The following is a 72,089-nucleotide window of genomic DNA, read 5'->3' as shown; positions in this document are numbered from 1 at the left end:
GTTGGAAGAATTTAGTAAGTGACCAAACAGCACCTGTGCGCCACAGTTACTCAAATACAATGATGTGGCTGGAGAAAAGCTTGCATAATGTGGCAATAGTAGCAACTGAATATGGTCAAATTATAGATAAATATAGCCTTGGCATGAACTGGTTTAGCACATAACCCACAAGAATGATTGACAGATGTATTTTGTCTTTATGGATAAACGGCCTTTAAAAAGGGCTGAAAAATATGTTGCTGGAAACGTGCAGCAGGTCAGGCAGCATCCAAGGAGCAAGAGAATCGACGTTTCGGGCATAAGCCCTTCTTCAGGAAAAATCTTAATTTAAAAAGGCACTGCTTTGGTGATTTGAAGGGAATTATAAAACACTTTTGTCATAGTGACAAGTGTGTGCATCATATTTCACAGTTGAGTGCAAAGTGCAGTGTATGGTGAGCACAGGAAGAGGCTTGTTTTGTTCAACCTGTCATTTAACTGCAAGCTGCTTTAATGTACAAGCTGTGTGAAAGGCTCGTTTGTTACTGAGATCTCCTCAGAGCACCATGCGTGCCTCATTCTTCACAAGTTTTTAAGATTTTTCATCATATACAACACAACAGTGAAATTTCCAGTCCCACCACCACCACTGTCACTTAAATAATTTCAAAAAATGGTGCTTAGATTCCTTTTGAGCTTTATTTTAATGGAGTTACTAGAAATATGGGATATCAAGGAAATGCAAGACCTGGAATAGGGCATGAAGCCCATGGAGTTTGTTGCAACATTTAATTGGTTTATAGTTGATTTTACTTGCCATGGGCTTTGATATCCTTCCCTATTTTAACATCGGACTTGGAAATTTTGTCGAGGTAAGCATCTACATTCTTCAATGGAGACAGTACTACACTTGTACAAGGTTTTGGGTGAAAACGTGGTGCACAATTTCACTTCCAAATGGCCGATTTCTTACTTGGGTTTTATGTCTTCTTGTTCTTGAACCCCAATGCCATGTCAATAGCTTCACCTTATCTACTCTATCAAATTATTTTGTTATTTTAAACACATCAGTTAGATCATCGCTCAACCTTTTAAACCCATGGGAATTAAGTCCATGTTTGTACTATCTGGTTTAACCATGAGCTCTGGTATCATAATAATGAGGCTGAGCAAGAGATGATTAATTACTGATAATGTGTTATTCCTGTTCCCTTAAAGAAAAATAGCTGCATCTGGAATCTATATAAGCTTGCTGAAGTATGGTGCCCCAAACTGAATGAAATGCATCAGATGTATTTTCATCAAGTCCCTTACGCCTGAAGTGTAGTTCTTTCCTTTTTATATTCCAATTCTTTTGTGATTAAAGCTAACCTTCCACTAATATTTCCAATACCTTATTGTATCAGTGCATTAGTTGACAGCAGTAGGGTGACATTAAGTTTTGAAGTACTGGAGTGATTTATAATCATCATACATTCAGGCAGAGGCAACATGGTTTTGTGAAAGTGAAATCATGTTTGATTAAATTCTTAGAGATATTTGAGGAAGAAACAAGTAAGGTAAGATAAAAGTGAACCTTTAGATCTTGAGTATTACTGAAAAAAGACAAATGTTCAGCTTAGATTCACTACAGTATGGAAGCAGGCCCTTCAGCCCAACAAGCCCACACCCACCCTCTGAACAGTAGCCTACCCAGACCCATTCCCTCTGACTAAGGCACCTAACACTATGGGCAATTTAGCATGGCCAATTCACCTAACCTGCACATCTTTGGACTGCAGGAGGAAACTGGAGAACCCAGAGGAAACCCACACATAGTCACCCAAGGCTGGAATCAAACCTGGGTCCCTGGCACTGTGAGGTAGTAATATTAACCATTGAGCCACTGTGCTGTCCTGATGATTTGGTGAAAGTTTTGCATCTTGTACTCATTTGGATAATTCGCAAGAATAACATTTAAGGGGGAAAACCAACACTTATACTGTATCAGAGGTGCATAATCATTGGTTGGTAAGTGAACTCTGATTGACAGAGAATTGCCAATACAGAATACACCAGTTAGTGCTGATTGGCAAACCTTGTTTAAATTTTAACCAGTCAGGTTTACTCTGATTTGTCAAGACATTGTCCTGAGGAATGAAAAGGCAAATGGCTGTCACCTATTTTGTTGTACTGTAATAGACATAGTGCATTTGTGTCTGGAAAGTACAAGGCCCTATGTGTATATCTATATGTTTATATATGTATAGGATATTACAGGATATATAAGTGTGCTCCACTGTAGGCCCAACTGACAATCCTATATGGGATTGTATTGCATGCTCAGAATTGATGGCAAATGTTATCCAAATGCAGAATTGCATCTAAAGTTGGACACCGCGTTGCAAATTTTGCATCATGAACTGTTGCATTCTTTATATCAATGTCTCTACTAATCAGAGTCAACCTACCAACCAATAAACACTCTCCTCTCCTATAATATAAATGTTAAGTTTTCCCCTTGAATGCCCGTATGAATTGCCCTGCTGGTGGTAGATATGAAGCTTCAACAAAATATGTATTTTACCAGCAATGCTCAAAGTCGGTACTATCAGATGACTCTTTGAACCTGTATTTCCAAATGGCATTTGATAATGTGCAGCACCAAAGCAGCACTACACAAAATAAGCTGCATAGTTCTGAGGGAGGATCACTGGACCTGAAATATTAACTTTGATTTCTCTCATAGATGCTGCCAGACCTGCTGAGCTTTTCCAGCAATTTCTGTTTTTGACACAAATAAGAGTTCACAGCATTAGGGATAAGATATTGCTCGGGGGCTGATTAACTGACAGGAAGTAAAACGTAGGTTGAATTAATAATTTTTGGGCTTGAAAGCCGTAACCAGTGGAATGCCACAGGGTTCAGTATAAAGGCCTCATCTATTTACAATTGGCATCAATGATTTGGGCAAAAGCAATGAATACATGGTTCCTAAATTTGCGATAACAAAAAAAACAGGTAGGAAAGTAAGTTGTCAAGAGTCTAGAAAGAGATTTAGATAGGCTATATGAGTAGGGCAAAAAATTGGCAAATGGTGTAAGATGTGAGAAAATGTAAACTTGCCCACTATGACAGGAAGAATCAAAGAACAGTATGTTATTTATATGGAGAGAAATCACAGAACTCTGTGGTACAAGGAAGCATCGAAAAACAGAATATTATTTACACAGAACAAAGTTGCTAAATAGAGGTACAGAAAGATCTGGGTATTCTGGTACATGAATCACAGAAAGATTGGAATATTGGTTCAACAAGGGATTAGAAAGATGAAAGGAATGTTGGTATTTATTGCAAAGGGAATGAATTATAAAGGTAGGGAATCATTGCCGCATCTGCACAAATCTTGGTGAGAATGCATCTGGAAGACAGTGTCGAGTTTTGGTCTCCTAACTCAGAATGGATGTACCCTAAGAAAGGTATAACTCCTCCCCTAAGAAAGGGTATAATTGCATTAGAAACAGTTCATTCAACTGAATCCAGGGATAAAGGAATTAGCTATGGGGACAAGTTGAGAAGGCTGGGTCTGTACCCATTGGAATTTGGAACAATCGTATTGAGGCATAAAAGATGCTGAGGGGACTTGACAAAATAGATAATGGGAGTATATTTGCCTTAAAGGAGAGTCTAGAACTAGGGGACAAAATATAAAAATTAGGGGTCTCCAATTTAAGACTGAGATAAGGAAAAAAGTTCTCAAGTTTGGAATTCTCTTCCCTAAAGTCCAGTAGAAGCTGGGTTATTGAATATATTAGGGTTGAGCTAGATATATTTTCCAAACAACAGAGGAGTCAAAGGTGGAAGGGGAATGGTGAGGGGGCAAGAAGTAGATATAGTTGAGGCCACAATTATATCTGCCATAGTCTTATCACATGTTGGAGCAGGGTCAAGGGGACAAATTGCATAATCATGCTCCAAAGGCTTGTGTTCATTTAGATAGCAATATAATGCATATGCAGCAGATAAGTCAATCAAAACTCAAAAAATGTTTTAAAGCCCTAAGCAGAATTCTCGTGTTGCAACTCTCCAATCGGAGATCGGCTCCCCCCAATTCTCCTATTGAAGCCCAGCCTTCAAAATTGCTCAGAATTGTCAGCAAATGTTGTTCAAATGCAGAATTGCGTCTAAAGTTGGACACTGCGTTGTAAGTTTGGCATCATGAACTGTTGTATACTTTATATCAACACCTCTACTAATCAGAATCTAGCTTGTTTATAGAATCCCCACAGTGTGGAAACAGGCTATTTGACCCAACAAGTCCAAACTAACTCTCCAAATAACATTTCACCCACACCCACCCCTCAACCCTCCCCCCCCCACCATAGCTAGAATACTCCTGGACACTATGTGCAGTTTAGCATGGCCATATCACCTAGCTTGCACATCTTTGGACTGTGGGAGGAAACTAAATCACGCAGCCAAAGCAAGCAGAATGTGCGAACTCCACGCAGACTGTCACCCGAGGGTAGGATTGAACCAGGACCCTGGCACTCTGAGGCAGCAGTGCTAACCACTGAGCCACCATGCCACCTTTCTTCTAGAGCTTTGTGGAAATGTCAGATATTCTCACTGCTCAAGACACGCTTATAGTCATTCTATACATACATATAAATTAGGAGCAGACATAGACGTCTCAGCCCCTTGAGTTTGCTCTGTCTTTCAGTGGAATCATAGCTGATTAGATTACTCCAATCTATCTATCTCTGTCGAAAAAATATTGAAAGACTCTGCTTCCACTATCTTTTGAGGAGGTGAGTTTCAAAGACTTATAACTGTGCGAAAAAATATTCTTCCTGACCCCTGTCTTAAATAGGCAACCCCATAGTTTTAGACATTGATCCCTTCATCTAGGATAGTCAAGGTCTACTCCAATGAGTCATCTATGTTGTGCTGATATGTATTATTTTCATTTTGTGGTTTTGGTGTAATAGAGGACTTGGAGATTAATTCATCGCCAATTCTTTCTGATGGTGGGAAATAATACATTACATGCAGGGACTCAATTACGAGCTTTGTTTTAGCATCTTTAACATTAAACCTCCCATGATGCTTCAGGTAACATTATAAAATGAAATATGGCATTGAGCCACATCAGCAGAGATTATGTAAGTGATCAAATGCTGATCAAAGAGCTGGGTGCTAAGGAGTATTCTACAAGAGTAAGATGAGGTAGAGAGATGGCGATGCTCAGGGAGGATATCCCAGAACCTGAGACCCAGTCAAGTGAACCAACAGCCATGAATGAATGAATAATTAACGTCAAGAAGTCGCAATTAGAGAAGTACAGATATTTTGGAGTGGATGGAATTTCAGAGATAGGGATAGTCAGTCCCTGGAGGGATTTGAATTTGAGAATGAGAAGCTTAGACCATGATCTCCCTTTTTTCAGAAGAAGCATGGGGTCAGGAACACTATGTGTTAACTAAGGCACGCTCCCACTGATGTTAAGAGATGATTGGTGAGTTTCTAGGTCTATCACCGCCGCCAGAACTGATGTCCCAGCTCTCCAAAAGTTACTGGCTAATCAAAGTCCATGTCCTAAAAACAATTGGTGAAGGTTTACTTTTCAAGGAATCCAATGGTGAGGAGGTACATCTTTTTTATTTTGTTTCCCTCAGTTTGGAGGTTAAAGAAAGAGGGGTGTTAGGGGTTTGGAAGCAAGGGCTGGGAATTAGCTTTCAAAGGCCACCCCCTTGCCTCACATCTGTGGCTCCAACTGCCTGCAACTGTGGTTAATGGAGGCCCCATGACTCCAGCAAGTTGATTGCCCGGGTTACTCAGTTAGGAAACGAACCATTTTGTCTGCCTGCCAGGAAGCTGGTAATCACGGAAGTGGCAAATTATGACTCTTGAGTGGCCTTTAATTGGTCACACAAAACTCTTAATTGTTGGTGAGTTAACAAAATCCCCAGGCCAACTCACCCAATTATTTCCCCTCCATCCGCCTTTCTCATCACCACCAGAGAGGGTAATGTTGCACCCTTAAATCAGGAGATTGCTTTATTGATGGCCAGTGTAGATTAGCACTTTCAGACTGAGAGATGAATGAGGCTTGATGTGAGTTAAGGCATGAAAATATGATATCCCATCCCATGTTTCTAACCATGCCCTGAGTTCATCTGCCTTCCCCAGAAGGCCTCTTGCATTAAAGTAAATGCAGTTCAATTTATCAGTCCTACCTTGTTCTCAGCTTTGTTCCTGCCTCCCTGACTCTTTGACTCACTCCTTTACCCAACTGTACCAGTCTCAGATTGATCACTTTCCTCACTAATTCCTTGGATCCCACCGCACACCCCCACCCCAACCACACTTCCCCCTGCCCTTGGCAACCTTAATAGTTTAAATCCTCCCAAGCAGCTCTAGCAAATCTCCCTGCCAGTATATTAGTCACCTTCCAATTTAGGTGCAACCATCCTTCTTGTATTGGTCACTTCTACCCAGAAGATATTCAAATGATCTAAAATGTGAACCCTTCTCCCCTGTACCAGTTCCTCAGCCATGCATTCCTCTGCTCTATCCTCCTATTCTAACCCTCACTAGCTTGTAACACCAGAAGTAATCCAGATACTACTCTCAAGGACCTCCTTTTTAAATTCCTGCCCAACTTTCTAGATTCGCCCTTCAGAATCTCATCCTTTACCCTTCCTACATTATTAGTTCCAATGTGTACAATGACCTCCTGCTGGTCACTCTCCCCTTTGAGAACATTCTGCACCCTCTCTGAGACATCCTTGATAGTGGCACCAGGGAGGCAATATACAATTTTTATTTTTTGCTGCTGGCCACAGAAATGTCTGTCTGTGCCTCTGACTAGAGAGTCCCCTATCACAATCAATCACTTGGAACCCAACATGCCCCTCATTACATTTCAGCCTGTCTCAATACCAGAAACTTAGCTGTTCTTGCCACATTCCCCTGAAAGATCATCACTCCCTACGTTTTCCAAAACAGCATACCTGTTTGAAATTTATATAAATGATTTGGATGTGAACTCAGGAGGAATAGTTAGGAAGTTTGCAGATGACACCAAAATTGGAGGTGGAGTGGACAGCGAAGGAGGTTACCTCAGATTACAACAGGATCTTGATCAAATGGACCAATGGGCTGAGGAGTGGCAAATGGAGTTTAATTTAGATAAATGCGAGGTGCTGCATTTGCAAAAGCAAATCAGAGCAGGACTTATGCACTTAATGGTAAGGTCCTGGGAAGTGCTGCCAAACAAAGAGACCTTGGAGTGCAGGTTCATAGCTCCTTGAAAGTAGAGTCACAGGTAGATAGGACAGTGAAGAAGGCATTTGGTATGCTTTCCTTTATTGGTCAGAGTGTTGAGCATAAGCGTTGGGAGGTCATGTTGCAGCTGTACAGGGCATTGGTTCGGCCACTTCTGGAATATTGCATGCAATTCAGGTCTCCTTCCTATTGGAGGAAGGGTTCAGGAAGATTTGCAAGGATGTTGCCAGGGTCGAAGGATTTGAGCTATAGGGAGAGGCTGCTTAGGCTGGGACTGTTTTCCCTGGGGTGGGGGAGTCCAGAACTAGAGGGCTTAGGTTTAGGGTGAGAGGAGAAAGATATAAAAGGGACCTAAGAGGCAACTTGCTCACGCAGAGGGTGATAAGTGTATGGAATGAGCTGCCAGAGGAAGTGGTGGAGGCTGGTACAATTACAGCATTTAAAAGGTATCTGGATGGGTACATGAATAGGAAGGGTTTGGAGAGATATGGGCCACGTACTGCCAAGTGCAACTAGATTTGGTTGAGACATCTGGTCAGTATGGACAAGTTGGATCGAAGGGTTTTGTTTCCGTACTGTACATCTCTGTGACTCTAAAAGGTTTTGGATGACTTCAAGTCCACACAGAGGGTGGAATTTGGAAGATGAGCCTGGAGTGTGTTGGAATAGCTAAGTCTGGAGGTAGCCAAGGCACGAATCCAGTGGCAGAAAAGTTGTGACGAGGCAAAGTCAAGTGACTTAATGAAAGTGGAAATGGGTAATCTTAGCAAGAGTATCACTGTGTGATCAGAAAACCACCTCAGAGTCAAATATAGCGACAAGATTGCAAAGAGGCCTCTCGAATCTCAGAGATAACTCTGGAGTTGGAAACTGGGGAATGGAGTTTGAAACAAGTTTTTAAAACAATGCCTTCAATTTCCCAAAATTTAGTTGGAGAAAATGTCTGCTTTTCAATGCTGGATGTTGGAGAAACAATTTGGTAACTTAAACAGTGGATGATATGAGAGAGGTGATAATGCAGTAGGGCTTCCCTGTACCATTTCCTTCCTCTTTAAATTGCATAGTCTGCAACACAAACTTGCTTGGCTGCTTCCACACCTAGTTTTAATGAATATTAAATGCATACAGTTGGGTAGATGACAATTGTATTTTTTTTAAACACGTATTCAACAAGAGTGAATGTGACATATGATGTACCTCAAATACAGTAAGGCCAAACATTAATTTTTGTGATACATAAGTTTCAGTTTTCTAAAGCATGCAATATTAATCAGCAAGGTGAAAGTGAGGACTGCAGATGCTGGAGATTAGAGTCAAGATTAAAGTGGTGCTGGAAAAGCACAGCAGGTCAGGCAGCTTCCGAGGAGCAGGAGAATTGAAAACGTCGATATTCCTGCTCCACGGATGCTTTTCCAGCACCATTCTAATCTGAAACATAATCAGCATTCAATTTGTGTGAGCCGAATTTCTTAATGTAATGACTTATTTCCAGCTATGTCAACCTGAAGATGTGGTTTAGCTTTAAAATTACAGTTAGTTGAAACTCCCTTTCATTGTATTTGTTTGTTTGATTCATTTTTATTTCTGCTCCTCTTTTTCATTGCTTCTCCATTGCACACTGTTCCCAGCTATGATTAGAATAAATAAAGACAGACAATCTAGATTCCAGACTGACTTAAATTGAAACCATCACTGATAAACCTGTGGAATGCATCACCTCCCTCAGTTTTCCTTTTCACTTACAACCTACAAAACCTGTAAAGCTCCAAACTGTCGTCAGCCACGGTTCAATTGGCAGCACACTCCCCTTCTGTGCAAAGATTGTGTGATCACCTCCTGTACAAGTTGACCTCTCATAGGTTGATGCTTCAGTTCAGTACGGCTGGAGTGCTGCAGTGCTGGAGGTACTGTTATTTTGGATAAAACTTTAAATTCAGCCCTGTCTATCTTCTCATGTGAATGTAAAAAATCCCATTGGACTATTTTAAATAAGGGCAATATCCTGGCCAATATTTGTCTCTCAAAAATACAATCACGAGAGCAAATTATGTTGGCATTATTTCATTGATCAAGGCAAAAGTCCTGATGAAGGGCTTTTGCCCGAAACATCGTTTTCCTGCTCCTCAGATGCTGCCTGACCTGCTGTGCTTTTCCAGCACCACTCTAATCTAGACCCCCATTATTTCATTGGTGTTTGTAGGAACTAGTATTATACTACTGGCTTGTTATGCCTCCTGTACATATTCAATTTATAATAGCGATAGACTTCAAAATGAAAATTATTCTGCTATGGAATCCATAGGGGCCATTAAAATTGCTATGTAAATGCAAGTTTTTCTTTCTTTCTTTCCTCTCTCCGTCTCTCTTTTGTCTCTTTCTCATTCTCTCTTTCCAACCTTCTGTTTTCAATGTTGACAATTGTCCAAATTGGACTTCACTTAGGCATTACATTGCATGTCTGGCTTCCCATTTGAATTCCATTTCAAAGATTCTTTATATATTCTCAAACAGAAGGTTATATGGTTTGCACTTTTCTTGAACAGAACTACGTTTTCCAAAAAAAAAGTGTTTCAAAATAGTCTGTGGCTCAGAGCAACAAGCAAACTCTTACTAAGTATTATTTCTGTACTGCAGATGTCAGCTTCAGTTGGTGCATATTTCTCAACAAGCCATGTGGAAGGTGGAAGGGTTCCTATGAAACCACTTATGCCCTTCACCATCAATACTTCTGCACGCCTATTTGTTCTCTGTTCTCAGACCCCAAATGAAATTATAAAGGAATGCAAATACATTTGAAAGGTCACGTATTTCTGGTGGGCCCGTGTTTCTCTCACTGACCTGCAAACCTGATTTCTAAAGTACAAATTGGAACTTATTGCATGAAAGCTTACAATGTAGCTTATTTCGTAGCATTCTGCACCAACATATCTGACATCAATTATTGAGTCAATTGCAGTAAATTATAAATGGGCTTCCCTGAGTGTCTCACCAGAGCTAAATGTGGAAAAATGTGACTTGTAAGCCTGGAATAAAGTGGTCGGTATTGGGAACCCAAAGTACGTTAAGTGCCTCAGAAGAACGATGAAAACTCTCGTATGAAAAAAAGACTGAGAACCTCAAAGCAGGCTTCCACTGTAATATTCAGTAAATGGGCATCTTTATAATGAGATACAATTGTTGTGAAAAGCTGAAAACAAAACTTTTGAAACATCATATTTGTAAGTTTTAAAAGGCTTCAACCTTATGGAAAAACTGCAGAATGGATGCAAATTGTCCATATTGTTAAAAAGAGCATGAAACAAACTTAAAAGAAAGAAGAAATGATGCAAAATTATCATTTTTTCATCTTGAAAAATGATTTAATGCTTCTTCATTTAACTATTTTCAATAATCTCGGAGCATTTAAAAATAATTTCTTAAGACCATAAGAGAGAGGAGCAGAAATTAGGCCCTTCAGCCCATCGAGTCTGCTCTGTCATTCAATCATGACTGATGGGTTTCTTAACTCCATTCTCCCCCTTCCTCCTGAACTCTTGATCCCCTTGATACTCAAAACTCTATCTATCTCAGTCTTAAATATACTCAATTATCTAGCCTCCACAGCCTTTTGTGGCAAAGAATTTCATAGATTCACCACTCTCTGGCTAACAAGGTTTCTCCTTATCTCCATTCTTAAAGTTCTTCCCTTTACTCTAAGGTTATGTCCTTGGGTCCTAATCTCCCTTACCAATGGAAACATCTTCCCAACATCCATTCTGTCCAGGCCATTCAGTATTCCGTATGTTTCAATTAGATTCCCCCCATATCCTTCAAAACTCCATTGAGTATAAACCCAGAATCCTCAAACGTTCCTCATATGTTCAGCTTTTCATTCCTGGGACCATTCTCATGAATCTCCTGAGTACATGCTCCTGAGATGTGAGGTCCAAAACTGTGCACAATACTCCAAATGTGATCTGACCAGAGCCTTATGGAGCCCCAGAAGTGCATTCCTGCTTTTATATACAAGTCGTCTCAAAATAAATGCCATCAAAGCATTTGCCTCTGAACTACTGACTCAACCTGCAAGTTTTCCTTGACAGAATCCTGGACTGGAACTCTCAAGTCTCTTTGTACTTCAGACTTCTGAATTTTCTACCCATTTAGGAAATAGTCCATGCCTCTATTCTTCCTACCAAAGTGCATGACTTCACACTTTCCCATATTGTACTCCATCTGCTACTTCTTTGCCTACTCTCCTAACCTGTCCAAATCCTTCTGCAGTGTCCTCGCCTCCTCAATGCTACCTGTGCCTCTACCCATCTTTGTATCATCTGCAAACTTAGCCAGAATGCCCTCAGTTCCTTCATCTAGATTTCTAATGTATAAAGTGATAAGTTGTGGTCCAGCACTGAACCTTGCAGAGCACCACTTGTGCCATTCTGAGAAGGACCCTTTTATCCCCACTCTCTGCTTTCTGCCAGCCAGCCAAGCTTCTATCCATGCCAAGCTTGTATCTGATGCTATGGGTCCTTGTCTTGCTCAGTAGCCTCCTGTGTGGCATCTTATCAAAGGCCTTCTTTAAGTCCAGGGAGATAACATCAATTTGCTCACATGGTCTAACCTGCTTGTTATTTCCTCAAAGAATTCTAGCACATATGTCTTCTGTAGAAATAGGAGGAAAATTCTGATTGAGACAGTTTTCAACAGTAATTAACTGAAATTTAAGAACATTTCTAGGAAGATAGACGTTAGAAATCTTCATTGAAATAATAAAGCTTCGTAATGATAACTCTGCAGGTCTGACAGCATTTATGGAGAGGAAATAGAGTTAATGTTTTGAATCTGGTGACACATCTTCAAACTGATGACAGTTTGTAAAAGGTGACATTTATACTGGACATGGGGAGAGGGGAGTGGAAGAGATGTGAACAGTGAATGAATAGATGCAGATGGAGCTCACAGAGGAAGAAAAATCAATTTGCAGACAGAGGGATTGTTCATAATAAGCCAGGGGAGGAGATGCTGGGTAGGGCTATGAGTATGTGAAAATGCACAACACCAGGTTATAGGCCAACAGGTTTATTTGGAAGTACAAACTTTTATAAAATATATTGAACAAACCTAGAGGCTACTTTTTTAAATAAAACCTTAATTTATCTCGGGAATGTGACTTGAAATAAATTCTGAGATTTACATATTAAAGAATCAAAATCTACAGCCCATTCTAAAATATTGAAAGACTTAATAGCAATCTAGGTTTGTTAAATATATCGCATCAGTGACAATATATGACACTATGACATTTTGCTATAAATTCTCTGTCCTTTGATCCTACTCCACTACCTACCTGATCAAAGAGCAGTGCTCCAAAAGCTTGTACTTCCAAATAAACCTGTTGACTGTAGCCTGGTATTGTGTGATTTTTAACTTTGTCCACCCCAGTCCAACACTGGAACCTCCACACCACATTTGAAAGTGGCTTGACTACACTTTACTAGCAGCTAGCAGTTCTGAAGAAGGATCACTGGACTTGAAACTGTTTTTGTTTATTTCAGATCTCAAGTGTCCACAGCTTTTTGTTTGACATCTTGTTGATAAAACTTTATTAGTAATTCATCTTAATTATCCATCACCTTAAAAAATAATTTCAGTCTTCAAGAAGAATTGCTGAAGTCACAATTTTCAGTTTACTTGAAATGATTATACAATATGAAACACTGAGCGGCAAATCCAGTGATACCTGCAAACAATTAAAAAGCTCCTTCAACTGTTTTCAAATAAATTATTGAATAAGAGAAGGCGTGGCTAAGCACAGTGACAATCAACTGTTCTAATATAGTAACATCCCAAAAACACACACTTGAGACCACAGTTTGGTGAGTGAGTCAGTTAATAGGGGTCGCGTCCAACTCCAGTCCAGGGGATAAACCATGGTCAGTCGTTAAGTCATAGAGTCAGACAGAATGGAAGCAGACTCTTCTGTCCAACCAGTACATGCTGACCATGTTCCCACACCAAAATGGTCCCATCTGCCTGAATTTCGCCCATTCCCTCCAAAATCCTATTCATGTACTTATTCAAATGTCTTTTACATGTTATAACTGTGCATGCATCTACCACTTCCTCTGGCAGTTCGTTTCACATTCCACAACTCTCCGTATAAAAAAATTTCCCCCTCATGTCCTTTTTATATCTTTCTCCTCACAGATTAAAAATATGCCCACCCCCCAGTTTTGAACTCCCCACCCTAGGGAATAGACCCTTGTCATTCAACTTATCTATGCCCCTCATGATTTTTTTAACCTCTATAAGGTCACCCCTCAATGTCCTACACTCCAGGTAAATAGGTCCCAGATTATCCAGCCTGAATTTTTAACATTCCCGGAAACATCCTGGTAAAGCTTTTCAAAACTCTCTCTAATGTAATATCCTTTCTAAACCACGGCTACCAGAGGTATGCACAGTGCTCCAGAAGAGGCCTCCTCAATGTCATGTATAACCCCAACATGATGTCCAACTCCTATACTCAAAGTTTTGGGCAATGGAGGCAAGCCAAAGTTCAAGGCCTTATAGTCCAGGGATTGAGCCACAATTAGTCCGACAGGTCAGTTCAGGCACTGTGATGTCTCAATATCACACCTATAACACAGGGAGCTCCAGAGACATCAGTCCATGGTATCTGGGATGGTATTTTCTACAATGAAATGGAGGGAATGTACATGTTGGAAATGGATAAAAGGACAGTTAGTGGTGATGCATGAGCTGTGAGTGAGTAGGAAGCACAGAGGATAGGAGGGGGCTGGAATTTTGTGAGGATGTATTGCATGGGCACTGTCCAGTGAATATGCTGCATGCAACTGTGACAGTTATACTTTGTAAACCTTGGTTAGAGAAGTGTGCAGTAGCAGGGTTAAAATGAATGTGAAGTAACAAAGAAAAATTGGTGGCATTTAGCAATGAGGAGATGATTGACCTTCCTGAGCAACTAGGTTTCACCGTACACAGCACTGACCTGGGCTGCTCTTCAGGTTCAGACTGGCTTGGACTGATGGCATGGCTTTCCTTGGTAGTTAGCTGGAAAAAGGACAGCCCTTCTCTCCACCAGTCCAATCACCAAGACCTCCAGGTCCCTGCCCATGAATCGGGGAAGACCATGTCCTCCATGATAATGATCAAGCATCACAGTGTGAGGGCCTGTTCTGCTTTGCAGTGTAGATTTTGAAAATGGTGTGAGCAGTGTGAAGGCTGGAACCTCGAAAAGGTGGTGAGCATTTCACCTCATGGTTGACAATTCCCCAAGAAGGACAGCCGTCGCTGCATACGTTCTTGGTAAAGAGGGGGAGAGTTTATGAGGAAAGTTGCTGTGAACTGTAGTGGACTGGGTGTCAGGAATCTCACTTAAATGGAAAGTGGACAAATTCCACCTAAGCTATCAGATAGCAAAGAAGATCTATGAACCTTTGATCCCAAAAAAATCATTGTCTTCACAGAATGGGAATTTGAGGATTAAGAACATTAATGTTTCTTATCTTAATTATTCAATGTTTTGTTTGCTTTCATGGTTTCTCTTTCATCTTAATGCTACCTTTCTCTCTCCCTCTTATGTATACATCTATGGGTTGCCAATTTTGATTCCAACTCAAACCACAACATGAGAAACTTTTGCTTCAATGTTCTGGAGAAAAAATCACAGTTGTGATTGCAGCATTGACCGTCCACTTGCTGCAGAAATTGCTGGAACACCTCCAAGCGATGAGGTTTGGGAGATTCCTGCATACCAGCTGAGCAGACTATGCCCTTGTGTGAGCAAAACATAACTGAAAGTAAGGGATGAGTAACAACAAAATATCATGAGCTTAATGTAACGGGATTGGAATGAGAATGGCACACAGACACTCTGATCTAAACTCTGGTTTCCAGCATCTGCAGTCCTCACTTTTGCCTAAAGGCACACAGATGATGAGTGAGTTGAACCATCATCAAGCAAGTAAATTTAAAGAGCAAAAACAATACTTGCAGACAGTAGAATTCTTCAAATGTATACTTAATCATGAAAAAAATCACTTGCATTATTTCAGTAAAAGGTATTTCACCTGCCAGGTTAATTTTGTTTCTGGACAGATTTGATAAATACTGCCATATGTTATGGTTCTGGATATGTTCACTGGAACCTTTGGGTTCTTGAGTACATTCCCTGCTACCAATCAAAGTGATTCTTACAGATTGAGGATGATTTCATGTCCAGAGCATAAACCTGATGGTTGATGCAATCACTAGAAGACCCAAACATGTGGAAGGTGTGGACACCTGCAGGCATCAAGGAGATGTCCATCTTTCAATCAATTTTGAAAGTCATGTGGCAGGAAATGTAATTGGCAGGACCATTCAAAGGCTGATGTAGCTACAAAGAGCTGTGCACCACACCAAACTGGTTGTGCACAAGGGTATCTGGAGATGGGGCTGTAAGAAGGATTTTGTTCTGCCATGTTTCTTTTGAAAGCAGGTATTGTAAAGTTGGAACCAAGCTGTCTGCTCTGAGCCCAGCTAGCTTTGTTTTTTTTCACAGATGGAACAATTGAAGCAGCATGAAGGGTGAGGTCAAGCTCCCGCAGAACCAGGATGATTTCAAAAATCCAAATTATCTTTCCTCAATTGTTTGTTATTGACTGAGATTGGCATAGGGACAAGTGCCAACATACTGTCCCTGCAAATTCTAGGATGAATGCTCCCACAGACACAGGAAGCCATTCAGATGATATTATTTTCAATGACATCCTTTCAAGCTATATGTCTTTCAAACTCACTTAGACTTTTTTCTATCCACTATACACGTCCATATCATTGATGACATTGTTATGATAGGAGGAACAGCGTATGAATCTGAACTATAATCTGCCTGTTAGTAATGCAAGTGTGTTATGGATCAGGCCAAATCCCTCAAAACCTTTCAAGAAGGGAACCCAGACCGTAAATTTGCTAGTTATTTTAAGCAGATGTAAAGCGGGTACTCCAGGAGAGAAGTGGCTGGTCAAACCACGTAGTTTAAAAAAAACAGAATTTATTTACTAGATTTCCGAATGAAAGACAAAGAACAGAAAACAGAATACTGAATAACTTATCCTGTCTGAAAATCCAACAGAGCACTCCACTTAATGATGCTGTTCCAAATACTTGCATGTCTCCAACAACAAAAGTAATGCTTCCTGCTCAATGCTGAGCAGTTGAGTTAAGTTATAAACAGTGCTTTTGTAGCAAATGTGACCTGTTTGCCTTTTTGTCGTACACATGCTCTCAAACCTTTCTATGGGTCAGCTATCTCCATGGTAGTTGTCTTCCTAGGGTCACCAGTTGTATGCTGATGTTGACTGTTTCAGTGCTTTGAAGAGTCACCAGTGGTCCTCATACCACAAGGAAGACACATTCTTTCTCAACAACTCCTTTAGTGATGAAGACTTTTGTGTGAAATTGGGAATGCTTCGAAACAAGAAATTAAAGAGACCTTTGCTGATTGTCTTTCTTGAGGAGTAGATATGGTCTCTTGTACTTTATTTTTATTTGGATCAGGATGCACGTCGCTGCTAGAATAAATAGAACCAAAATATGTGGGATTAACAAAGAAACTAACATGTTATGATTGAGTTAGTTCAATTATAATTACATAATCTAAATATTAATCCATCGATTAATCTAATATTATAGTATTCTGATTAAGTAAAACCATTGCAAATGTTGATACTTTAAAATCACGCAACTCTGCTTAACTTCATTTCACAACAAAGTGCATCATGGGATAGTGAACAGAGTGAAGATAATAACCTAATGTTTAAACTTATGTTTGCAGGGATGAGAGAGTTCTGTTCGGTTCCAGATTTTGGCTTCAAAGCTTGAATAAGACAGAGATGGTATATTCCTGAGCTCAATGGCCTTTATCAAGGAATCATAACCACAGTTTTATCCTTATATTACAGTGTTGCAAGTATAAAAATTTACTAAATGTAACCTTTGTATTAGAGTTAACAATGTAACAATGTGTTTAAGTTCGTAATAAGTCCTTAAGACCATGAGATCTATGAGCCTTGTTTTATACAAAGGGAAACACAAACTATTGCCAAGAATTCAGACACAGAAAAAAGCAAATGGTCAGTGATAAGTGTCTGATTTAATGGAAATTTCACCAAAGCAAGCAGCATTAAGACATGAGCTCAAGGACATTAATCATTGGGTATATGTACAAATGCCTGCCTTTTTCTTTCCCAAAAATGTAAAAAACATTTCAAACTATCCTCTTATTTTAGTAAAATAACATTAACAAAACTTGTTATTAATCTGTTTATTTGATTCTTTAACCAGAAAGGCAGCAGAAAAATAGATAGTGCAGTAACTCAGGAAACATGGGCATCTCCAAAAATAGCCACTGCACTGTATTTGGATGTATCAGCAAATTAACTCTGTTATACTGAATAATGGGCTTACTTATCATTGTCAACCATTAAACTTTCTTTTGAAAAGGAAGGGAATGTTGTACCTTGCCTCTAAGAGAGTTTATCTTTAAGACCCCCATAAATAATGTGTAAATAATGTGCTGTTAATTTGACTGGCAGAAAGCTGTGTGTTTACTGGAAGCATATAGTCCACATAGTCCACAACAGACCATTATCAGTAACATGCTCAAGAGCACAAGTATACGTGCACATGTGCAGAGGCACGCACACACAGACATAAACACAGATTCACTCACACTGACATGCGTGCACACACAGACTCATGCATACATGCGCGTGCAATGCATACACACACACACACACACACACACACACACACACGCGCGCACACACACACACACAGAGAGGAGCTGGTTGGCTGTAATGTCTGTTTTATAACTTGTCATGTGATTTACTGTCTTAAATAATCTAACCCACAAGGATAATCAATTCCTGATGAGTGTTTAATTATTAAACCTGTCACAAAGCCTATCCTTTTTTTTTCTAAAAGCTGTTCCTTGGTTCAAGGTGACCCTGTCTTTGATTTTTTTCAGAGTGGCAATAAACGGGCCAGGCTCTGATCAATCTGATTTGGTACAGAGCTGAAAAGGATTTGGAGAGGTCTTTTGTTTGTATGTAAACAGATGAGATTTCAGACCAAAGTGGCCATGTTTTAGAGGTGACCTGTATAAAGAAAGGGGAGTGGTCAGCTCTCTAGCTGAGCTGAGCTGAGCAGTTGTAGTTCAGTCTTGAACTGGTTGGAAGTTCAACAGGGAGCTGTGTGAAAACTCTCTCTCTTTTCTGCCCTTCAACTTCAACCTGTAAGCATGTGTTCCATTTAGACTGGTTTTTAAAGGGAGTTTGCTTATTGGGACTGTTGTGTATATTCAAAGCAGTATAATTAATCTAGTTGGATAGTTTGAGTTCTGTAGGGGGTTCTTTATTCTGTTCTTTTGTGTTTCGTTGTGTAATTTTATGAATAAATTTTGTCTGTTTTAAAATCTAGTAGTTAATCTAGCTAACTTAATCTGGGTAATTTTCACTGTACACTTATTGAAACAAATTGCAAAGTTATGGTCTGAGCTGCCTGCTTAAGAATATTTTGAATGGTCTGGCTTAGTCCACAACAGACCATTATCAGTAACTTGACATCTATCTGTTAACCAGTACCCTTCTCCCTCTTCAATTCTCTGCCTGAATGCAGGTCCTCAGCAATTATTCATCAAATAAAAAACAGGATTTTTATGACAGGCAAGACAAATCTACCTCAACTGGATTGGGATTGAAACCTGTACTGCTGACACTAATCCGATCCATTTCCTAACAAGGCAAAAGTGAGGACTGCAGATGCTTGAGATTAGAGTTGGGAGTGTGGTGCTGGAAAAGCACAGCAGGTCAGGCAGCTTATGCCCAAAACTTTGATGCTCATCTTTAATTGCCCAGAGAGCAGTGGCATTCCTGATGAAGGGCTTATGCCCGCAACATTGATTCTCCTGCTCTTCGGATGCTGCCTGACTTGTTGTGCTTTTCCAGCACCACACTCTTGACTCCGTGTACTAACCACCTAGCCAGTTGAAATAACCAGCCTTGCAACTACTCGCTGCTGATATTTCACTCCCAACTCTATGAGCCTTTATTGCAGGTATTAAAGTGTGGCTCCTTATTTAATGCTTCTTGGAAATCCAAGTATCTTCATCTACTGGTTTCAATTTATGTATCTTACTAGTTGGTATCCACAAAAAAAAACCCTTGTCCATTTGTCAAGGACTTCCCTTTAATGAGGCCATAATGACTTTTACTACTCATATTATACTTTCCTAATTGTGTTGTTTAGACTTGCTTAAGATTAGATTCTAGCTCTTTCCCAATGATTCATTTCAGATTCACTGGCCTCAGTTCTGTTATTCTGTTTCTCTCCTTCCTTGAATCACTTTGTTACATTTGCTAATTTAAATCTGATTCCACCTAGGGTCTCAAAAAACATAGCCAACACATCTCTATCTGTAACTATCTCTTTCAGAGCCATAGAATGTAAGTCTCCAGAACTGTGGATCGGTTGGATTTTAGTTCTGCAATAATTGTTTCCCTGTTGATGTTAATGACCTTAATTTCCTTACCCTGACATAACCGTTAGTTTATCCTCTGTTTCCGGCATGTGACTTGCATCTTCAACACTAAAGTAAGACACAAAGTATTAGTTCAATGTCTCTGCTATTTCATCATTCTTCAGGACAATTTGTTCTTTCTTCACACCTAAGGGACCAACATAAACTTTAGTTAAGTTGTCCCTTTTAACATACTTGTGGAAGCTTTTACAGTCCATTTTTATATTTGGTGGCTCGTTTCTCTCATATTCTATATTTTTCCTTTTCGTTAACTTTTCAGTAGGCCTTTGCTGGTTTCTAAACCATTTCCAATTTTCAAACATGCTGCTTTAAAGTGGTGTACAAATGGAGAAAAGGCACAGAAAGAAAAACACTTTTCACATAGCAATTAGTTAGGGGTATGAAATGTACTGCTTGGAAGTGGGGTGGAGGCAGGTTCAATTGAAGTATTCAGGGATGCAAGGTAATAGAAAAGTGTGGACATGATGGGCTGCATGGGCTCCTTCTATTTTGATTTTTGTCACATCTACTCACATCCAAAAATAAAGGAGTACAATTGAAAGTATAAAATGTCTCCACACAAGGTGCGGTCTTAGGCACAAGTACCTGAGTACAAATTCTTAACAGCAAGGTAAAATAAGAGAACAAAGTTAAAAGTTTTGTAACAATTCTGTGATTTAGTGATATTATTCTTTGCAAAATACTAAACTTCTTTTAAAATGATGCCGCTGCTAATCTCCTTAGTAATTCATAGAGGGGATTTTTTTCTAATGAAATGTATTTTTGTTAACTATTTTGTAATGGTTCTTTAAATATTTCCCAATGTTTATTTACTACATAGCATTTATCCAAATCAAGATTAGCCAACTTTCCCTTCATACTTCTTTAGTACGATTTCTTTGACTTTAAGATTTTTGTTTGTGATTGGGTATGTCATTTTGAAACATGGTGAGAAATTCAGCTACATTATCATTGCTATTTCCAAGTGGATCATTTGTGTATAACAATATTAATGATCCTTTCTTATTGCACAATAATATGATTCTATCTTTGTTGCTTTCATATTTCTCTAATTACACATAAGACTGTTGGAAAAGTTGTTTAATAAGTGTTGCTTCTTTATCTTCTGGCCTCCAAACACTTTTTATCTTTCTGATCTCTTTTGAAGTTTTGTCTATAGTACCACATTACAATAGTGATTACTGTACAAAAGTATCTCATTGCTTGTAAAGCACTTTGGTCATGAAAGGCACTACATAAGTACGAGTTTTTTTTAAGATTGCTGCTTCTGTGAATCTACTTTCTTGTTCCTCCCGAGCTTTAAATATAATGGCTTGTGAGTTATTCTTCCTTCCTGATATGTTGAAATACAAGACTTGTCATTTTGTCTCCAATTCTAATTCATTTCCAGGGACTCAAAGTTGTAAAATCCATTCACACACACATGGGGGTCTTCAAACCCCACACCATCCTTCTTGAGCAATCTTATAGGCTCAATGACTTCTTTATATCTGGGCAATGTCCACACTTTAACCCATAATGTAGGTCTCTGAGTTGCAAAAGGTCTTTCCAAGTTCTCTGATTTTCTAGCTTGGTCCCTCCAATGAGAACAAACTTGACTTTTCCATCTTAATGCATATGTTTTAATCTCAGTACCTTCCATGTAGCCGTTCTCCAATATCTCTCAGTCTTTTGATAGATATATACTCATTGAGAGAGGTAAGAAATTAAAATTGATATAAATTAAAATACTGTTTCCAATTTTAGGCACTGAAATTTAGATAGATTGTGCAGGCAATATTGAAGACTCTGAAAAAATTCACCAAAATGAAAAAAATGTCTGTTGTGAAAATGAACTGGAGTGTTGTTCACAAGAAGGCAAATATTTCTTTAGAAAAACATAGGTTGTTCAAAATTCTGAAGATAATTAATGAGGTAAATAAGAAAAAAATAGCAAAAACAAGGTAAATAAGGTTAGGAACCATTAAGCTTCACTTTAATATGTCATTTAAAAAATAAAGAGACTAATGTGAAGGATTTCTTGTTTGTAATATAATGCACCATCAGAAACAATAGTGAAGTCAGGATCCATAATCATTTTTAACAGCTAAATCTTTGTTAAAGGAAATATTACAAGGGAGTGGTGAAAAGGCAAAGAGATTGGGACTGAAAGGAGACCTGCATTGAATGACCAACTGCTGTACTGTGAAATGTTATAATTTACAGACAACACAAGATGAATGTAAAATTGGTGTAACCAATGAAATGATTGACTAAATTGAAAATCTAAAAATTGTCTGCAGCTGCGATGTACTTCTTCCTGATATGGGTCCTATTAATGAGCTATCTTTCCACACAGCTGCTACTACACCATCAAATTCACATTCAATATCTGACAAGTGGAACTGCCGCCGGAGCTCAAGTGATAAGTACTGAGTGAGTCATTAAAAATGCCAACAGTCTTACACACACTATATCTCACCACTATAGTCAGCTTCTTTCACCGTGTCCTTTCAAATACTTTCTTCTCCGTGCACTATGATATAGATAGCAACCCAGAACCATCTCCTAAAACTTTGATATACCACTTATAATAATAGACAACACAGAAGAGTCAATTGCTGCTTGACCAACTTTATATTCAGCTTTGCCAGGAATTCTATTAAAATTAAACTACAACAAATTTGTGGTCAAGCAACATTATGACTTAGTCATACAATGGAATCATGGCTTAAAGATAAAGCCCCAGACACCATCATCACCGTTCCTGGATATGTTGTCTCCCCACTGGTAGAACAAACCCAGAAGCGGTGGCAACACAATGGTATAAAGTCAGGAGGGAGTTGCCCTGAGAATCTTTAACATTGGCTTATAGGACATTGAACATTACAGGACAGGAACAGGCCCTTCAGCCCACAATGTTGTGCTGAACATGACTTCAAATTAAGCTAATCCCCTCTGCCTACCCTTGGTCCATACTCTTCCACTCCTTGCATATTCATGTGCCTATCTAAAGGTCCCTTAAATGCTCCTAACATATCTGCCTCCACTACCACCCCTGGCAGCACATTCTAAACTCCTAGCACTCTGTGTAAAAGAATGAGCTGCCAGAGGATGTGGTGGAGGCTTGTACAATTGCAACATTTAAGAGGCATTTGGATGGGTATATGAATAGGAAGGGTTTGGAGGGATATGGGCCGGGTGCTGTCAGGTGGGACTAGATTGGGTTGGGATATCTGGTCGGCATGGACAGGTTGGACCGAAGGGTCTGTTTCCATGCTGTACATCTCTATGACTCTATTTCATTTGAACTCTCCCCACTCACCTTAACTGCATATCCCCTAGTATTAGACATTTAAACTCTGGGAACCACTTGAAACCACATAAATTCTCACAGCATCAAGTTAAACATGGACGAGGAAACTTCCCACTGATTACCACAGACCATCCTCCCTCAGCTGATAAATCGGTACTTCTCCATGTTAAACAACACTTGGAGGAAGTTCTGAGGGTAGCAAAGACGCAGAATGAATGGGGGATTTTAATGTCCAAGACAAAGAGGACTCAGCAGCAATGCAACTGAGCTAGCTGGTTGTGTCTTAAACAAAATAGTTGCTAGACTGGGTCTGCAGCTGGTGGTGAGAGAACCAACAAGAGGGAAAAGTAGACTTGACCTCACCCTTATCAACCAGCTGGCAGCAGATGTATCTAACCATTACATCCAAGGTTGTGCAGGTTAGGCATTTTAGCCATCCTAAGAAGTTCCTCATAGTGTCCAGGGATGTGCAGGTTAGGTGGGTTATCCACAGTAAAAGCCCCATGTAGGGTTACAGGGATGGGTTGAGATGGTCTTTGAGGGCCAGTGCAGACTCGATGGGCCAAATAGCTTCTTTCTATACTGTAGGGATTCTGTTCTATTCTATGATCCCTCTATGCTTCTATGATTCTACGATGATAGTACTGGCAAGAATGACTGTCCTTGTAGCAATGAAGTTCTGCTTTCACCTTGATAATTTATTACATTATGTTGTTTGTCACTATCACTATGCTAAATGGAATAGACTTTGATCAGATCTAGCAACTCAAGATTGGGCATCCATGAGCTCTGTGGGCCATCAATAACAGGAGAACTCTACTCCAACACAACCTGCAACCTCATGGCCCAGCATTACCATCAAATCAGGAGATCAACGCTGGTTCAATGGAGTATACAGAAGGGCAAACCATGAGCAGCACTAGGCATACCTAAAAATGAGGTGTCAACAGGTAACTCTACTAAACAGGAAGCCTTGCATGTCAAACAGCATAAACAACAAATGGTAGACAGAGCTAAGCGATCCCACAACCAACGGATTACACCAGGGCCTTAATACATCCTTGGTTCAAACATGGACAAAAGAACTGAATTCCAGAGATGTGGTCAGAGTGACAGCCTTTAACTTCAGGCCACACTTGACTGAGTGCAGCAACAAGAAGCACTGAACAAACTGGAATTAATGAGAATCGGGGAGAAACTCTTTGCTGGTTGGAGTTGTACCTGGCACATATGAAAATGGTCATGGTTGTTGAAAGTCAGTCATCTCAGTTCTCAAATATCTCTGTGGGAATTCCTCAGGATAGTGTCCTAGGCCCAACTATCTTTAACTGCTTCACCAATGACTTTCCCTCAATTGTAAGGTCAGACATGTGGATATTCACCAATGATTGCATAATGTTCAGCAACATTCACAACTCCTCAAACACTGAAGCAGTCCATATTCAGATGCAACAAGACCTGAACGATATCCAGGTTTGGGCTGACAAGTGGCAAATAACATTTGCACTACACAAACACTGCACATTGTCATGTCTTGTACTCACTGCTCCCGATGCGGTCTCCTCTACGTTGGGGAGTCCAGACACCTTCTCTCAGAATGCTTCAGAGAACATCTCCGGGACACCCGCACCAATCAACCCCATGGCCCCAGGCTGAACATTTCAACTCCACCTCCCACTCTGCCGAGGGCATGCAGGTCCTGGGCCTCCTCACCACCACTCCCTCACTACCCGATGCCTGGAGAACGAAAGCCTCATCTTCCACCTCAGGACCCTTCAACCCCAGGGCATCAACATGGACTTCACCGATTTCCTAATTTCCCCTCACCCCAGTTCCAACCTTCCAGCTCAGCACCATCCTCATGACCTGTCCCACCTGTCAATCTTCCTTCCCACCTATCCGCTCCATCCTCCTCTCTGACCTATCACCTTCGCCCCCACATTCATTCACCTATTGCACTCTCAGCTAACTTCTCCCCAGCTCCACACCCCTCCGATTTATCCCTCCACAGCCGAAGCTCCCAGCCTCATTTCTGATGAAGGGCTTTTGCCTGAAACATCAATTGTCCTCTTTGGATGCTGCCTGATCTGCTGTGCTTTTCCAGCACCACTCTGGGTGGCACGGTGGCACGGTGGTTAGCACTGCTACCTCACAGTGCCAGAGACGTGGGTTCAATTCCCACCTCAGGCAACTGTGGAGTTGTGTGGAGTTTGCACATTCTCCCCGTGTCTGCGTGGGTTTCCTCTGGGTGCTCCAGTTTCCTCCCACAGTCCAAAAACATGCAGGTTAGGGAATTGGCCATGCTAAATTGCCCGTAGTGTTAGGTGAAGGGGTAAGTGTAGGGGAATGAGTCTGGGTGGGTTGCTCTTCGGAGGGTCGTTGTGGACTTGTTGGGCCACAGGGCCTGTTTCCACACTGTAAAGTAATCTAATCCAATCTTGATTCTGATCTCCAGCATCTGCAGTACCCACTTCTGCCTAAACACTACACAATGCCCACCAAGGACAATAAGAAATCATCTATTCACAGGCCCCTGACACTCAGTGGTGTAACCTGAATTCCTACTATCAACATACTGGGGGTTACTATTGACCAGAAACTCAACTGAGATTGTCAAATAAAAACAATGGCTACAAGAGCAGATCAGAGGCTTAGAGTACAGCACTGAGTAACTCACCTCCCCAGAACCTGTCCCCTATCTTCAAGGCACAATACAGGAGTGTGATGGAACAGTCCCCACATGTCTGGATAAGTGCAGCTCCAACAACACTGCAGAAGATTGACACCATCCAGGACACTGCAGCCCACATGATTGGCACCACAACCACAAACATTTACTGCCTTCACCACCAATTCTCAGTATCAGCAGTGTGTACTATCTGCAAGAAGCACAGCAGAAATTCATCAAAGATCCTTAGGTAGCATCTTCCACATCTACAACCATCTAGAAGGATAAGGGCAGCAGATTCATGGAAGCACCACCACCTGCATGTTCCCCTCCAAGCCACATACCATCCTGACTTGGGAATATATCACCATTCCTTCACCGTCACTGAGACAAAATCTTGGAATTCCCTCCCTAATGGCATTCTGTGTCAACCAACAGCATGTGGACTGCAGCAGTTTAAGAAGGCAGCTCACCGTCACCTTCTCAATGGCAACTAAGGATAGATAATAAATGCTAACCACTCAGCAATGCCCATGTCAGAGAGAATTAGAAAAAGTAAGCTTTGTTTTACCAGAAATTGACAATGGTAGATTTTTGCTTGTCTGAAAAAACCCTGCATCTAAAGCTAATGAGCCATTGATGAGGGTGTGCATTTCCTTTTGGGTCTAGCATAGGTCAGAGTTAACATGTGGCACCAGCAAAGCAATGCAGCTACATTCAAGGCACTCTGCACTATGGGGTCGGCCAGCATGCCAGCATATCACTAGGCTCCCTTCACCTGCCTCTCTGTGGCAGTGAATGCCCCCAGTCCTGACAATGTTTCATTCTTGGTTGCCTTTATTTTTCAGCAGTTCACTGGTTCCACGGATCTTACAACCTCCATGTCAAATGTGAATACCTCAATGCAACTCAACCACATGCAGGTGTGTGCATTTACTGGGAACCAGGATATCATGTGAAGCATTAGCCCCCAGACCAATCACAGGAGTGCCTTGACCACACTGCAGGAGACCCCAAAACTCAACCAAGTCAATGTGTCCATTTGTGATTATCTGCTGCATCGTCCAAAACTTGGGTGTCTTGAGGGTCCACCAGCGGCCACCTCAAGTGGAAATGGAGGTGTTGGTCAGAGATCCATGTTACTGACAAACAGCCTGTGTGCACCTAACCCGACTCCAGTCTGTGTGAGTCCGACTCCAGGACACAACATTACTGAACAGTCCACAACTCACTTGCTTGCAATGCAACATCTTTATGGCTGCAATCTTGAAAGAAAATCCACCACAAAATAACCAACCCGTCCCAAATTTACCCAATAATACATTCAATACTTAATAGAGTTGTTTTCTGATTGCACATGTACATTCTCTTCATACTTTTCTTCTATCCCTGTTATCCCTATTCAATCCAATGTCAATGGCTGCTCAAAGGCTGCTGACCTTCAGTTGGGAGACTGCAGCTGGATGTGCAGGATGCCCTTCAGCAGGAACGAGTCCAGAAGGTTGAGTTTCAAACTGCATCTCTGTGCTACCTGTGTTGGCTGGTTGACAGCAAGCAGCTCTACAATGATGGGGCTGTGGGATGATTATGTACCATGTTATCAGAGAGGCTGTGATGTTGTCAGAGCAAGATTAGACCAGGATCGAAGTGCATAAGATCTCAGAGAAGCTCCCTCGTATCTTCAGTAAAGTAAACTCTGTTAAGTTCAAAGAAGACTGTTCTCACTACATCGTGGCAGCAGTTCATAGATCTAGGATGGCCAGTCATCAGTAAGAAACACAGTGAAAGGAAAAATAATGCCCTGGAAAGAGTCCAAAGTAAGAAGGAAGAAAGAAATTCACAGCAAGGTCAGGGAGAGAAACACCAAACTCAATCAGGCCACAGTGAGTGTATGGGGAATGCCCACAATGCAACAGAGATACCCAGGCCAGAAAAGGGAGGAGCAGGAAAGGTAAGGCAAATAGCTCTGGAGATGTTCCACAGGCCATTCAGAATGAGAAAAGGGTAGAGAAAAACAGCAGCAGTACAAAACAAGGCAAGCTCAAAAATTAGTCAGCAACAGGAGACTGCAAAGTGCAGATACAGTTGGAGAGGAGAAATAAAAGGGCCCAGAGTCAGTCTGTTGGCAGAAAGTGTGGGAAGAAACAGGGTGTGGTTTCTGTTACTGAAGACTCACATGTGTGGGAGATCTGCCCAGCAAGTATTGATGGTGCTACGTACCAGGAGAGAGATCATTTCAGAACAGTGTCAGCAGCACGAGGAATTAAAAATACTGCAAGATTCTCCAGGTGCCCAAGGGTTTGAAGATACTAAGGAACAGAGTTTCTGATACTCAGAGGTTACAAACACACCAAATGAAGATTTTGACTCCCTGATTTCACAGACCACAACACAAATTCTAGTTTGCTGACATCACGGTTCACAACAAGTAAGTTTAATTAATTTTGGATACACAAAATACAGTATCCATTCATTTAAATTCCTACATGAGCATCTTCAACCATGTAATGTTCAGCCTCATTCTTAATGGAATACGATCAGAGGGCAGATGAGTACAACTTTTTGCTATAAGGTGGAAGAGATCACTGTTCTGGAGAAGAATCATATCAGACTGAAAGATCAACTCTGTTTCTCTCTCCATGGTTGCTGCCAGACCTGCTGAGTTTCTTGAGCATTCTCTGTGATTGTGTAAGAGTTTACTGTTACTGTATGTGTCATTTCTTATCATCATTACTTCCTGTTAACCAAGAATTTATTATTTTGAATCTTCTTTACTTGGCAAAGGGAACTAGCATTGTTCCGTTGCACTGCGAGCCAGCCATTATTGACAAAGCCCATTTCCAAGGACCACAGATGAACTTTATAAACCATTCATTTTGTGAGGTCAGTGCAGGGGCCAGGCATGAAGGTAATCAGCTGCCAGATGATATGCTTGACCTTTGGATGCTCTTTAAGGAAGGAGTTCATGGCAAGAAAATGCCACTGATATTAATGGTCTGTCACAGGAGAAGAGTGAGGATTCCACTGCCAACAATCACCAAGTCTCTTGTCTTTTTAATGAAAAATCACCCCATTGTTGAATAGGAAAGGGATGATTTTTTCTCCTTTCTCTAATGAGCCCACCAATGATGTATAAAAACAGCCACATGTGAGTGTAGGGCTGGAAGATGACTGAAGCAATGGTAATGAGGCATTTTACGTGATGGCAAGTGACTAATGGTGGATGATTTGTAAGGAAATGGCAGGTGAAGATACTTTTACAAACCTGGATCACATGTTAGGTCACTCCATTTCTCTCAGTGAAACAACCAGGTCCCTGAGACTGGTCTGCTGGCATTGCCCACAACGTCCATTTGCACCCACCATCACATTGGTGACAACTTAATAGGGGGAGGACCACTCCTCCTATGGGCCACCTGCAGTTCAAGGTCCAGAGCTGAATGGGAGAAGCTTGGGAGCTGCCTTTTGGCCAGTTGTACTATTTCCCAAGGTCTTCTCACAGACTTGGACCCCATGCTGAAGCATGCAGCCTCTTAACAGCTCATTCATTGTTGGTTTAACAGCTCACCAACATCATTACAATTATCAGAGTGATCAGCACAAAGTATGCTAGCTGCCTCCATCATTTGGAAAGGGAAGGTTTTGTCATATATCACATTCTCATATCGATTGGCAGGGGTTAGGGGAGGTTTATTGAATTTTGCATCAAAGTATGCAAATGAGACAAATAAAGGAAAAAAGGCAGAAGGAAATTGAAAAAGTGAATGGTAGCTACAGCAAGGACGTTGTCAGTAAAGAGAAAGCTGTGGTCCAAATCCTCAGGTCTCCAGATTGTTGGAGACAAGACAAAAAAATGGAAGATGCATATCCAGACCCTTTCAAAAGCCTGACATGCAGAATTAAGAGAAAATTTCCCTGATATTATGCTTCGAATAAATTGATGCCTCTCTGTCAAGGAATCATCATACAATTTAAAATCTGATCTAACACTGAGGAACTGCACAAAAGAACACTACTCCCCCAGTCAACCATCCTGTATCAACTTTCCTTCACTGAACCATGATACCACTTCTTTTACTAAACCAACTAACCCCAAACGTCACACCATACTTCTGTTCAAACCAGAATAACCCTCTCCCTCAAACCAAACCAATACCCCCTTGGACCACACTAACAGCACTCCTGACTACTCACCAAACAATACAGTCTTCAACCATCTCATTACTCTCATCCAAAATACCTACTCACCCATTGACCCAATCACCCACTTCACCTACCTACACACCTCACTCCATTCACCTGCCGACCTTCCACTGCACCCACCTCATCCATTCTTTTGAACGATTTTCCAACTTAGCACAGGAATGTGGACTCTTTACTCAACACCAAAGTACGAAAAGTACCATCAAGGAATAATTTTATTGGAAAGTTGATAATCACTCATTTACAATACAAGCTAGCAAGGTATATTGGACAAAGGCTGATAACAAATATGTCACTAGTTATGAAGTAAGTTCTGCACGTGTTGGTCTGTCATTTCCTGGGTCACAGAACTTTTGGAGTCATCTCTTCTTTCTCCTTTGAGCATTGCCTCTATGTTCATGACATCCTTTGAGATTTTAAACTTAATCCATTTGATTCTAGTTCACAGATACTTCCTTGCAGTTGAAAACTCTAGTTTCCCAATCTACCTTAACCACTTAGCAAAAAAACCAAAAGAACTGCGAATGATGAAATCCTGAAACAAAAACGAGAATTGCTGGAAAATCTCAGCAGGTCTGCAGCATCTGTGGACAGAAAGCACAGTTAATGTTTTGGGTCTAGTGGCTCTTCTTCAGAACTTTACTACTTTAACCTCTGTAGCTTTCAGACCATCCTAACTGCTGAAGCTGTACACGTCAAAACTACCTGTTAAAACTACCAATCTCTCTCTCACGGACTCAGATTTTTATATTAGATTACTTACAGTGTGGAAACAGGCCCTTCAGCCCAACAAGTCTACACCAACCTACCGAAGCACAACCCACCCAAACCCATTCCCCTACATTTAACCCTTCCCCTAACACAGGCAATTTAGCATGGCCAATGTTTTTGGATTGTGGGAGGAAACCGGAGCACCCGGAGGGAACCCACGCAGACACGGGGAGAGTGTACAAACACCACACATAGAGATTCGCTTGAGGCGGGAATTGAACCCGGGTCTCTGATGCTGTGAGGCAGCAGTGCTAACCACTGTGCCACAAAGTATATTCACACTCTCTGAAGACAACCACCTTTAGACCTAATTTGGAGATGCTGCAAAGTTAAAAATCACACAACACCAGGTTATAGTCCAACAGGTTTAATTGGAAGCACTAGCTTTTGGCGCACTGCTCCTTCATCAGATGGTTATGGAGTACACAATTCTAAGACACAGAATTTATAGCTATTATTGCTATAAATTGCTATAAATTCTGTGTCTTACAATTGTGTACTCCACAATCACCTGATGAAGAAGCAGCTCTCTGAAAGCTAGTGTGCTTCCAATTAAACCTGTTGGGCTATAACCTGATGTTGTGTGATTTTTAACCTTCAGACATAATCGTGGATTTCAATATTGATCCCTGTGAATGCAACTCCTTTATTCAAAAACGAAGAGAGGACAGAAATCAGGAAACCAAAGGTCATCTAATATCCATCATAGGAAAATGTTAAAAGCTAGAATGAAGTAGGTTAAAGCAGGGCTATTACATCAATTAAGGCATTTAATCAATCAGAGTCAACATGATTTAATGAAAAGAAAATTATATTTAACCAAGTTATTAAAGTTTTTAAAGAAGTAATGTGCCATGGATTACACTGTATTTAGATTTCTAGAATGTATTTGATAAGGTACTGCAGCAAAGGTTATTGTGGAACATAAAGCTTATTGTGTAGGGAGCAACACATTGCCATGGATTGAAAGTTAGCCTATTAACAGGAAACTGAGCAAATATAAATTGGTTAAGAAAATGTAACAAATGTTCTGCCACAGGAGTCAATGCTAGGGCATAAACTTGTTAAATTCAAATAAATGAATTGGATGAAGAGTCAAACGATGCTTGCTAAATTTGCTGATTGCTCAAAGCTAGGTAGGGAAGTAGTTACGAAGAGGACATAAAGAGACTACTAATGGACATGATTAGATTACTGGGTAGATTAGATTAGATCACTTACAGTGTGGAAACAGGCCCTTCGGCTCAACAGGTCCACACCGACTCACCGAAGAGCAACCTACCAAGACCCATTCCCCTACACCTAACACTATGGCAATTTAGCATGGCCGACCTAACCTGCACATCGTTAGACTATGGGAGGAAACCAGAGCACCTGGAGGTGCTGAGCTTTTGCCCGAAACGTCGATTTCGCTGCTCGTTGGATGCTGCCTGAACTGCTGTGCTCTTCCAGCACCACTAATCCAGAATATAATTTGGGAAATGTGAAATTGTATATTTCAGCAGGAAGAATAAGTGTGAAGCATATGATCTCAAAGGTGAGAGATTGTGGAGTTCTCTCATACACAGGTATCTAAGTGTTCTAGTGCATTCATCACAAAAGGTCAGTATGGAAGTACAGGAAGTAAATAGGAAAGCTGATCAATGTTATCATTTATTGCAAAGGAACAGAATGCAATAGTAGGAAAATTATGATTCAGTTACACATGGCATTAGTGACACTACATCTGAAGTATTATTTACAACATTGGTCTCCTTATTTAAAAAAGGATGGAAATGCTTTGAAAGAGGTTCAGAGAAGGTTTACTCAGCTAATACTTGGCCTGGGTAGGTTTACTTCTGTGGAAAAATTGGACAGGCTGGACTTACATCCACTGGGGTTTAAACGAAACAGCAAAGACTTAATTGAAAAACAGATAGGATCATTATAAGCAGGCAAGAATGTGGAATAATCAGGTCATCTGGGATCTTACTAAATGGCTGACCAGGTTCAAGGGGCTGAGTAGTCAATTCCTACACCAAACTTGAATGTCCATGTGCTAAGGTAGATTGGTGCAATGCCACCCCCCCCCCCCCCCCATTATTTACCTCAAGACAGGGCAAATACTCCTCAACTGGCAATGCCCAATGCAAAAGCCAACTTCATATTAAGTGTCCATGCCTGAGTCTCTCTCCCAGCAAATGATCCCAGCAAATGTCCTATGAAGAAAACTTTCGCTTGGTGTGATGCTCCCTGATTTTATACCTTTTTTACAATTTTGCAACATCCAGACCAAGTATGTGTGTCTGGATCAGAAAAATTCTTACGAACTGTAAAATGTGCAGAACATTGCCACTGACTGGAGGATTCAAGCCAATAACTGAAATGACAAAATATTGGCCTGGAATTGGGAGGCCAAAGACATGGGCAAAAAACAAGATACAGGGATAGGTCAAACACCGAAAGCAAAAGGATGAAAGTAAATTGAGGAAAAATAGCATAAGACAAATAGATAAAAATCCCAAATTGGGAAAGTAAAAGCAGAGATGTAAACAGATTTTGAATACAGCTTTTATTGGATTTCTGAAAGCAAAAGAGGTGATTAGAACTTTAAATTATAAAATATGGAGGTGAAATAGGGGATTACCAGGATGGTACAGTCCTTATCACACCCCCTTAAAAGCTGTGCAACTGAGATGAGGTCAGAAAAAGGTTACATCATGCCTCACTGCACACTGAAAATAAACCAGTCCTCTTACTATTTTTTTAATTGCCAGACAAAAATGATATTTACTAAATATTTACTACCTTAGTTTTATTTTGTTTCAGAAGTTTGTCAGTTGGTAAATGTGAAAGTGCTCCTGTTATAGTCATACCCACCATATCTTGATTAACATACAAATGAATGGGTGTGGTCAATGTTTATGTTGCTGATGCACATAAGTGCAAGCATGTTAAAGAGGTAAGGTCAAGCTTTATTTTGTAAATAGCACAGCATACACAGCGGTATATTCAAATGTGGCTGTCCACAGAAGTGGAAGATTAGAACAGTACAACATAGAAAGAGATCATTCCATCGATTTTTACATTTGCTGGTCTTCAATCGGGCCATTCAGTTAATTGCATTTCAGGTTAAATCCACAAACTATTTTCCTCTGGAGCTTGAAAAATCTATTAGCTCTACCTCTAAAGATGTAGGAAGTCTGTTGACCAACATAATTAGGCAAGTTTGTTTTTATTCTCAACCATCACCTCCAGAGGCAACATATTTTAATAGGAATCAACGGCAAGAAGGAGTGTGAATGTATGCTGAATACTCGCCCTAGACTGGTGTTGCTATGTTCTGGACAACTGTAGCGACTTGTAATGAAACTTTAGTAACGATTAGCTTCCTCAGCACAGGCCCATGAAGTAGGGGTGAAGTGGGAGGGCAGAGGAATATTTCTGGCCTAGGTGCATATTGGCCAGCTGATTTACCCCACTGTTGACTTTCAGACCACAAGCCTCCCTATTTAAGTAGAAAATTAACACAGACCTAGAATAGCATATGTCAGCACCCGTGACTAAGTTCGCCTCTGATCTGTGCTGAGCGGTACAGGAAGGAGAATGTGTAACAAGAGCCATGAGTACACAGCTGTAGATCACAGGACCTGAGCCCCCAATTAACAGTAACACATACAATGTCAGGTTTCTCGCTATGGTTCACAATTACTATTTGTTAACAACATTTCATGTGGGTACCTTTCCCCTAATTACGGGAACACTATTCTGAGGACTGACAGGAACATAACAATTCAAATAAAGACATTACCTTTTCCTTGAATGTTGAAATCAGGTTGTAGATCTTCCGATCTGCCTCTGTGAAATAGGAAGAAATGAAGAAATAAAAGAGCAGGAGTAGGCCATTCACTCCCTAGACTCTGCCCTGCCTTCTAGATCATGCTTGACAATCCATCTGAGCACCAATCTCCTAACTGCCACAGATCCCTCATTGTCATTCGTTTCTAGAAATCTATCAACCTCTCTCTTTGAATTTACATAATGACTGAGCTTCCACAGCCTTCAGGAGGTAAAGATTTCCAAAGATTGACTATCAGATTGAAGACATTCCTCTTCCTAAGAAGCCTGTTCTGACTCCTAAGATGCCATTCCTGCAATTAGTCTGGTGAACCTCTACTGAACTTTCTCAAAAACAAACATATCCTTCCTTCAGTTTGGGAACCACTGCACACTATATTCTAGATGTGGTCTTATCATGATACCATACAACTGAAGCAAGACCTCTTTATTCCTGTGCATTCCTGTCTCCTCAACCTATTGGTGCCTGACACACTCTTTGCTTTAATTGGTTCTGCTCTGCTGCCCAAGGAAGTCTCCTAATGAAGACCAACAATAACAAAGGTGTCAGATTCCATGGCGTTCTTCTAATTCCATGCTGCAGAGTATAATAATGTAGCACCAGAAGAGGCCATTCACCCTACTGTGCCAATGCTAACTCTTTGAAAGTGCTATTTAAGTAGTGGCATTCCACTGCTCATTCACAACATTGCTGCAAAATTTGCAGAAGGGCACTCTGTGGGAACAACATTTGTATGGAGTTTGCATCAATCCTCCAGCAAGGTTGCGGTAGAACGTCTCCAACAATTTCACACAAATATCTTATCACTTCCTGATTCTAATAGTCTCGCCTTACATTTCCAGCATTTTGCCTGTTCTGTCTCAATTTCTGATTTGTCTTTACACTTGCAAGTAATAATAAAAGTTTAAAGTGCCAGGGGCCTCATTTGTGTCAAGGTAGCAGAGGTCTTAAAGGACAAAGGTAAAGATATCTGATCGTCTTAATCATTCAGAGTTTCTGTTTATTCAGCAGCATGGCACTTAAGGTGCCTGTAATACAAGTCTAACTTGTTAAACAAAGCTCACCATTTGAATATGACTATTTGAAAGAACATTACATCTGATCGGAACAACATAAAGGAGGTTATTAAATGAAAGTCTAGGGCTACGAGCTCCCCCCGCTTTACTTGTACTTCACTTCAACTTACCTTCAGCAGCAACTCTATTTACAGGGCAAAGCTGGATGGAATTCCACTCCCACCCATGTTTAGTCCATGTAACATAAACATCCTTTTATACTGAATGTGTTTTATGCCCTCTGTTATAGGGATGACAAGAAGGAACAGCATATTTGTGGGTTTTGGGCCTGCACCCAGCACACGCAGAAATGGCAGGAGATCAACAACCGCTTGGGTGTCATAGAGTCATACAGCATGGAAACAGACCCTTTGGTCCAACCAGTTCAAGTCGACCATAATCCCAAACTAATCTAGTCCCACCTTCCTGTGCTTGGCCCATATCCCTCCAAACATTTCTTGTTCATGCACTCACCTAAATGTCTTTTACATGTTAAACAAGGAGAGAAGAGTAACTCCTTTCACAATAGGCCTAATGGCTTTGTATACGTTCAACTCAAACTGTAGCATTGGCTTCCAATTGTTTAGCAACCAGTGCAGAGGGGTGGAGAGGGAGAACGACCGGCTGGTTGACTGAAACATTCTTTCTTTGGTATTTCATGTCCATTCAAGCCGGCAAAGTCTGCTCATGCATTTCTATCAAATAAACAGCAGAGCTCCCTTTCTTCCTCCCATAATCATCACGATTCAGTCCTCGAGTCATTGAATCATAGAGTCATAAAGGGATGACCTTATAGAGGTTTAAAAAAACATGAGGGGCATGGATAGAATAAATAGACTAGATCATTTCCCTCGGTGGGGCAGTCCAAAACTAGAGGGCATAGATTTAGGGTGAGAGGGGAATGATTTAAAAGGGACCTAAGGTGCAACTTTTTCACACAGAGGGCAGTGCGTGTATGGAATGAAATGAGCTGCCATAAGAGGTGGTGGAGGCTGGTACAATTACAACATTTAAAAGGTATCTGGTTAGGTACATGAATAGAAAGGGTTATGGACCAAGTGTTGGCAGATGGGACTAGACTTATTTAGGAAATCTGGTCGGCATGGACGAGTTGGACTGAAGGGTCTGTTTCCGTGCTGAACATCTCTGCGCATAAAATAATTCAAAACTTTTTAGAGAGAAAAGCAAAACTACCCCGATGCACAGGTTTAATCCACCAAAAGTGCTCTCTTATTTTCTCTCTCTCTCTGTCTCTTCACACCCTCTTCATTCACCCCCCTCTCGAATATTTTCCATCTCCCTATCTGCTTGTGTGTGCAATGAAAGCACTGTCCTGCTTTAACAATGAAAAACATGTTAAGCAGGAACTAATATTTGTTTTAAAAAGGAAAGGTGTTGGAAGTACTCGGTGAGTCTCACATCTGAAAAGAGAGGGAAATAGATGGGCTGGACTTGGGGGTCCTGACCCCAGAGTCAATATACGAGTTGCACAGCTGCATCGGGGGGTGGTGGGACCTCCTCAGCAAATCATTTTATTAATTTCCAATCAATATCCAGCAAGCCAGCAATAACAAGCGGAGTGCAGAAAGAAGTCCTGGAAACTCAAATGCGGGGGCCATTTTTTAAAGGCCTATTCAATCCTCATTTACGGCAAAGTAAATCTGCTCATTCTCTAAAGTGGGCAGCAGGATCCAGGAGAAAAGGAATAAGATACATCAAAAACTTCAACATCGGCCCTTTAGAAACATTGAATTTAAGAATGGTGATACTGGTCGAGAAATACAGTTGGAAAAATAAACTTGGAAAAATAAAAATTGAGGCACAATAGGAAAGAAGAGATTTAAGCAGCTGTTGTCCGTGACTTATAGCAGATGAAGACCAACTTCTCCCTGGATTTGTCACTCACTTAAAGGTTCAACTCTTCAAAATGAAACAACAAGCTACAATTAATGTGTGAAACAGAAGTCCAAATACATTAACAAGGTAACTGATGTTATGTAGGTCAAACTGACATGGGGACAAAATCAAATAAAACAAGATCTTCATCATCTTTCCTAACCATGACGCAAGTGTATATGCTAATCAGGGTAACAGTATATTTACAATGATAACATTTCAGAGTCATCATCTGCTAATGTTTTATGTGTTCACCCAAGACAAAAGCAATAGGAGCATTCTATAGAGAGGTTGCTGTGGGTAAATGCAGGTGTGTTCAACCTGCCAGCAACACAATCTGAATCTAATGTCAACCACCAAACTTTGCTATTTTGTCTGTCAATTAACCTTTTATATTTTCATCATTTTTTAGAAGTTTTCCTGAGAATTTTCAAGTTCTCCTCAAGGATCTTACTTGAATACAATACCACCAACTTTAGTGCCTTTCAAATTAATCTTTTTTTAAAGAAAGGGTACACCAATGCATGCAATCTACTTTTGTTTTTTTCAATAAAAAAGACTGTCAGTTTCACATAAGCATTAACAAAAGGAAAAGTCAAACACTGCATATGCATTTTCTGTCAGCAAGCTTGTCTTCATTGCTCAGACATTTGAGTATAGGAGTTGGGATATCATGTTGAGGACATTGGTGAGGCCTCTTCTGAAGTATTATATCCAGTTCTGGTTGCCCTGTTATAGGAAAACGTTAAGATCACACACCAGTTTATAGTCCAACAGGTTTATTTGGAAGTATAGCTTTTGGAGTGCTGCTCCTTCATCAAGTAGCTGCGGAACAGGATCATAAGACACAGAATTTATAGCAAAAGATCACAGTGTCATGCAATTGAAATGATATATTGAATGAACCTAGATTGCTGTTAAGGCTTTCATCTTTTAGAATGGGTTGCAGGTTTTGGTTCATTAAAAAGGTGCTTGGTTGATTGTGTGTTGATATTGGTGAGACCAAGCAGACACTATGACAATGGATGAATGCACACTGCGCAACAATCGCCAGACAGGGGTGTTCCTTTCCAGTCAGGAAACACATCAGCAGCCAGGGACATTCAACCTCAGATCTTTGGGTGACCATCCTCCAAGGCGGACTTCGGGATCCACAGCAATGCAGAGTGGCCGAGCAGAGGCTGACAGCCAAGTTCAGTACCCATGGGGATGACCTCAACTGGGACCTTGGGTTCATGTCACACTACAGATGGCCCCATTGCATTATACACTTTCACACACAAGCACACACACTCTTACATACTCATCATGCAGACCCTCTCTCGTACACACGCTCTGTCTCAGACACACCCACACACACACCCTCTCACAGGTTTTTACTCCATTACACTCATGCACACACTCTAACAAGCATGCAAACACACACTCTCACATGCACACACTCACATGAACACAAACACTCTCTCACACACACACACACTTTCCTCTCTCTCTCCCTCACATGCACACGCACACACACACACACGCAAGTCTATGGGGTGAATTTACCCTTGCAGAATTGTAATTGGAGATACATTCTATTTTGTTCAAAAAGCATACAATCTGCAGGCAGTCAATCCATGTAACATATTATAAATTCCTACTTTGGAGATAGGTCTGTCGAACTCAATATTGGGATACAGACAGACTCTAACCACACACTGTCTCCCTTTTTTAATAAAACCTTCAGTTATTTCGAGAACGTGGCTTGGAAGATGTTCTGGGATTTACATACTAATGAACCGAAATCTGCAACCCATTCTAAAAGATGAAAGACTTAACAATAAACTAGTCTTGTTCACTATATCATATCAGTTGGATGACACTGTAATCTTTTGCTTTAAATTCTGTGTCGAATGATCCTGCTCCACAGCTACAATGGAGCAAGGCTCCGAAAGCGAGTGCTTCCAAATAAACCTGTTGGACTATAAGCTGGTGATGTGTGATTTTTAACTTTGTCCACCCCAGTCCAACACCAGCACCTCCACATCACATTATAGGAAAGATATTGTTAAGCTGGAGAGGGTTCAGAAAAGATTTACCAGGATGTCGCTGGGAATGGTGAGTTTAATTATAAGAAGAGGCTGGAACTTTTTTCACTGGAGTGTTGGAAGTTGAGAGGTGACCTTATAGACGTTGAGGTGTATAGATAAGGTATCTTTTCTCTTGGGTGGGGGATTTCAAGGTAAGGGACATATTTTTAAAGTGAGAGGAGAAAGATTTAAAACAGACATGAGGGGAAACTTGTTTACACATAGAGTGGTTCATGTGTGGAATGAACATCCAGAGAAAGTGGTGGATGCAGGTGCAGGTACAACGTTTAAAATACATTTGGATAAGCACATGAATAAGAAATGTTTGGAGGGATGTGGGCCAAGTGCAGGCAGGTTGGATTAGTTTAGTTTGGGATTATGGGCAAAGTGGACTGATTAGACCAAAGGATTTGTGTCCGTGCTGTTTGACTCTATGACTGTATGACTCTGACTCTATATTTTTCATGATTCTAGCTAACCGCTAGCAAAATAATCCACTCAAATCTACCGCATTAGCTGCATCAAGGTATGTATGGGTGATGGAGCTAATCCAGTTATTACATTAAAAGTGTCCATAAAAGCTCAAAAGAAGATACCCTATGAATGGTAATTGTCTGGAATTTTCAATGAGAAAGATATAATTCTACAGATAATTACTATGATTGTAATAATTCAAAGGAGACATCATTTTGGCAGTAAATAATACTAACGATTAGCAGTCGCAGGGAGTAACTAAATATATGGAAAATAGTCATCAATAAGAAGAAAGAGTGAAGTGAGGAAAAACATTTTCACACAAGTAGTTAAAATGTGGAACGCACCACCTGGCTGTGTGATGGAGGCAAGTTCAATTGAGGCTTTTGAGAGGGCATTGGATGGTTATTTAGATAAAAATAATGTGCAAGGGTCTGGAGAGAAAGAAGGAGATTGGCACCAGGTAATGAGGCTCATTTGATGAGCCAGTGTAGGCATGATAGGTCAAATAGCCTCCTCCTGTGCTGTAAAACTTCTGCAGTAAATGTATTCAACCATCATGTGCATTGAGATTTTGGCAGATGATGTTTGAAATACAAGTTGAGTACTATTTCTTATGTCTTCACTAATCTCTTTGCTAACATGTGTACATGATTAAAATAACACACTCAAAGAATACAATAATCAAATGATAATTATATTTCAATACAACTAGGTGTCCCTAGTTTTGCTTTTTTAAGCAGTGAATTATAGATAGCCTTCTCATTCCATGTAAAAGAACTCTTAGAATGAAGAAGTATTTTGCAAATGATCACCTTTATTTACAGCATTATATTTACAGAAAAATCTTTGTTATTCTTCTTAGAAAGTACTAATATACAAAGTAGTAACTATTTCCTTATCTCATTTAGCATAGGGAAACAAAACCTATCCAATATCAATTGTCTGAGGGGCAATGAGGTATTTGACTCACAAATGTTTAAAACAAGTAAGCTCTGCAGTCAATGAAATGCAATCTTACTGAAGTCGGAAAGTTACCAGGACAAAATTCTATTCTTCACTACCACACACTCATCTCAATCTAATTTATATTTGTTCAAAGTAACCCCAGACCAAGGTTGCACAGTTAATAGATTTGACTCTGCAAACCTGGATAAAGGGTGGCCAGGCATTTCAGTGATTAGCACCGTTACCTCACAGCACCAGAGACCTGGGTTCGTTTCCATCCTCATGCGACTGTCTGTGTTTAAACTTGCACATTCTCCCTGTGCCTGCATGGGTTTCCTCCAGGTTCTACAGTTTCCTCTAATAGATGAAAGACGTGCAGCTTAGGTGGACTGGCCTTGCTAACTTGCCTGCAGTGTAAAGGCTAGGTGGATTAGACAAGGGAAATGCAGAGTTAAAGGGACAGGGCAGGAGGGTGGAATGCTGTTAGCAGGGTCGGTGTTGACTCAATGGCCGAATGGCCTGCTTCCACAGTGTAGGGATTCACATACATATAGATCATTTCAAACTATTGGTTTTTACGTTTTTATTTCACTGCAACAATTTAATGAGGCAGACATAAGGCATAGAACCAGTTCCCATAATAGTCCTACTAAACAGACTCTAATAATGTAAAACACATAAAATTCCGAACAAAGGTATGTTTGCATAAAGTTCAGTTTCAAATATATATACAGACCAAACTCAACCCCATATAGCAAGGGTCAAAGTAAAAAAAGAATTTTGATAGTCAGAGGAACTTGCACATTATGCCAAGGTAGTTGAGGTTTCCTCCATTCTACTCTAATAAATGTTTTTACACACACTTTTGATGGAGATGAACAAACAGCACAATTGGCACATAAATCGCACATAAAGTTGCACTTTGTAAAGAACAGGATCATGCTACTATTTCTGAAAAGAATCAGACCCTAGTTACAATAAAAAGTTACGTTGTGCATGTTATAAAACAAAATCATTAACTAGGAGGGAGATAAAAGGTCACACCTAACTTTTGCTTAGAATGTTATCTCTGAAGCTGAATGTAGATTGCTTGGTACAAACACACTCAGGGTTAAAGGCTGTTTTCCTACTGTTTTTCTGTTTCTACATTCTCAAAAACTTTATCCAACACACTTCTGGTTTTCCTTGTTGGTCCCTGAAAAAACTTTGTTTTCACAGGCACATGGTATCTTGCAAAAGTTCAAGCTTGAATCTTATTCAAATTATACAAGGTAGCTATTTAATTTGAGAGAGCGTGACAGCCAAGCTAGACCTCTTCTACAAGTAGAGAAGTCACTGAACAATGATCAGGAACATGGAATCTGGCTAATTTCCACTAAAATCAAAACAAGACAAGGTTTAGTACCACTATTGCAATCAAGACCAATGAACTCAGTCCAGATTGTGGATCAAGCCTGCGGTTCCCTGAATGGCTCTGACCCATTGAAGCAAAGTTTCTTCTTACATACCACCAGTCCAGTTCAGAAGTTACCGTTTCTTCCTTTAAAACTGGAAATGCTTAAAGATGGAGAAAGAAAAAGGAACACCGAAAGAATTGAGTAAAAAATACAAAGGAGGAAATAAGGGCTGAAAGATTTTAGCTGGATTTGGCTTTTAAGAAAGAAGAGCAGAATAATATTGTCATCATGTCAAAATACCAGTCATTCTTAAATGATGAATGGTGATGAAGTCTAGGTACTTTTTTAGGAGAGAAAGACAGGTAAAGGACATCTGTCATTATGAATAAGCATTGTTGAATTCCAGGTACTTTCTGAGAGGCAACCCTGTGTTATCACCACAATAAAGACACTGGTCCAAGGCCATGTTCAGCTCAACAAGAAAACTACAGCTTAACACAGGTAAATTTAAAACAGTCGGAGCTTATAATTGGAGAGCACATTGGGTGATTAAAATCATAATACAAATGTTTTAATACTGCAGTATCATTAGTGCAGTTGTCCCTCTTGTAAACAGACTGTGCTATAGGTTTTCACTATTCAATGCTATGGCTGGTTATGACAGTTCATCCAGCATACACCAGCAAAGGACATAATGTCATGACAACAGCATTGTGCACGTGTTGCCATCAGGGTATTTGCCCTTGGCTGATCAAAATATTCAGTATCAGCAGGTCTTCAAAGCTATTTGTCTGAGAATCAGCTATTAAACATCAGCTCTGCAAGGACCGTGCACTGGGAGCCTGACATAAGTGTAACATAAAAGTCTTTTCTCCCTCTCACATACATGCACAGCAAAATCTAACCTCTTTGTGCTGTATACTGGACTCATTAATTGTAATTAATGTTATAAGTAACAATTCCCGAAGTATATATCCTATATATCAGCATTATAGAGCCAACTATCAAAATGTTTAGATACAAAACTTAGTATTAATCGATATTAGTGTGAAATATTTAAAATAGTATTTGGTTTGCCAAGTTTGGTTGCTTACTAAACCACAAATAACTTTAACTTTAATAACAAATCACTTTAACTATTTTTAAATTATTTTGCATCAGATATCAATAGGGTTTTACCTTTGATTTGAAGCAAATTAACTTAACCAATTCACTGAACTGGTTATTTGATGTTTTCATCTGAGGATTTAAGGGTTAAGGTTCAAGGTTAACTCAGTAACACTGATGTAGAGTTTAAGGGCTATTAATATAAATTGCCAAAACCATCAGAGAGTAGCCTTCAAACTTAATTTATTTTGCTAACGGAAAGAGGGAGGTAAAATTTTTTAAAAATGGAAACTGTTGAAATTGAGGATCAAATAATTCCTTCATTGTTTTCAGTTCAAACAGTAACTTGAGAATCAGCCCATCTAGTTCTGCACTGGAACTATGTTAGCTAAATCTGATAAGGAATTCAGGAGAAACTGCTTTACTCAGGGAATGAAAAACTTACTACCATGTGGAGTCATTGAGACAAATAGCACATGTACATTAAAGGAATAGCTAGGTAAGTACATAAGGGAGAAAGGAATAGATAGGTAGACAAAATAAGGTGGGAAGTAGCTCATGTGAACCCTAACCGTAAGTATAGATTTTCTGTGTTGTAAAATCTAAGTATTAATTATGTATAAATGTGTTCATACTAAATGCTGGAGTCTGATTTTCACTTCTTCAAAAGCATTAGCATGCATGCTAAATACATGAACTAAGGAATACAGTTTTCAAATCAGCCAAGTGCCAAGTCTGTGTTTGTATCACACCAACACTGGTCAAAGAAGACAAATTATTATTTTTAAGGTGTCTTCAATTTAATTCTTTGAAACTATGAAATGAATGCGTAAGTTTAAGAATACAGTCTATTTAGAATTAAGATGATGGGAAATTTCTTCATCCAGAGAGTGATGGATTCACTTCCACAGAAAAAAGTTGAGGCCACAACATTAAATATTTTCAATAAGGCGTTGGATATAATTCTTAGCAGCAAAGGGATCAAGATGTAAGCAGAAAAAGAGGGTACTGAGTTTGATGATGTCATTATCATATTGAAGGGTAGAGCACACTTGAAGGGCCAAATGGCCTACTCCTGCTCTTATTTCTATGTTTAAAATTAATGCTTATAATATCAACAAATTATGGAATGGATATCCAATTAATATCAATATTTTAATAATATTTCAGTTTCAGAGTAGCTAATATCAGCCAACTTACGAAACTGAAATGGCACATTCACCGTGAGATGACATAAAATGGGCTAAAGTAACAGCGCAGGAATTGGAAGAAAAAGATGAAGAAAAGATTCCAGAGCAGAACTAGATGTGCTGCTTCTCAATTTACTGTCTGAACTGAAAACAATGAAGAGATTACTTGATCCTCAATTTCAAAAGTTTCCATGTTTTTTAATTTTATCTCCCCTTTTCAGTTAGCAAAATAAATTAAGTATGAAGGCTACCTCTGACAGTTTTAGCACATAAAGATGAAGTGGTAATGTTTCTTGTCAAATAACTGGATAATTAAATAAACCAGCCAATACTGAGGAAGTTTTGAGTTTTGATACCTGCAGCAACTGTTTAGCTCACAGTCATGGCTTAAATGATAATTATCACGGCTCTTTTGCTGAAATTTAAGGTACGAGCCCCATTGCGGGGATGTGGTTGCACAAACTTAGCCTGATAGCTCAGTAAAATAAGAATGTGATCTGTATTTAATATCAGAGGTGCCATTAAACTAAGGTCCTAACTGTATTCTCTGGTGAATATAAAAAGTCCTGTTGGAAAGAATTCTCCCTGGTTTAGAAAATATTGTTTATCCTTAAATCAATAAGATGTCTGGTTATTATCACATTCCTGTTTACTGTGCACATGTTTGCTGCTGTGTTTCCGACAACAGTTCCAAGAGAAAAAAAAGCAATTCACTGGCTTTAAAGCACTTTGGAATACCTGAGCTCATGAAAGTGCTGATATAAATGCAAGATTTCTTTTGAATTCGATTGCCTCTACAGAAATGTGCCTGTGTTCAACTCAAACTGCATTTCTATAATTACAACCGTCAGTACCTGTATTGGATATTACAAAGTAACTGGAAATTACTGCACAGCAATACATGCAAGGTTGCAATTTATACAAATGAACAGCCCATTTTCTTTAAAAGCCAAACTGATAACAAAATTGTAAGGCAACACATACCCAGGCACAATTTCAAAACTAGAAATTTTTGTAACCCATTATAATAAATCAATGCAAGTCCCTCTTAGACATCCATTATTCTGTATGTAATAAATATTTCTTACATAGTAAGTGTCATGACAGTAATGAACAGTATTACAGGTAGATTCCTGTTCAGTGCCTTCTGTATAAACTTCTATGGATAATAAATTGGTCTTCACAGTGAAAAATAAACATTTATAAAATATATGATTATTTTACAAAATGCAATATTGTTACAAAAATATTAATTGCAGTGCAAAGCTGCATTCAGCCAAAAAGGATGATTAGAAATTCAGAGTCCTTTAGCAAAATTACTGACATCCAGCAAAGAGCATTTTTCTTAATGCTACCAACTTACACAAAAGTCCTTAGATCACTGAAACAAAGATTTGTTTTTATTTTCAGCTTATTTGTTGGTTTTCACTGTAGGCGGGTCTTGGGTAGCCATAACTATTCACACAAAGTTCATGAAGAATCCCAGACAATTTGTCTTCTGCTGTTTCATTGGAAATTTGAAGATGGATGTTGTTATCATAAGTCCTTGACTGAAGTACTGCTTGCAAAATATGCTTTGTTTTCATTTGTTCAATCTACAAAGTAGGTAGAAAAATGTTCCATTTTTACTTTGTTAAAACTAAGTAATTTTACATTGTTAAAACAGTTTTAAGATGAGTTTTGGATCAGGAATTGCAAATGCCCTTTTACAGAATGTGGGTATCGCTAGATGGGCCCGCGTTTATTACCCATCCCAAACTGCCCAGAGGAAACAGTCAGCTGCATTGCTGTGACTCTGGTCTCGCATGTAGGCCAGACCAGGTAAAGATGGCAGAATTCCTTCCCTAAAAGGACATTAACGAATCAGTTAAATGTTTATAACAATCCTTATATACACAATAGAGCTCTGATCACCATCACACTGACTTTTTATTCCAGACTTGTATTAAATTCAAATTTCACCATTTTCCACAGTGGAATATTACTAGTTCAATGACATTACCACTACATCACCACCACCCCACTCCAATGTAATAAATTCCTTTACCTCCACAATAATTAATTTTTTGTTGATGGGTTTCATGTCAGGAAACTCCTCTCCAAAACATATAATCACTTTGTTATCTGGAAGGACACACTGGGGATTCTCTGTGTAAAGCTGCAAAGCTGGAAGAGAAGTACAATATTTTAAGACCACAAACCATCATCACCACTACATTGCAAGTTTAAGTCTAATTGTTACTTAACTCTTGTGTTAGATTGACATAAATTTGCATCCAAAAAGAGTTTCAATCATTTATAAATGCATGCCAATAGCTGTATATAATGTATATATAAGCTTCTTTTACAAATACATTGTCTAACTGCCCAAATGATGTGGGTGACTTCAATAATTATATATATTAGATACCCAAAACTATTGTTTTCAACTAATTCACAAGCACTTTTTGAATTAACAACTTAGAAGATTAATTTGCAAATCTCTTTCCTCTCTGATACACCAATGCTTATTAATAGTTCTACAGGTAAGGTTTGATACCCAGGAGAATCTGCACATAAAGTTTACAAGACATAAACAACTTACATGTACAGTGTTCTATAATGACCAAAACATTATAAGAAATGCAGAGGCATAAGAGCATTAGGCTTATCATTCCTTCTTTGTCATTCAATAAGATCAAGTGTTATGCGATTGTGACCTTAACTCCAATTCCCTACCTGTCCTCAATAGTCCTTGACTCCCTTATTGACAAATGTCGCACTCAGCCTTGAATACGTTCAATGAGTCAGTCTCCACTGCTCTGTGGCAGAGAATTCCAAAAACTAATGACCTTATGTGAGAAGAAACTTGATCTTCAATGGGACACATTTGCCTTCCTTCCTATTTACTTGATGTGCTTAAATGCTTACTTCTTGTGATTTGTAATTCATATACATGGGCCTTCAGTTCCCTCTAAACTACAGTATGCTGCATTATTTCTATTTTTTTCATAATAATCTGATTTTCTATTCTTCCTTTCAAGAGGACTGCCTCACATTTTCCCACACAAGACACCATCTGCCTCTTTTTGCATACTCAACTAAGCTCTCTCCCTTTTCCAAACTCCTCAATATAACAGATTTTTGCATTTTCTAACATGACAGATAATAGATGAATCTATAATTTCCTAATTTGTATTCTGCATCCTCCACCATTTTTTGAACAGTGAAGTTATACTTGTTGTTCTCTTCTCTGCAACCACTTCCTCCAAGACCTTACGATGCAAAAAGTCCCTTCCTGCCTTTGTCTCTGTTTCTTTTAGTATTCTTGGGATGCTTAAGGATTAAGGTCAGTGCTGCTCAAGGAAATGCAAGTACATCAAAAGATGACGAGTGCCTTTAAATGCGTCCCTCAATCCAAATCTGCACATTTTGCGGAGGGCAGCTGCCTATTTTCCCTTTCCATAAATGGCAAAAGAAGTATCAGAATCAGTCAACTGAGCTATCTGTACACAAAAAAGGTGCAATTATTAATTTCTAACATGGTGAAGTAGAGAAATATAAGCTATTGTTGGACATGAACAATCAAGTTACAGGTTTAAATGACTGAGATCCAGTTTGCAGTTCCTGTCACAGAATAGGGCAGAAACTTCTTGTACGCACCCTTCACTTACCATGCCACCTTCAACACTTTTCAACAGAAATGTTTTTGTGTGTAACTTTCCCTCTTCAAGCCAGAAATTGCATATTAGAATATTATACAAATCCAGGGAGTCTACCATAAAACATATTCCTCCAATATTTGCATCTTAGCAACATTGAGCAGAAAGAGCTGGCTGTTTCGTTCTGTCATCTAACACTCCTGTAACTAACACAGAGGAGTATCATCTGAATTTTAGCTGAGACAAATACCTAGGATTTATCATATATTAAATACAACTAGAGTCTTATGGGTTCTTAAGATGGGCCACAGGACGTGAAACGTTAACTAATTTCCTCCACAGATGCTGCCAGACTTGTGAGCTTTTCCAGCAATTTCTGTTTTTGTCTCGAGAATCTTATGGTGCTTTTCCAAAACAAAAAAAGAGACAAAGAATTTGGCCTTTGTACCCAGCCGCAGGTAGCAGGAACCCAAGGCTTGTCCCAGTCATTCCCAGGTAAACTCCCAAAAGAGAGGACAGACAATCATCCAAAATAATCCAAATTACTCTGACTCCAGAAATTCAATTTGGACAATGATACTTCCCCATGGTGCCAGAACTCCCGGCCTAGCATAACTGCCAAGCAGTAAATGCTGGCTTTTTATTTACAATGCTATGACCCAAATCCCAGATCATTTGGTTTCATTATGAAATGGTTTTGATACCCTATGCTACTGCACCAACCCCTAACCAATGACAGCTCCAATCAGCTAAAGATCTCTTATTGATGTTAATTTTAAGAGTACATGTTAATATTATTCTAATTATATTGTTAAGATATATTAGAGAAGGGTATTAAACACCTAGAGCACACACAAAGAAAGATTTTGGGACAAGAAACAAACCAAATGCTGTGCTGCTTTTGGTGATTATTATCAAGAAAAGTACTGTGTCACATTTGATACTTCAGCAATGGTTTGGGATAATATAACCTGACATAACTGGTATAGAGTACAAATGTGGCAAACAGTCCATTTCACAATTACCATAATATTGTAATAGCTTCAGTACATCACTCAGACTTATTAACTCACACATATCCACCAGGAATAACAGTTCCCTCATTAACTGAAACCTAAGTGAAATACGGTTGGAGTGAATACACTATGTCTGGTAACATTCCCTTACTTAAATTCCTCTGATATTCTGACATAGATGTTAAACAATTTCTCAGACGCATTAGTCTTTTGATTGTGCACCTCCTGTGCAGTTGTATGCCTGGCTCTATCTAAGCACCCTGTGATCTGTATGTGCTTGTATGTTATGATCTGCCTGTAAAACAAAACTTTCCATTGTACTCAGGTACATATGAAACAATAAATCAAATCAAATATCATCGAGTGATTTATCCCTATAACATATTTCACTTAAAAACTATGGTATATTTACATTTCAATCTTGAAATTCACAAACATATTATCAGATCATACATTAGTGATGTGTGCTTTGTAAGGTGAGCCAAGTCCTTTTAAACATAACAGGTTACCCCATGTAAGAAACAATCCACTCAGGAACAGCATATAATGTGGTGTTCAAATTTAGATAATCAAACTTTCTGTCATATCTTGACCATGTCTTGCATTGTGCTGAAGAAAGTTTTGTTATGAATGCTCACTCAGAACATGATCAGGTCCAACTATGATGACATCTACAGTCAAATAGCTTATCAACGCTTTCACTCTAGACAGATTGATGAAGAATGGCATTTGGTCAAAATACTTATGGTATACCAGTACCCCCAGGCGAAAGGCTAAGAATAAAATAAATTGCAACATTCATACTCAATTTTCTGTGCAAAATGACAATCTAACAGGACGGTATACTGTGAAATATTAATTTCTGTACCAATAACAATGATCAAACCCAATTAAGAACCTCTTTCTCAGTTAACCAGCTCCCAAAGATAAAATCCCATTTATCCATCAGTACTTCCTGATCTACATTGATTACTTACAGTGTGGAAACAGGCCCTTCGGCCCAACAAGTCCACACCAACCCGCCAAAGTGCAGCCCACCCATACCCCTAACCTAACACTACAGGCAATTTAGCATGGCCAATTCCCTAACCTGCACATCTTTGGACTGTGGGAGGAAACCCATGCAGACACAGGGAGAATGTGCAAACTCCACACAGTCAGTCACCTGAGGCAGGAATTGAACCCAGGTCTCTGGCGCTGTGAGGCAGCAGTGCTAACCACTGTGCCACCATGCCGCCCACTGCCTTGATTATGTAATTTTCATTCTCAAAAGGTTTTGATAGTCTCACCTCCCTCAATCTCTTTAATCCCCTCCCTCTCATAACACTGACACTTCTGCACCTGTCCTGTTCTAGCACTTCGTGCACTAAAGTCTAATTTTACTTTAGTCTAAGCTCAGGAACGTCCTTCTCAAATACGTTCACTGTTCTAACATCTTAAGGCACCAGTTAAAACCTGGCTCTTTGACCAAGCACATAGTCACCTGTGCTAAACCTCTATGTGGTATACTATTAATTTATATTTTATAACACTCATTAAGCACCGTTGGATATTCTTCAACATTAGACGATGCCAGATAAATGCACAATCCAAAGAAAGTTATAATACAAACCATGCAAAAACTGTTTTGTGTCAAAAAGCTTCACTATCGCATCTCTCTCCAGCTTGTTCGGCCGGTCAGCAAAAGGTGCACAAGGGCCACTCCAGAAAACCCTGCCCTGGCACAGCCTTTTGATATAGATGCCCTCATTGTTGCTAAGCAGCAGCACCCCACGCTCAAGGTGAGTCAAGAGTTTATTTGTGACTTGCTGCTGCCGATGGTTCATGATCTTGTTTGTGGGTGGGAACAGAACCTGCTCCATGCCTTCTGGCCCGAATATGGTCTCATTGCTGGTGGGAGCATGACGGACGGTGATTCGACAGCCATCAGATCGCCGAATGGGAACCCGGGACATTGGAATTCCTCCATAATAAAAGGTGACTATCATCTGGCAAAACCCTGGATAAAACACAATGTTTGAGAGATTCAAAATATCTCGCGTTCAGAGGCCAACAACGCAGAATTGATAGAGCCCCCATTTCATAATTCTAGAGCACGGCAATATTCTGCATGTGTCATCAGCAGTCAAAATGCAGGGTGGCAGGGAGGAGGAGGCTGTCAGTGAGTGCCTCAAATGCATTGAAACACTTGGGAAAATTCAACCAAAATATAAACAGAGAAAAGCCATCCTTCACTTCCCCCCCTTAACTGAAACTGCCAAAATCTGGGTCCTTCAATGACAGGCTGGTTCTCTCTTACATTTGCTACAATCAAGCTTACTATTGGCATTGGTGAAAAGGTGACTGGCAGCATTCAGCAAAGCTGTGAAGGAAGTGGAGGTTTCAAGGAAACCAGTTGTGGGGGGAGTAAGGTGGGCAGAAATCAATCCTGCCATATCACAGGGTGGATGGGGAAAAGCAGGAAGGAAGTCTAGTGAAGTTGGTGTGAGGTTAGGAGTTTTTAAATGATAGCATTCCCTTAATGGTATGCATGTGAGTTGTCACAGACTGTTCAGCTAGGTAACGTTCCTTTCTCAGGCAGTGTCAGTCCTGTGACCTGTGTTGTTGCTGCAGTTCCTGTAGTTGTTGTTTCATTTCTATTGTTAAGGTGCACTGGATCTCACTCACTGATGGTTAAACTGTGGTCTGCACAGATTTTGAGTTTACACTTTCCTGACTGGCTGCTGTCAGATCTAGATCAGCTTCTTGAGTTGTGCCTGCGATTGTGATGGTTTATCTGGCTGTTCATTACCACTGTGTGCGATCTAAGTGATAACTGCTCTCTGCAGGTCCCAAACTGTCATGTGAGATGATTCTTGTGGAGTGCTTTGAGGTTTTTGCTATGACGGCCAATCTAATGCTAAAATCTAGCAATTTTTTTGCAGCCTTTTCAAAGTGAAATTTAACTTGATACTCTTCTACCTCAATTCCATCACTCATGCCTGTTACTATTTCTGACTTCAGTAGCTTTTTGCTGTTGGAAGATTAAGTTAGGTGTGCTGTCACATTAAGTCTGTACAGGGCTACTGCCTGCCTTCAGTAGATATGTTTCTCAACTCAACAATTGCCTCATCGACTTCTGTGCTCAATTTCTTTATGATTCCTTTTGGTAATTTCCACTGCCACCTCCATTTTCCCATTTGACAGAAGATGGCGTAGAGATGATTGTTGAATTTCACAATGTGGTGTTGAATTTCACAATGCTTTATTAAGCAACTGAATTCCCCACTTGTGATCAGAGAGCCATGGTCAGTCATTCATCACGATGTTCAGAATGTCATAATGTATGTTTTCAATTTCACCACTAATCGTGAAAGTCAGCTGGTTCACCTCTCAGTGGTCAGTAACAGGCTACAGTGAGATGATAATCAGTTCTTAGGAGAAAAAAAGTCTATTCCTAGCTTCGTCCATGGACAATGAGGGGTGTTGTGTCATCACTAATACTCCAGCTTGTTCAGCTTGGGACTCAAGTATATGTAAATATGATCTTGCATATATAAGAAATGCCTTTGGTTTACTTGTTGGATAGAGTTAAACTTCAATGTTTGTTCCTTCATATGCTAATATACAGAACCAAACTGCTTTAGTGACTGTGTTTTAAAAATTTTTTATGAATAAACTTTATTTTTGAAATTACAAAGAACTGATTACAACCACTGCATTAGCTGATGCAGTCCTTGATTTCATTGTTCAGATTAGGCCAGTACAGCATGTCTCTTGTCCTTCCGAGAATTAGGATATCTGGTTGGCATCGATGGGTTGGACCAAGGGTCTGTTTCCATGCTGTACATCTCTATGACTCTATTACTCTATGACTCAATCCCTTGGCGTATGGATATGCTTTAACATCTCTCCTTTCCACTCTTTAGGTATAAAGACCAGATATTCTCTATTCAATGTGCCACTTTGGCCTGTCATTTTGCACCTATCTGCTCAATATGCTCATTACTATAGGAGTATCCTTGATGCCTTTCAGCCTTCCTTCTATCACCACTTCTTACAAACCCTTGGGGTATTACAATTTATTTGGTAGTTCACTTGATTTGAACAAGGCCTTTACTTTTGAGCACAATGTCTCTTCTGGATTGATGAACTCCAGAGCAGGTAAAGCTGTTGCTTCTCATTGGATCTGGAAGGTTTCACATTCCGTCACATGTTCTCAATATCCTGTCAGCGATGTCCATCTGCTTTCCGTCTTGTGCATCTCACCCAGATGATATGTTTGCAATCCGAAGAACATGCTTTCCAAACTCTTTGGAACAGGTAGTGCCAGCCTGAGGAAAATACTTTGAACTGGCGTGTGGTCAGACTCGACTGTCACTTTTTCTCTTCAAAGAAAGCATCGATGAAAATGTTCACAAACACACAGTAGCCAGGCACTCTTTCTCAATCAGAGCACAACAAAGTTCCATTTGTAGTAATGTGCTGGATGCAAATACAATGGCTGCCCTTGGGGCATGGTGGCTCAGTGGCTAGCACTGCTACCTCACAGCACTAGGGACCTGGGTTCAATTCCAGCCTTGGGCAACTGTGTGGAGTTTGCACATTCTCCCCATGTCTGCGTGGGTTTCCTCTGAGTGCTCCAGTTTCCTCCCACAATCCAAAGATGTGTAAGTTAGGTGAATTTGGCCATGGTAAAATTGCCCATAGTGTTCGAGGATGTGCAGGTTAGGTGCATCATTTAGCAGTAAATGTAGAGTGGGTTACTCTTCAGAGGGTCGGTATGGACTTTTATGGCCAAAGGGCCTGTTTCCACACTGTAGGGAATCTAGGATACATTAGAGTTGCTCCAAGTTTGACCTTGCTGGGGTCACATTATACAAATTTACGTCATAGTATTTCAGTAGTGGCCTTGCCAAACTATTTGCTTGATGTAAATTTGCTTCTTGTTCCACGCCCAGTACCACAGCACATCTTAGAATCCAACGGGTGCAATGATTCCCACTCAGATGACTAATGGGGCAAGAATCTTGCTAAATATTTGCCAAATACAACAAATCATTGCACTGCCTTTACAGTTGTTGGTTACCACTTCACTGCTTACAGCTGTCACCAGTTCCGGACCTGGGCAAAGACGTTTTGCTGCTGTACATAAGCTCTGCACTTAATTTTAAACATCCTTAATTGCAATTTTTCTTATTCAGCTTCAGGTTCATTGGGAGAGCTCTTTCCAGCAGCCACACAAGATTTTGAACATGGTCACTGATGGCTTCTTTCATTGTGTTTCTTCATCAATAAACTAGCAAGTTTATAACCTCCACTCCAGTAAGATCATTAACTATCTCACCTTGATAGGAGAAAGTGAGGACTGCAGATGCTGGAGATCAAAGTCAAAAAGTGTGGTGCTTGGAGCTATGGAAACGCCAAATGGCTTATGCAACCATTTGTACCTCTTGAATGACATCCAGAATATTGTTAGAGAGTTACTACTTTCATCCCACTTCATTTGCTAGTTAAGGAAGCAAAGATTTTTGTCTTTGCAGGTTGTGGCATAACTCATTCGATAATTAGCATGGGATAATGCGATCTCTTCAGAGCTTTAACTAAATCCTCAAGGTGAAAGAATAGTCAGCCTTGGAGGCTGTCTTACTACCACCATGTTGCTAAGCTATTCTTTAGGAGTTGTTACTTTCTTGATTATTCCCTTCCTTTCCAGGTCTTCTATCTCGACCTTCAGGCTGGCTATAAATGTAGCTCAGGTTTTCTTTATCTGATACTAATTTGGTCTTGCATCCTCATCAACTTCGAGGTGATATTCTCCTGCAAGACATCCTAAGCCTGTAAACATATTGTTATATCCTCTAGGATCTATTCAACATTCAGTGCTTCAATGTACTCTAAGATGTTATAAATCTCTTTTGGCAGGTTGAGGGTTACTGGCCTAAACTTTAGACTTGCTCTGGATGATCAAAGTGCTTTTTCTTTGCTTTCCTTCTATAATCTGGAATTCCGATTCTCCTTCATGTAGATGCAATGGGCTCAGAGAGTGATCTATCCTCTCAGCATAAGTATGGTGTCATCATATCAGCTCTATCTTATTTTTAAGGGTTTCACTTTTGGATCTCCACTTTGCACAGGTCTGTGATGCACTGGTATCCACTTGACACTTTGACGTGATGTTCTCCTTCTGCAGTCATCACTCCAAAGGCAGAAACCATGTTAAACCAGACAACCTAACTATATCAACTTGTTGTAGAGTGCAGCATGATTCATCAGCATCTTCAGCTGATAACGCTCCAGTATCCATCTGCATGTGCTCACCGCAATTGCTTCAAGCTTGTTTGTAAATGGATCCAGATTCTTGCAGTTAGAATAATGCTCTCTCCATGCTGGACGTGCTTTCTTTTCCTTTGTCTAATGCTTTCCATACCATTTACATCCTACACGTTATCTGTGACTATTCGTTTCTTCGGCCTGGAAGGTTTAACAGCATAACGCAAGGCCGAGTCCTGTTTACCATCAAAATGGTCTGGTTGCTGATGTATAATCTCATGCTGATCAATTTACAGAGAGCAAGTTCTACATCCTTCAGGCGTGCTCTAACTGCAGGTCCTCTAATGTCGAATACAATCCTTTCCTTACTAAGATAGTCTTTTAATTGTACAAATTCTGCAAGCTGTGCTGATTAATGGAAACTTTTTCACCTTGGGCCCTATTATCGAACACTTACTATTCTTCAGTTACGTTCACTCAAGGTTTGAAATGTGCTCTCTCAGCTTTCAAAATTTCTACTGTCTTCTTTTTTGTTCATAGCACACTTCCTGGAATCCCCACAATGTGGAAACAGCCCATTTGGCCCAACAAGTCCACACTGACCCTCCAAAGAGTATCCCACCCAGAACCATTCTCCTCCCCTATTACTTTATATCTCCTCTGACCAATGCCCCTACCCTACACATTCATGAATACTATGGGTAATTGAGCATGGCCAATTCACCTGACCTGCACATCTTTGGATTGTGGAAGAAAACCAGAGCACCCAGGGGAAACCCACGCAGACACGGGGAGAATTTGCAAACTCCACACAGAGAGTGAAATCGAACCCAGGTCCCTGGCGCTGTGAGGCTGCAGTGCTAACCACTGAACCAGTGCTAATGCTGCCCTGTTCTGCAGAGAGATTTAAGGTCGAACACTTTAAAACAGTCTTACACAAGCAATGTGAAAAATATAGTTACTCTTGGCTGTTCTGACTTATTCTGTTGCACTTTTGTAATCTTTCCAGTTCTTCTTTATATCACCTTTCAAATCAACTTGCACTGGGACAGATGTGGTTGCAGCTATCATGCTTTATCCAGTGTTTCGGCTGTGCCTGCTTCTTTGTTCCTTTGTCATGTCTTTTAGCAGCACGTAGCTGCTATCGCAACTCTGAATGTGTATCTTTCTGTTGTAGCTGTGTTTGTGTACAACTCTTCAACACTTTATCACACCTCCACTTTTAATACTGTGTTACATGTTCAGTCCAGTATACACTGGCTCCACTTCAACTTGACTTTACTGCAGCTGGCCATAAGGTGGATGACCCCTCATGATAGGGGTCACATTACTAAGGAAGGCATGAGGCACATTGGTGCAGTTTCCATCCCAAATTGAGGGGGCACAGTGTGGGTGAGGAGGAAGAGAAGCTGCAAAGCAAACAAGGACTGCAAAGGGGAGCAACATGGGCTACAAAATGGAGTGAACATCTACGATGGTACACATTCCAACAAAAGAATACTTAGCTAACTGGGAACAAGGAGAACAAGGGTATTCCTTGCAAATGAATGTAAAATTTCTAGCTTAAGACTGTTGGAATTTGGGAACTACTTTATGGGGAGAACCTAGTGGTTACTATCGCAATTTACATTGTGTCAATCAAATAATTTAATAATGAATAGTTTTATATCATAAAGTTTTGCATTATGTGAATTCCACCTTGGAGGATCACAGATTATGTGAATTAATTGAGGATCAGTGGCTGTCTGGGACACAAGCACATGAAGGTTTAGCAGAAATCTCAGCAGTCCATGGAAAGTGTGTTTAAGTGATGCTTTCGGTGTATAAACTTGTCAGGTACACCTTTTTTTAAAATTGGTGCTGACTTATATCTGTTGTCTTGTACCAATTTAAATACGAAGGTGTCTAGGAGATTAATCCTTCCCTTGTGCGCTATGGCTTTAAGATTAAATGCAGCAGTGATAGCCATTGAGTATATTAGTGATATTTTTCTAATTCCATGCCTATTTCCACCATATGTCAACATATATACAGGAAGTGTGCATCAGATATGAACTGCAATGAACAATAATGACAAGCAATGATTTTGTACCTGAATTGGGTTGCATAGGTCCAAAGTTATTGGCATAATACAGCATTGAAGAATCTGAAACAAAGAAAAGGAAGAGATTGCACCACAAGACCTCTGTTACAATGAGAAACACAACAAAACAAAGCTAAGAAAAACAGAGTGAGGTGTACTTTGACTTTCTGCAGCCATGCAAAGGGGTTGGAAGGTCATTTTCACTTTTGCTTCACTTCTATTGGAAATGATTATCAGGAGAGATGTAAAATGGACTGTTGACTCGCTATCATGATTAGCATGATTTGGAGGAACCGGTATTGGACTGGAGTGGACAAAGTTAAAAATCGCACAGCACCAGGCGATACTCCAGCAGGTTTATTTGGAAGCACCAGCTTTCGGAGTACTGCCCCTTCATCAGGCAGCGCTCTGAAAGCTAGTGCTTCCAACTAAACCTGTTGGACTATAACCTGATTTTATGTGATTTTTAGCCGTGATTAACATGGTTTACTAAGTCATGATCTATCTCATAGAAATTTATTTGTATCATTGTTAGAGTTACAAACTTGAAATATTATTGATTGGTTGATTGCTGTGATGTGTTCTTCCTATATGAATTAACAAAATTAACCTGAATAGCTTTCCTCCCCCATAAATGGCACACAAATAATTGACACTGCAGTTTCATCCCATTCTTTGTTCATTACAACCTACAAACCCTGAAATTATACTGTGTGATTTGATTGTGTAACACTAACATGTCCATCCATTTTCCTTATTCATTCATGAAATATAAACGTGGTTGGCAAGGATAGCATTTATGCCATCTCAAACTACCCTTGAGAAGGTGGTTGCACACCTACTAGTAGATCTGAAACTCCTCTGCACTGTTTTCATGCAAGTTTTAACTTGTTTAAAATATTTCCTCTTAAACAGCAGGAAAGGAAGTTTAGACAAACATACAAAGTGTTCATGCATAATTTAAGTTGCCAGATTGCTAAAACATAAACTTTACATTTCCTAACCATTGCTTCCTATGTTCCCCCTGCTCCTAATACTGCCCCTATTCTGACGGCCTCCTTCCTGAATGAAGGGTTCTCAGCTCTCAGTCCCCTGGTTTGTCTAGAATCTTATGGATTGTTTACTCATAAGTAGATGATTGATTGCAAGCTCTTCTCAGGTTTTTTTTTTAAAATTCCATCACACGCTTCGCATCATGCAAGAAGGGGAGAGAAAGCTCCAATTGAAATCTTCACAATTTCTACTTCACTGTTTGTAGAGGAGTACTTTCTCTTAATTTTCCTGCCCTCTAATGGCAACTGCTCAAAGTTTACAAATTTTTGTTCTTCTAGCTGACAATATTCCCATGAATGGAAATTCTATTCCACTTTCTGATCTGTCAGAATCCTACTAATGGGTCATATCCTGTGATAAACCTTTTTGAAAGTCTAAGCAAACAGAAAAATGTATAAATCAGATTGCAGCTGGCTAGCCCAACTGCAAAAAGGGAAGGGTTGGCTTGTATTACCTTCAATGGTTTGTCGTCCCCACCAATCTTGCTGTGGTTGACTTGTACAATCCTCCTGTGGTGGAGAATGACTTCTCTTTATTATGCCATTGTAATCCACAATAACCTGCAAAATGGATTTCAAAAGACACATGATTATCTTACCAAACTTTTTAATGGGTTACTAGTTTACCATTCTATACAGACACTAGTCTGTTTTATCCTCCAATTAGACTTCCATTCACAAACAGATGTCAGCTCCTGTTGTTTAACAATAAATAATGTGAATTCAAATATTACTTAAGGAAAAGTTTGAAACATTATATTTGCACATTTTGTCCACTTATCCCTTTCCCTCAATCCTGATTCCCCTGAATGGAGATTTGGCTGCTCTGTCAGAATTCAATCAATGCATCATATCCAGTAATGTTCCTTTTAAAGTCATTAAGCTCCATGTGTCATGCAATGGGAAATTAAGTTGGGAAAAGGAAAAGCAATGACTAACATTTACAAAGTTGTACTTTGCAGAAGCTTGTCTATTAGCAAAGTGATGGAATAAGTCACCACCGTGCTGTCATATGGCACTTCCATAGCTGGCTCAGTACTGATGGACTCTCTTTAACGTTTATCTGTCCTTTTCCTTTTTTGTAAGTTATTCAAAACAGTTCCTAATTCATAGCAAGAAATTTCTGTATTTTATTGTATGCTTACTGCAAGATACATGCCAGTAAAATCATTCATTCATCAGCTTACTTTCTGGACTTCATTACAGCCCGGTCCGAACATAGACAGAAAAAGCTGAATACCGCGGGGCAAGGGAATGAAATAACAACTACTGCTCTTGAAATCAAGGCAGCATTTAATGGAGTTTGGCATCTAGAAGCTGGTGCAAAATTGAAGTCAATGGAAGTCAGGAGTAAATCTCTCTATTGGTCGAATTCATACCTAAAACTATGGAAGACTGTTGACCTTGATGAGGCCAAACATCCCAGTCCCAGTATATCACTGCAGGAGTTCCTCAGGATTGTTCCCTGATCAGCTAGCCCAGCATCTTTTATTATACTCCCTCCACCATAACGTCTGAATTGTGGATGTTCAGTGATGACTGCACAGAATTGAGTAATATTCGGCACGGTGGCTCAGTGGTTAGCACTGCTGACTCATCGTGCCAGGGAGCCAGGTTCAATTCCAACCTCTAGTGACTGTCTGTGTGGATTTTGCACATTCTCCCCATGTCTGCGTAGGTTTCCTCCAGGTGCTCCGCTTTCCTCCCACAGTCCAAAGATGTGCAGGTTAGTTGAATTAGCCATGCTAAATTGCTCATAATGTTCAGGTATGTGTAGGTTAGATGCATTAGTCAGACTGCAATGGGTCTGGGTGAGTTGCTCTTTGAAGGGTCAGTGTGGACTTGTTGGGCTGAAAGGCCTGTTTCCACACTGTAGGGATTTTATGATTCCTCAAATACTAAAGAAGCCATGTCCCCATACACAAGACATGGACAACTTTTAGTCTCAGAATGATAAGTAGCTGGTGACATTCACACCACACAAGCACCAAGTAATGACCATTCAAAAAGAAAGAATCTACTTCCTGGACATTCAATGGCATTGTCATCTCTGCTTCCCCAGTGCAGACAATCAACATTGTACGTTTGCCTCTGACTGAAAGCTGAAACTGGACTAGTCATGTAAACTTTATGGCTACACAGGGGGATCAGAGGTGAGCAATTCACGTCCTAACTTCCCGAAGCCTGTGTACCATCAACAAGTCAGAAATGTGATGGCAAACTCTCCACTTGTCTTAAAGAAGGTGGCTCCCATAATACAACAAAAGCTCAACAACATCCAGGACAAAGCAACCCATTCAATCAGCTTCCACAACCTAAACAAACATCCATTCTCTTCACCACTGTACAGCGGCAGTAGTGGGTACTGTACACAAGATGTACCACAGCAACTCACCAAGGTTCCTTCCACAATCCCTTTGAAACAAGTGATCAATACCACTTAGAGAGACGAGAACAGTGGATGCATGGAACCACCACCATTTGCAAGATCCCTTCCAAGCATCACACCATCCTGCATTTCAAGTCTACTGTTGTTTCTTCACCCTCATTCGTTGAAAATCCTGGAACTCTTTTCCTAACAGCACTCTAAATGGCCGTATATAAAATGGACTACAGCAGTGCCTCATCAACAGAGTCTAAAGGACAATTAGGGATCAGCAACAAGTGCTAGCCATTGCAGAGACACCTATAGCCAATGAATGAATGAAAAAGTGTGATAAATATCGAATGAACTAATTTAAAGGCAACTAAACAATTATGTAGCACAAACTTTGATGAGTAAGGGGATGAATGAACAATCCGGTAATCCACATTTTTGGTGGAATTAGTTGAGAGAATAATGTTGGCAAGGACAATTTTTCTCTTTATTCTTTGAAGGTTCTTCCTAAATTATCACCAGAAATCTTTACTGTCCACCTCAACAGGTGGACAAAGTCGCTTTAACATCATATTCAATAGGCAACAATTCCAACAATGGTGCATTCTCTCAGTGACTTATACATTCCGAGCCTAGACATGAGTTGGGATATCTGGTCGGCATGGACAAGTTGGACCACTGGGTCTGTTTTCATGCTGTACATCTCTGTGACTCGATGACTCTATGACATGGCCAGCAATCTTTATAATGCATGACTAGGTACAGCATGCATTTTAACAACCAGCACCTATGGGACCAAGAGTGATCAAATATTCAGATAATCAAGAGGTACACATAACGACAAAAAACCCTGTTCAAGCAAAGCTTCGAAGTATCAACATAGAGTCATAGTCATACAGATATGCAGCACGGAAACAGACCCTTTGGTCCAACTTGTCTATGCTGACCCAGATATCCTAAATTAATCTAGCCCCATTTGCCAGCATTTGGCCCATATCCCTCTAAACCCTTCCTATTCATATACCCATAATGTTGTATTTGTACCAGCTTCCACCACTTCCTCTGGCAGCTTATTCCACACATGCGCCACCCTCTGTGTGAACAAGTTGACCCTTAGGTCCCTTTTAAATCTCTCCTCCACTCTCATGTTGAACTAATGTCTTCTCCCACCCCAGGGAAAAGACCTTGTCTATTTACCCTATTCATGCCTCTCATGATTTTATAAATCTCTGTAAGGTCACCCCTCAGCCTCTAATGCTCCACGAAAAATAGCCCCAGCCTATTCAGCCTCTCCATTTCGCTCATATCCTCTAACCCTGGCAACATACTTGTAAGTCTTTTCTGCACCCTTTCAAGTTCCACAACATCCTTCCTGTAGCAGGGAGACCAGAATTGCATGCAGTATTCCAACAGTGGCCTAACCAATGTCCTCGACATGACCTCCCAACTCATATTCTCAATGCACTGACCAATAAAGAGAAGCATACCAAATGCCTTCTTCACTATCCTATCGACCGGTTACTCCACTTTCCAATGAACCTGCACTCCAAGGTCTCTTTGTTCAGCAACACTCTGCAGAACCTAACCGTTAAATTTCCAAGTCCTGCTCTGATTTGCCTTTCCAAGATGCAGCACCTCACAATTATCTAAATTCAACTCCATCTGTCCGCCTCAGTCCATTGGCCCATGTGATCAAGATCCCATTGTACTCAGAGACAGCCTCCTTCACTGTCCACTCCACCTCCAATTTTGGTGTCACCTGCAAACTTACTAATCATACCTCCTATGTTCACATCCAAATCATTTATATAAATGACGAAAAATAGTGGACCTAGCACTGATCCCTGTGGCACTCCACTGGTCATAGGCCTCCAGTCTGAAAAGCAACCCTCCGCCACCACCATCTGTCTTCTACCTTCGAGCCAGTTCTGTATCGAAATAATTGTTCTTCATGTATTCCACATGGTCTAACCTCATTAACCAATTTACAATAAGGAATCTTGTTGAACGCTTTACTAAGTCCATATAGATCACTTCCATTGCTCTGCCTCATCAATCCACTTTGTGACTTCTTCAAAAAATTCAATCAAGTTCATGAGACACAATTTCTCATGTACAAAAACATGCTAACTATCTCTAACCAGTCCTTGCCTTTCTAGAGACCTGCATCAACCAGAAATAAATTGTAGAAACTCAACAGCTCCTCAAATCAATGTAAAATGACACAATAAGTAATAGAAACATAATGTAGGGAGTATGCACATCACTGTTATACTTTATTTACAGCATAAATACTTGAACATCGTGGTAGATTGAGGAAAATAAAGTATATAATTTTTGCTGGTAATCAAGAGTGCCAGTTGATAACGTGCTGGTAAAAACAAAGTTTACTGTACCCCAGTCAAAACCAAACTGATACATATTCAGGCCTCGAATTCAACACTCCCTGCAAAACTGCTTCCATAATATTGTATTTTAGATCATGAATTTTTCCACTTTAATCAGTATAAAATTGACAATGAACAAGTCTAATTTTAAAACACTGGATTTGCACTGCTCACAAATAATCTTAAAAATCACACAACACCAGGTTACAGTCCAACAGGTTTAATTGGAGCACACTAGCTTTCGGAGCGACGCTCCTTCATCAGGTGGTAGCACTCCGAAAGCTAGTGTGCTTCCAATTAAACCTGTTGGACTATAACCTGGTGTTGTGTGATTTTTAACTTTGTACACCCCAGTCCAACACCGGCATCTCCGAATCATCACAAATAATCTGAGCTTGATATCACATCCATTTTCAATACTGCCTGCACAGCGAGCAATAATTATTGAAATGCTTGCAACTTCAGAGTTCTAAAATTGAGATTCCACACCCAGTGTACAATCCTGCTCAAATGAGCATGACTATCAAAAACTGGAAGTGTAAGCAAAAAAACCAGAGAAGTCAAGTTAACCACAACTCAAGGACACTAACCTCGCCACTAGCTGAGGTTGAAAACTTTTCAGTGCTCAGTGATAGTGGCAAAAATCTCCTGCTGTTAGGAAATTCACTCTTTTATATCCGAATGCCATAGCACCAACAAGGAAATGTGCATACTGTTATCATAAAAATAATTGGCCATCCTGTCAGCACCCTACCCATTCACTTCTGTTCTCGCTGCCAGTAATCTGCCTTCAATCCCACCTGCAAATTAGTTTATTTAGGGGCATGAGCAAAAGGAAGATTAGAAGAACTGAAGTTCATATGATAGATTCCCTACAGGGTGGAAGGAGGCCATTCAGCCCATTGAGTCTACATTGACCCTCCGAACACCATCCCACTCAGACACACCACCCTACCCTATCCCAGTAATCCCACAATTTTCTAAAGCTAATCCACCTAGACTGCACATCCCTGGACACTATGGGCAATTTACTGTAACCTGCACATCTTTGGATTGTGGAAGTAAACCAGAGCACCTGGAGGAAAGCCACACAGACAGGGGGAGAATATGCAAACTCCACACGGACAATCACCCGAGGCTGGAATTGAACCCAGGTTCCTAGTGCGGTACAGCAGCTGTGCTAACCACTGAATTGTCATGCCGCTCCCCCTGGTATATAATTGCTGGTGCAAGAAGAGAGTTTTCTTTATTACTTAAATGAAACAAACCAAAAATGGACACTAGTTAAAAAAAATTAAAATTGTTTAATCCTTTCCAGGATTAGATTGGGACAGAAACAGGACATGGCAGCGGTGGTGGCATTTATTTTAGAGGGGAGAGGTTCATGTTCATAAAAATAGTTCTGGCAAACCTTTCTCTCGAGTCATTCCTTAATATCATCAGGCTATTGCCCCTCTACATGCAAGTCTCCACAGGATTTTTCACAGACATAGTGCCATTCGAATGAGCTGCTACAATGAATGTTCAAGCTGTCCAGGTGAAACAAGAGGCACTGCAAGAAGTGCTCTGTGAACAACCTATACGGTTATATCAGTCCCAAGCCAAGTGGTGACAAATGAAATTAAACACTAACATTTTCGCTGAAAATAGGTCACGGCTTTGCATGTATTTGCTTCCGAGCTACAAACCCAGTGTCCCAACAGTCATTTTTTTATAGTATTTTGGCGAGACAAATGAAATAAAGTGAAATTAAAGAAACAGTTGACAGGCCTTTTACAAGGGACAATAAAATGAAAAAGCCAAAATGCAATTGACAAACTTTAAACTGAAGTACGGTCATGAGAATTGATTACGTATTCCAGCTCCAGTGGTGTCCACTGGTCACAGAAGGTCTCAAGTATTTCAGTGGACACCATATGCTCCCTCTCCAAGGTCACCAAGATAGTCCCTCTCGGTAGTTAATTAAACAATGCCCTTTATCTATACAATGTAATTTGTATACCATTAACATGTATTCACTCTGAGTCTCTATTTGTCAAATGCTGACCGTTCCTAACGCAAACTTGCACTGGTCTGCATAATGATGCAGGACAAACATAATTTCATTTGTACCTGGTTTTATTGTTTATATAAAAGTCATAGCAGAAGTTTCCTCATTAATTCATGGCTTATTGTTTCATTAGAGCAAAGCCACAAAAACAATAATGGACTAGACAGGATTCTAAATCTATATCACATTGGCTGTTCTGGGCTCTCAGTCAGATTGCCACAATTGGAAAAGGAAGAGAAAATATAAACTGGAATTGCTCATTCTGTGACTTTTAATGGAATGTCATCAGAATACGAACTGATCAGCCTGCGCTATGATGCTATACCATAACCATTAAACTGACTTGCACATGAAAATGAACACTTGGATTACAAATTAGTTCAGGGCAATCATACCTTAGCAAGAGTTAATGCCTTCAAAGAATGAGAGTAGAAAATTGAAATAAAGTCTGTGTTCATAAAACTACAAAGTTTTAACTAAGAGAGACCATTGTTGTCTTTCACTTTGAACATTTACTTTGTGCTAGACAATACGTCAATACTTCTGTAGATTTGAGAACCATGCCGACCTTCAGCTACAATGTTCAATCATCAAATCATCAGGTAAGCAGCTTCCAAGAACAATAGGGTCTCCCAAGTGTTACTAACATGCTTTCACAGTTAATACTAATATGAACTGGGCTAAACAATCATATATTTCATCAGCTACTTGTGTGACCTGATCATATTCAAATTGATTGTTAAATATATCCATACAGTAAATGTGACTGTCGTTTGGAATGTTATTCATTGGAGAGTGAAGACTTAGAATATCAGAGATATATAAGGCCATACACAAATATAAATTCCTTCTTTATGCACAGAATGATCAAACAAAAGAAGGTACTGAACTCTTCATTTTACATCCATGTTTGCATTGCAACTTATTTAGACCTACAGGTACGGAAGCAACTAACTTTAACCATTTTATCACATGCTTAAACCATAACAAAGTGGTAAAAGGAACACAGTCACTTACATCCTTCATAAGCTCATCGGATCCAGGGGGGCTGCAATCCATATCAGTGACATCACCTTGTTCATTGGAGTTACTGCCAAATTTACCTGTTTTAGAAAGTTTAAAATCCATTCAGTCAATACAATGAACTGGACACAACATTCAGTCACTATTCTAGGATATGTTAATTCAATGCAAGTAATTTGTCAAAGTGATAGTATCCGTACTAGTACCAGAAAGGACTTGTTTATAGAAATGCGTCTATATTTACTGTCCAGGGCAGGTTTACCGGGCACATTTAATGAGAAGATAGTCCCTTTCTTGCAAATCCACCTTTTTTCTGTAAAAAGGTTGTTATTTATGCTAAAGATGGAGTGGGGGTGGTTGAGTGAACGAAAGGTGGCGATGATGCCTAGAGAAATAAAAGCAGTTGGGCAAACAAAGGAGGGGGTAAAGGTCAGCCTGAGAAAATGAGTAGCTGCTGATGGGGGCCATTAGTGGCTGACAATGGGCTGTTTGTGGTAGCAGTCCATTGATAACAAGGGGTTGTGAGGTTGAGGTAAGGACATGGAAGAAGGTGCTCAGGCCCTAAAATTATGAACACGCGATTGAGTCTAGAAGGTTTCAGAGTCCCCAAGTGGGAAATGAGGTGCTGTTTTTCCAGCTTGTGCTGAACTTCACTGGAGCACTGCAGCAAGCCCGAGACAGTGATGCTGGCCAGGGAACATGGTGGTGTGTTGAAGTAGCAGGCAACCAGAAACTCAGGGGCATTTCAGTGGACAGTATGTCTAGTCTGCACTTTGTCTCCCCTTTGTAGAGACAACAACTATACCCTTGGGTACCCTGTAGCCTTCTGGACTCAATATCAACTTCAGCAAGTTTAAGGCTTGAGATTCTTCTCCAATGTCCCTACCTCAAACCCATCACACTACTGCCAGAAATAACTCATTGTCAGCCACTAATTGTCCCCATTAGCAGCTATTCGTTTGCCCAAGATGGCCTTTATCCATTTCTTTGTCTGCTCACTGTTTTTCTCTTTCCTTGGGCTCCACTTCTACTTATCATTTATTCCTATCGTGTTCCCCCCAATCCCACCTTTAGCATAAAGTCAGAAGTCACACAACACCAGGTTACAGTCCAACAGGTTTACTTGAAATTTGGAGTGCTGCTCCTTCATCAGATGAAGGCATTTGTGATTTCAAATAAACCTGTTGGACTATAGCTTGGTGTCATGTGACTTCTGACTTTGTCCACCCCAGTCCAACACTGGCACCTCCACATCAGCATTAGCATATGTACCAGACTTTTACAATCAGTTCTGGAGAAGGGTCAGTGGACCTGAAACGTTAACTCTGCTTTCTCTCTACAGATGCTGCCAGACCTGCTGAGTTTCCCCAGCAAATTCTGTTTTCATTTGTGATTTCCACCTTCGGCAGTTCTTTGTTTTTTTTTTCATCATTATCTGGCTGCCCTATCAAAAACCATGCCCTGGAATACTAAAGATTGCAATTCAGGAAATTGTCTCAGCTATCTGCGGGGGCTCATTAAGCTCCTCAAACAGATCAATTATTCCCCATCTTCCTCTTAGATCAAACCAATTCCTGTACAAAATTTATAAGCCGATCTTATTTTGATTCAGTTTTTTGAAGATATTTTTAATTGCGTATATTGCTGTCCAAGCATAATTAATCTACCACTTTATTTCAAAAGAACAGAGCTGTATTAACCAAAAGTTATTTGATTCCTTTGCGTCAGCAGAATGCCAAAGCTGATTGTGATCTGCTTCATTTTGTCAGCTTGACATTGCATCAAAGTTAAACGAGGAGGTTGGATAACCTAATACTCTCCTCCTGCCTGAAGTCATGGCCATAATTTCCTAAAAAGCTGCACAATTTCAACAAGCAATGTCTTGATATATGATATATATACTATCATATGCTGCGTAATACACTCATACCAAAGTTCTCTCTCTGCTGCTATGATTCCCAACAAAATAAATTTGACGTGTTACTAATATTCATATAATGAACATATTGAAAGTACAATAGACCTAAATGAAACCAAAGCAACTTATTTTCAAGTCATCCCCAAACTTTGACAGAAGAGTTAAAAACATTTATTCAAAGAAGTAATCAATCTAATTCCACCTGACGAAATCTGGTAATCATAGAATTCCTACAGCTTGGAAACAGGCCATTTGGCACATCAAGTAAACACCAATCCTCCAAAGAGCATCCTACCCAGACACACCCCACAGTTCCCATGGCTAATCCACCTAGTCTGCACATCGCTGGGCACTATGGGCAATTTAACATAGTCAATCTGCCTAACCTGCACATATTTGTGACTGTGGGAGGAAACCCATGGCTGTGTGGAGTTTGCAGAATCACTGGAGGCTGGAATCAAACCTAGGTTCCTGGTGCTATAACGCAGCCGTGCTCGTCACTGAGTCACCGTGCTGCGCTCATATTTCTATTTCTCCCAAACCCAACATAATATTGAAAAGAGCGATTTCTCAACAACCTTTTATATCCCAAGCACCCAACCAATGTCTTATGAATCAAATCTTTAAGAAAAAGTAAAAGAAAACAGAAAAACAGAAAATATCAGAAATGCATGGCAGGCTAGTAGGTCAGCCAAGAAACCAAGGAAAACTCAAGACTTTGAGATGGAGCAACTCATCAAAATGTATCTTGCGCTTTCAGACAGTACAAGAACAAACATGGCTGAAATCACTGAATCTAAATTTACAAAAGTACATGGGTGAATCAGATGGTAGAACACAGTGTACATAATCTGCCAAAGCTGCTGAATAACTTATGCTCACATTTTTGCTGTCCTTCAGGAACAATTCGATAAACCTTATATGGTTCAGAGATGTCAAGCTGTGAACGGTCAGTTACTTCTTCAAAGTCTGGACTTTTGTTGAGCGCACAACGAAGTCTTGTCTTCCATGTGGCAGGCTCTGCTTTCTCACCTTCTTTATATTTTCCTTTGAAAATAGCCCAAGCCTATAAGTGCCATGTAACATATAAACCAAGCATAAGTTAGTAGCAAGTCTCAACAAACTAATTGGTGCACTATGAATTATTCTTGTACTGGAAGCCATTAAAGTGGTGACCTCTCACATCTCTGATTTCTGCTAACAGTTAATCTCCAGTCAATAGAACTGCAACTTCCTTTTCAGCCTCCAGTTAAAGAACAGGCTTGGTTTTGGCTGTTTTAATCCAAGTGTTAAAAAGGTGATAAAATAATAAGATGCCTTCCCACTTACACCTGTATTTGTGAGATATTTTATAACAATCAGCTATGTTCTTGCTTTTATTGTTCTCTAAAAACAAAACAATTCTGTCCAAGTCTTCTTAAGTTTCACAATAGTCCGAGTGACAAGGCAGACAAAGGCAAGGGGAAATTTGCATCTTGGATGTTAGGTAGATATTTCAATTACTTCTTTTCCAATAAAAATACATTATGTTATATTCACCTTCTAAATATATATATTTTACAACTTTAAGTGTTCCACTTGACAGTTGCACCAAATCAAATGGTTTTTAAAATAAAATTCAACAGAAGCAAAACAAAATCTAGACATTAAGAAACTTTGTGCTTAAAGAGTTACAGTGCCCTTAATCTAAACATACTACCTCAATGGATGTTGATGCACAACTGAACTTCAGATTAAACCTTTGTTCAGCTGCCAAAACTTTGCCCTAACTGCCACTTAATAATGTGTTATATTCAACTGGAAATGTTCAGTTCTCTGCTCTTGTCACTCAGCGAAATTTCCAAATACTTCCACAGTCCGATTTCCAGACGCAAATAAAGAGATCTATAGCTAGGGTTTTCAGTTCAGAAAAAGATTTACAAGACTCAAAGCCTTATTTCTGCCTTCTCTTCACACATGCTGCCAGACTTGCTGAAGTTCTCCAGCAATTTGTTTCTGTTCATGTTCCTGCATCTGCAATTCTTTGTGTTTTGGATCTGTAGCTGGTTCTGTCCCTTGGACTTGATAATATTGTCATTAAAAGCATGCTCAACTTGGGTAAATAATCCCTCCCATCAAACTAAATAAATATTTTTAAAAATACTTTCACCTTCAGTCATAAATACATCTTACATCCAGCTTCTTGGTCTCTACATTTTTTTCGTAAAATGATTTTGTTTTCATTGCAACAGCTAAATCCCTAAACTAACTGCAACTGCAGAACCTAAGTGTCTAACCTTACTGCAACTGGAAAGGCTACTGCAAGATAATGAGCAAGAAAATATTGGTCATGGTAGCGAATGAAGCAAAAGTTGCCACTATTTTCTACACAACTGAGAAGTTAGCTTTCATTACTAATTGAGATACCCCTTCACTAAAGTAATATCTGTAAAAAGGTTAGCTTTCTCAACTCCTCGGAAAAATACCTTATAATTTACATTTTTCGAATTCAAATTGTGCCCCGACAGTTTTGTCTTTCAGCGAATCTCATTCCTCGAAAAACATCTGACAATATCTAAACTGAGCTCAGGTCCCTTGATACAGACCGGCCTCAAAGTCAATGAAGCAAATTGGCGTGCATAAAGATGTCTATATCCGCCTACAGTTTGGTAACTGGACTAACTTGCTACAAACCTCCAGAGTGTCCCCAAACCTAATCTGTATTCTTTTACCCTTGGCTACATTGTAGCTAAGTATTGCGATTGTATATTGTCAAGTAGAACTGCTACATGAAAATTAATAAATGCAGCATCATAAACTGTGCCAGAATCGTCGTACTTTGAAGATCGAAGCGTCCACCTCCTGGTTGTAGTCCTGTTTCCCGGCGTGTTTCCAGGGAATCCGAAAAGTCACTTTCTGCTCATCATCCCACACCAAGCCTGGATACTGATCGCTATCAATCTGGTCAATGAGCCACTGTTTGAGACGGCGCATACCAGTGTTGTTTTTATCGACCATGCCAATCCTGCAATAGCAACATTTTAACCCATCAGAGAATAATTACCTGGTAACAAACGAATTGAATTCGTCCTAAATCATGAGACAAGTTACTCAGAAACAACATATCATGTTTAAACTATTGTGAAAAAGAGTTTGTAATGCAGCATTGAAAGTGCATCCTCACCCTTGCATCATCCCAGAGCAGCTCTGCGCCAGGTATGATTAACAGAGGTCTGTTACCAAACTCCAGTGCTCGCGTTTTCTCTCCTGGTTTCGTATCTCCTGTCCTTTAATTGTCTGACAATCAATGCCGTTCCATCTCGGTTTGAGCTGAACTGTGCGTTTATGAACTCGTAAGAAGGCGGGGCTTATGTTTGACAACTGTCAGCTCATTGACACCGCGGACTGCCAAACATCTTAGCAAAGTTCAGGCGGCGGGGCCAATCAGATAGGAAGGCAGGAGGGATTTCCTCCCAGTCCAAACCGTTTACAAGAAATCAGATGGGCTGGAAGTAGGTGCAGTGGCGGATTTGATGGCTGTGTGTGTGTTAACTGTATAT

The 72,089-nt window shown here is 40.0% G+C and overlaps 1 protein-coding gene across 1 annotated transcript; it reads right to left on the bottom strand.

The window, feature by feature from the left end:
* Nucleotides 1-41,625: 41,625 nt before the first annotated feature.
* On the bottom strand, nt 41,626-71,853 carry irf8 (interferon regulatory factor 8). Its single transcript, XM_072595912.1, has 9 exons — nt 71,714-71,853; nt 71,368-71,554; nt 69,433-69,616; nt 66,627-66,712; nt 59,251-59,356; nt 57,753-57,806; nt 51,021-51,407; nt 46,799-46,917; nt 41,626-46,346 (listed from the first exon to the last, which is right to left on the bottom strand). The coding sequence occupies exons 1-9, from the start codon at nt 71,722-71,724 to the stop codon at nt 46,158-46,160; spliced, it is 1,323 nt and encodes a 440-aa protein (XP_072452013.1). The 5' UTR covers nt 71,725-71,853; the 3' UTR covers nt 41,626-46,157.
* Nucleotides 71,854-72,089: the final 236 nt, after the last annotated feature.

This window comes from Chiloscyllium punctatum, chromosome 26 (assembly GCF_047496795.1).
Source record: "Chiloscyllium punctatum isolate Juve2018m chromosome 26, sChiPun1.3, whole genome shotgun sequence".
Classification (NCBI taxonomy): Eukaryota; Metazoa; Chordata; class Chondrichthyes; order Orectolobiformes; family Hemiscylliidae; genus Chiloscyllium; species Chiloscyllium punctatum.
This window is presented reverse-complemented; position numbering and strand designations above follow the sequence as displayed.

What these genes read in the sequence shown, in the direction of transcription:
- irf8 (XM_072595912.1), bottom strand. An exon ending in GGGACGACAAACCATTGAAG is followed by an intron (nt 57,807 to 59,250) that starts GTAATACAAGCC and finishes TCTTTGTTTCAG; the next exon opens with ATTCTTCAATGCTGTATTAT. An exon ending in ACCTATGCAACCCAATTCAG is followed by an intron (nt 51,408 to 57,752) that starts GTACAAAATCAT and finishes TGTTTTATCCAG; the next exon opens with GGTTTTGCCAGATGATAGTC.